Here is a 72089-nt window from a genome sequence, read left to right as displayed (position 1 = left end):
ATAAAATCGTTTAAAGTTACTAAAAATTACGTCTTTGTAAAATAAAATTATAATAATTATGGAATCAAATTCGTAATAAATAAATCTAATATAAATTATACAGAATGGATTAAAATTTCTTTGTGATTGATAAGCAGCGGTGTAATACGTGAATATGTGATGAGTAGCTGTTCTAAACACCCGTAAGAAAAGGACGGCCTATGCTAATCAATAATCTCAGCTAACCATGTCACACAGTATATTATGTGTACGTTCTGCTGGTGGGTAGATGTATGCAGGTGTCTGAATGGATGGCATTGCCATGCGCTTGTGCTCCTTCTACTGACATATACTTGCGATCAAAGACTTGTGCGAAATGAAGAAAAAATTCAGTACCCTTTTAAACTATCGATTTTATTCGTTGCATTCAATTATTGATCATTTAATTTGTGTATATATATTACCCAATTTATTCAATACAATTTTTTTTTTAATTTTTCATTTATTCAGATAAATATGGAGGTTTTCTAATGTCTACATTTAGGAAATTTGATGTAAAGATCTGAAAATGTAAGGTTGTGAATAATTTTCTCTAATTATAAAATTAATTACAAAATTATTCCTTTAATTTGACAAAAACAATGGCATAATGTGGTATCTTAAACTATTTTTGTTGTAAATAGCTGTTAATAGAAAGGGTATATAAAGAATTAACTACTGGTCGAGGAAATTGTTTTTATTGGTTAAATATATGATATTAAAGGGAACTTTTCATGAAAATTTACTCATTTCTTCATAGTGATTTCTTAAAAAGAAGTGATTTAATTAATTATAAATATTTAACACTTATATAAATAAAAATGCAAATGTTCGTTTGTTCAAAATCGTAAATCTCCGAAAGTTCTTCACCGATTGCTTTTAAATTTTGACACAACATTGCATTAGAATACGCACGTGTTTTTATATACCTAATATATCACACCTGTGACAGGTAAAAACATGTTTTTTTTAAAACAGCGCTATCTGTTGGACGTAAAAGCAACACCCGCTATAATAAATATTTTACATTTCCATTTCAGTGTTACCAATATGTGTATCCGCTATAGACTAAAAAACTACTGGACCGATTTACACGCGGGTATAAAAAGAGAAAGGGAAAAATCAAAAAAATTAAAAGTAAATAAGGTAAAAAGGGAAGAAGGAGAAAATGGAAAAAATTATAAAAAATAAAACGAGGAAAAGGAAATGCAAAGGGGAAAGGTAAAAAAGAAAAGGGGGAAGGGGAAGGGGAAAGGGAAATAAGGAAAGATATATGGGACAAGAAAGGGGAAAGGAAACTGGGAAAAATAAAAGTGGGGAATTGAAAGGGGGAAATAGAAAAGGGGGAAAGATAAAAGGGAAATATAAAAGGGGAAAGATAAAAGGGAGAAAGGGTAAAAGGGAAAAAGGGAAAGGCTAGATTGTGAAATTCCATAATGTTCATTTTGTTAATGTTTTATAAACTTTCAATTGTGTTCAGTTAATCTATACATATACTCAAATCTAGCAATAGCGAAGCATTGGCGAGTCTGCTAGTTATAAATATGTAGGAACCCTTTTATAGTGTAAAATTGAAAATATAAATCCTTCATGTACCATTTTATAAGTTTTAAAAATAATAAAAGTCTAAAAATAATAAAAGTCTAAGGAGTAAACCTTTCCCGTATTTTTTCGTACAAATATTCGATAAAAGGTGTTTGATAAACTGTACAAAGCAGTAATATTTTTCTGTAGCATATCTGATATTTGCATAAATTGATAGTATTGAGATAATCTGATTTTCTGAGTTAGTATTTCTAATCTATAGAAATGCCGTAAATCCGTTTTTTTTTTTAATTTTTTTCAGTTTTCCTTGAGGCTACCATGAATTTTTAAATATTAAAAACAAAGTGGATTTCGATTTTATTTGTTATAAAAATAAGCTAAGAAAGATTTTAACGTAGCTGAATAATACGAATTGTTTTTTTTTTTCACGAAGTGTTATAAAAAAAATTCTGTAGGTTTTATTGATGCGGACGATTTGTTTATTTTTACAAGTGCAGAGCATTTTAATTTGAGGGTACTTGTTTTCACTGTATATGAGGCTTCTATCCTCTTCTAAAAATTTTGCCCAACCTGTTCCATTCACGAGACTCTTCTTTTATAAAATATTTTAAATAATCAAAAAGGAAATATTTTATTTGTTTAGATTCTGTGCACATTGAAAACGTTTTTAACTAATTGCTGATTTATAGACGGTATTAAAATGTACCTTTTATCGTAATGTTTATTTTCTTTCAATTCGTAATATCGTTAATTTCCTCGGGTTAAAATAAAATAAACAATTTTAGACTTTTACGTTTTCAATAAATTTTAAAAAATTCTACTGGCTAATCGGTATAAAAAAATAGTTGGAAATGTTTACTTTTCAGAAAAAAAAAGATAAACATTTTTTATCAAATTAATATAAAAACAAAAAGTCTGATGAGGAAACCACATGACTTCCCTTTACGCCTATTAAATTACATACACTAGTACATATTTTTAAAAGTACATAAAATTTTATTTCATTAAATGCTTCTGATTTTTTTCATATATATATTTTTTTTATTGTTACTCTTGAATGATTATTTATTGTTATTTTTTTCTACAATCACAGGTTAATAATTATATATAAAAAAAAAAAATTAAAATTAAATTAAAAAAAAAAATAAGTTAAAAAAAAGAAGAAATGAAATCGAATTCGAACCGATGGTCCTTCCAAACGTAAGATCCAAATATGTCAAAATTTTATTTGCTATAACTCTGAAACCAATGAAAATAAGTATAACTTATTATAATATCGTTGAAAAGCTCTCAATGAGGGCTTATAATTGCAGTTAAGAAAAAGTCCAATTGGGATTTTGGACTTTTTTGAACATTTTTGGTCAAGTCGATAGCAATATAAAGGGAACGTGAACTACTAGATGTTACAACAGTCCTAAATCCAAAATTTTAACATCCTACGGCTAATCGTTTTTGAGTTATGCGAGATGTATGTCTTACGTACATACGTGCATACGTACAAACGTCACGCCTAAACTAGACAAAATGAATTCAGGGATGAATCCTGAATGGATTCAGGTTTCAAAATTCAGGATTTTTTTCTGTTCCAAACAATTACTTCAATACCAATCATTTAACAAGTTAAATATGAAAATTTATTTAAGGATTAAAATGAATTTTTAATCCTCAAAATTGATAGTCCTTTTAAATTTATTTTTTTAATAATTTTATTACTTAAATCTTTAGAGATAAATTCCCTTTATAAACATATCCTCATAAAAAATGAGACCATAACGTAAGAATATATATATATATATATATCGACTGGAAAAATATTAATGAAAGATTTGATACTATAAGCAAATAAATGTATTTATGTTAAGAAAACAATAGTAAGAAAAGAAATAAATAATTATGAAAAAGAAAGAGAAGAGTCTTTCTGTTGTGAAAAGGTTCAAAAAAATAGACTTTTTGATACAACACGCTGCGGTTGAGGTCATAAGGAGTTTTTTCTTTTATTCAGTTTACTTTCCAAATGATATTTTTAATTTTATGGTGAATAAAGGACTTCGAAATAAAAAAAAAGTATTCATGTATTTTTAAATATAAAATTTAGAATTTTTTTTACCCAAGACACATGACTTATATTGTCAAACGTTAAGGGCAGCATAAGAATGAAGCTTAATATTTTACCCATAGATAATTAGAAATAAAACAGCTTACCAAAAAAATGTACACTGTTAACGTAAGATATACTATTTTTCAAAAAAAAATATCATTTTTTAATTGTTAACAAATGTGCCTAAAAAAAATATGACTTTATTCAGGCAAAATCTTGAGATACTGAGGGTGACCTTGCTGTACAGCCTCATATTTTAAGTTGAAAATTATGACAGAAAAATATGCGTTTTCGGACCTTTGTTCACTGGAGATTTTTTCTTCAATATGTTAAGTAGAATCACTTCCTAGAGTTTGGCCTCACCTTTAAAGGACACTCTGTTTAGAGGTAATTGACCACCTCTGGTCAAAGTTATCCAGTAGATTTGGAGATATAAGGTGATTTAAAGACCAACACCGAGCACACGTACATACTAACATTAACATCCGGAAAATTTTCATCTGGTTTTTTGGGTGTCAAAACTTCAAGATCCGGTGAAAGCCGCATATGTTTACAATACTTTCCCTAGAATACAATACAAGCTCTAGAAGGGAAAGTAAAAATACACAGCTCGGTTAAGTAAAAATTAGAAACATAATTGATACAATTAAAAAATGAAGAATTATGTTGTACGAGCATCTAAAGGGAATGAATGAAAAAAGATCGAAAAAAAGATTTTCAATTTCTATGATAATCTTAAAAATAAAAATAATTTACTTCTAGTAATACGAAAGTATCTCCAAGAGATAGGAATAAAAGAAGAAATTTTTGATAGGGAAATTTTCAAGAAAAATGTACACGAGTTTAACAGATTTAAAGTGACAAAGCAAGAGAAAACAACATCAGTAGAATCTCAGGACACAGAGAAAGATTAAGAAAAATGATGACAGAGATGGCAGAAAAGTAAAGCCTCAGAGGAAAAATAAAAGTTTAACTGAATTCTGTTACTAAATTTTATCTGTATACATTGAAAACGGAATTACTTCTTTAATCTGACATAATAAAATTAATTTATGTAATTTGATTTATTGAAACTTAATTATCTTAGTATAAAAGTAAGAACTTTACTTTACTTTTATTTTACATATGAGTCAAAATATTATCAACCTATTTCCAATCATATTTTCTATATTTGCAAGGTTGCTAACAAATCCATTCCTATTAGTTAACCTTGTTTATTAAATTTATAGTACTGTCGTTAGTTAATATAAATAAGTTTATGAACGACATTTTTTATATAAATGTTCTTTGTCCTGTAATTTACATAATGAACGTTACCAAATAATACTTTACTTTCAATAAAGGAAAGGAAATATATTGAGATGGAAAAGGAAATATATATATTCTTCTCATAAGAAAGCAAATATTATAAAATCATTAAGAAAAATCTTTTAATTGTAACGAAATACAATCACACTAAGCATTATTCAACGAGTAAAATTTACTGTGAAATTGCTGTATAAAGAAACCTACTCGTTTCTTAACCTATATTAAACATTATTTTTACACAAAATATATATATTGTTATATATAAAAATCCTTGCTTAAAGCGATACTTTCTTTGTATAACAAAGCCAATAGAAATAAAATATATAAACAAAAAACGTGCAACTGCTTGCCAAACGATGTTGTCTTTTCTGAAAATTTATATAAAAGTGATATTTTCTTTTTTGTAGAAAATCTCTTCCTAATCAGTATTTTTTATTTGCTCTAAAAATGATTATCAAATACAGCTGACGTAATATCATAATGCCGGGAGTAATTTTAATACAATAATTTACTTCCAATACAATTAATAGGATTATATGTCACGGTCAGTTTAAATTAACCCCAAAGTACATATTGCCAATAAACATTTATAGAACGCTCTAAACAATCCAATATATAGTATTCATCGTAGACTGTATTTAATTATAATCTACGATGAATACTATAATCAGTCTACGATGAATACTATATATTGGATTGTTTAGAGCGTTCTATAAATGTTTATTGGCAATATGTACTTTGGGGTTAATTTAAACTGACCGTGACATTCTCCACCTTAAGGATTAGAATTCAGTGTCGATTGAGTTGTAAATCATTAACAGGTATTCTTGTTGGCCTGCTTATAACTAAGTAGCAATCAATATAAGTAAATACAATCTATTACAAGAAGTTTCTGTGTAGTCATAAAAAATATTGCCTCAACAAATATCATCATTATTTTTGAGTTACTACTAGTGAAAGATTTCGTTCAGATTTACACCCTAAAGTTCAACTAATGATGTGCTAAAACAATACGGACACAAATTATCGAGCAAAACATTGGTTTTATTTAAAATGATAAAAATAATAATTTAAGCAAAACACAGTCACCTCGGAGTGTCGTGGCTGCAGTCTCTATCCACTCTAGCTAGCCCCCCTTCTAAGGCTTTCCTACCGGGGTCTCCCCAACTTCACTAGGACACACCGACCTTCCTCTTTTGGATAGCCGCTATGCCCTTCCGCTAAGGAGCTACCCATCCTGTCCCTAATCTAACAGTTCCAGATGTAAGTTTCGTACATCCTTCACTTGGCTATCCACTCATACCTTCAGGGTTATTTAGGCCATCATCGGGGAGTCCCGACCCCCCCACTCTTAAATATGGGCGGAACCCAATACCCTATGCAAAAAGACTACCTCCCTGGCCCTTTACGTCGCCACGTTTTAACCCTTTTATTTTAAATTATAACATTCCGTCACACATACATGAGTGCACTTCACCCTACTTCTCCTGTAAAACAAAATAAAAAAAATAAATAAAAATCCCTTTGAGCGCGGCGTCGTCAAGCACCGCGTGGCCGTTACATCCTTAAAGCAAGCATTCCTCATCAAGTCCTGTTCTTAGCTTCGTAGTGCCGCCTCCCCGAGCCTACTATTCTTTTCCTTCGTACCCAGAATTCTGCCGAAGTTTTCTCTCCACGGCGTTCCATTCGCTCTTGCCTAGGAGCGTATATCCCACGATGTTATCTGGGGTGAGCCACGCCAGCCTCATCTGTACCCTGACGTGATCCCGCCGAGCACAGTTAAAAAACGTGTGCTCGGTGTGTCTACTAGCATACAATATGCACACGCCAGGAAGGCTCTTCTTCCGAAGCGATGTAGGTAAGCAATGAAGTTCTCGTGGCCAGACAGAAACTGGGTGAGATAGTAACTCACCTCTCCATGCCCTCTCCGAATCCACGGCCCAATCCTTGGGATTAATCTCTTCGTCCAGGGGCCCTTAGTGGTGGCATTCCACCTGGTCTGCCACTCCACCAGTATAAATCCGCACGTCTCAGCCTTCGTCATCCCCTCTTACATTCTCGTTAGCTGTGTTGCCCTCAAGACGAATGGGCGGACCCCGCTGATGACCTCTACCGCATCGCCTGAAATAGTACAACACGCAGAGGCCACCTTGATCACAGACCTCTTCTGGAGTGAGGAGAGGAGCCTCTCATTCCTCTACATCTCCAGTACCCCCGCCCACACCGGCACACCGCATATAGCAGAACTGAGGTGGCCACCAAGTGGATGAGCCGTCTCTATCCGGCCCGGAGTCCCTGCTTGTTACTCAGTCTTAAGGACATCAAGGGTCCTTCTAGGGCAGCAAGGGCATCAAGGGCATCAAGGGCATCAAAGCTTTACCAGCCGCCTTCTTAAGAGTAAAGTGGCCTGACTCGTCCAAACACACGCCGAGGTACTCAACATTCCTCGACGTGCGAACTCTTGTAGCCTTTACCGATATTTCCCTTCGGCAGGCCTCAGTCACCTCCATCAACTCATCTGAGCCTCTATCTAGCCTATATCCCAACCCGTCAGCAATGAAATACGTGGCCCTGCGCTGCTGTGTCTCTTTCGGCTACCATCGTTTTTTTGGACGCTGTCTCACCAGTCGATCTTCCAGAACAGTGAAAACCACTGCCGTGTGGTCACTACCCAGCTCATCTTAACAGAGTCCACTGATACACGTGAAACAGCTCATCAGAGATAGCAGTTTTTTTAGGTTTGGCAAACATTGACTTTGTTAACTGACCAACAGCTAAATAAAACTGAACCGCAACATTTTCAGTGAATTTAATTCTAAAAAATTGATGCAATTTAAGTCAATATTAAAGGAATGATTTATTTTTCTTAAATATATTTTTATTGAAAACCATACATAACAAAAAATAATTAAACTTAATTATATTCAAAATAATTTTATTTAAATAATTCAATTAAATATACATTATAAGTGATAATATACATTAGCTGCTTAAAATATCCACCTTAAATGTTGATGCACATTTCAGCCAAGAATTTTTATGGACGTGTGACGCCTTTCTTCAATACATCAAATTTAACACTATTCAAACCTTTATTGTAAAATAGATGTTTTAGATCTTTAGCTAATAATATTTCTTTTTTCCTACATTTTAAATAGTTTTAAAAAATTTGGTTTTCATAGAAATTCGGGTTAGAAAAAAATTCAATCGATTTTGAAATTTTGCACCGATTATATTGTAAATCAGTGATTCCCAACCTTTTTTGACTGACGATACATTTAATGCCCACGATATCCGCTTATTTGTTTTTTATTAACGATACTGTTTATACCAGTATAACAATAATATGTAGTGTCTAAATTAAGTATCAGACATTCAGTGCATAGAGGTCGGTGTTAATTCTAAATACAGGCACTGTTGTTGATGGATTCTATATATCATTCTACATACAACAGTGAACAATAAGTTTTTTACCAAGTAGGAAGAGTAAACTAAGCATTGTTTCAAGTCTTCACCATCACTCAGAATTTTCGGCATGTAGAAAGATAAATTTATAAAAAAAATTTTTCATTGAGTAGGTTTTATGGTAGTAGGTTTCATGTTAAGTATAAATTACATAGTAAAGAAACTTTCTGAAATTTATTTTTAAATTCTAAAATGTTGTGATACTCCCATGAGACTGAGCGACACACTGACTGGAAATCAATGTTGTAAATTAGTCATCAATATCAGTTTTGTTTCTTCTAGGAACATATATTTATTGTATACAGAATTAATTCAACCTTTTTTTTCATTTTTTTAATAATGTTTCATTGAAATACCAATAGATTGATTAATATCAATTTTAAACACTATTGTCTTAATTTTAGTTAATCTGATGCAGGCCAATTTTCATCTTCCAACTTCTTGAACATCAAAGTTTACTCAAGTATTTTTGCCAGCAATTGAACTAAAATTATAAATAAAATAAATTCATAGTCAACCTACAAACAATTTTTAATCAAAACCAGCAATTTAAATTTCATAATTATCATAAATTTTTTTAATGAAAGAGCGGACATCAAAATCTTTGTTCATTAGTCCAATGGAAATTGGTAGTGTATTAAAAGACGCCGTGCTTAACTGGGATTCGAAGCCTGGACCTCCGTACAAAATTATGAGACGCTACCTACTCAGTTACCCCATCAAGTTGGTGGTGGTGGTGGTGGTAAACTCGTCATCGTAAATCAGCTGATTTTGAGAGTTCTCAGATTTAAATCCTAATAAAGATATTTAGTAAGATTTAAATCGGCTGCTTTTATTCGGATTTGAATACTAGATCATCGATACAGGTGTTCTTTGGTGGTCGCAATTAACCACACGTCTCAGTTATAGTCGACCTCTCCTCTTTTTCTGTTCAGCCACTGGAACCACCATAAGATATTACTTCAGAGGTTAAAGAGGATGTATGTATGAATCTAAATTTAGTGTAGTCTTGTACAATCTCTTAACCCACCAGGTTGGTCTAGTGGTGAGCGTCTTCCCAAATCTTTGGTGGTTGGTGTTCTTTGGTGATTGTGTTTCAATTAACCACACATCTCAGGAATGGTCGAACTGAGACTGTACAAGACTACACAGTTCATTTACAATCATACATATCCTCATGTATCATGTAATACCTGAATGGTAATTCCCGGAGGCTAAATAGGATAAACAAAGAAAGAAAATCTCAGGTGGAAATTCTTGAGATATGTGATTAATCGCCAACCCACCCATAAATATGAAATGATGTCCTGGAACCCAACCTCCAAAGAACACCGGTATCCACGTTCTAATATTCACATCCGTATAAAAGTATCTGCCTTTACTAGAATTTGAACCTTAAAACTCTCGACTTTGAATCAGTTGAGTCGGCCTGAGTTATTTTAAATGTAAAAAAAAATTTTTCTTCTGATGTAATGATTTTTTTTATTCTGTAATTTAGAATTATTCAATTATTTCTTTTCTTTTTAAAACGTTCTTTTAATTTGAACAATATTTTTCAGTTTTTTTTGTTTTTTTTTAATTAAAATTAAAAATTATAAGAACTGAAATATTTTGTGAAGATTTACAACAAAAAAAATTTAATTTTATTCATTCACTCTTTCATGCTTGAATGAATAATTCATACAACGATGAATACATTATAAACAATTACTTTTCCCTTTACTTGGTAAATTAATATGAAATTGAATTAAATTATTCGATTATTACTGCTTAAAATCAATCTAATGTTATCTTGACATCAGTAATTATTTTTATATCACTTTTCATGGAATTCTATAATATCACTTTTTATTCAATTACACAGTTTACAAAGAAATTTTTTAAGGGTTTTGTTTTATTCTATATTTTTAGTTAAACCATCCCACACCTTAAATAAATTTTATGTTCTAAGAAATACTGTATTTAAAAATTTTTTTTCAGTTATTTTCTTTTTTTCTAAAGAAATTTATTCATTCTGTTCATTTCCATCACTTTTCACGTGTTTTAAAAATTTATTTTTATTCTGTTATTTTTATCTGGGAAATGTTTAATTTCTGTGTTTTATCCTTCAAACTCAGCCACATGTTTAGATTTTCTGATGTCAGTCATACTTTTCATAGCAGTAATTTGAGAAAATTTTAAGTTTTTAAAAAGGTATAAAATTCCTGTTTTTCATTACATTTTTTATTAAATTATTAGTTTTTACGGATGAGTAGAAAAAATAGGATGTAACCTTTCTGCGATCAAAAAAATTAAAAGAACTAGAATCTAAAAAAATAAAGTAACAAGACAATTAAAATCGTGTACAAATCAGTTTATTTTACATCATGTAGAAGTTGTGTTTAGGTGTAGTGGAGCAAAGCATAGAAGATCTGAAACTCACTAATTTACGTAGAACGTACATACTAATATATGGAGTTTGCACTTGAGCGTATATGTGTATGCACAAGTGAGAGAGTTTAGTGTACAGCGTCTACATTTGTAAACGTTATTATAAATTTTAGTAGTATTATTAATATGCTTATATTAATTTTACGATGAGACCAGTAGGCCTACGTGCATTGTATATGAATAGCAAAGTGGGCTGGCTTTCTATAGTTAAGTACATAACAATATTAGCTAAAAGCGTGCAGTGTAGTAGGTGTTATTACTCCATGTTTTTAGTTAAGTTCTTGTCTGATATTATAAAAAAATCTGATGTGAATACTTCCTTGTACGCCTATTAAATTACTTATATAACTTACGTCATTTGAACGTGAGATACGATCCTCCAATTCTTTAATAAAGTAGAGAGATATAATTTCATTGTTGTGGACATCACACATTGCATCACTTTTTTTGTGGTGTCCGTATCAGCACAATACATTAGCTTATATATTAATTTTGTTTCACGTCGTTGAAGTAGTTACATGGTGTAACTGATAACGTATCGGATGCGAAACCATGCATACATCGGTTCGAATCCGAATTCGAAGTCTATGCATACATCAACTTCGAATTTCCATACATCGGTTCGAAGAAAAGGAGATTAAGTGGAATCTCAATGAGGAATTATTACTGCATTTTTTTGAGATTATGGGCTTTTTGGACACTTTTGGTCCAGTCGATTGCAATCAAAAGGGGTGGTGCACAACTAGATGTTACAACAGTCCTAAATGTAAATTTTAACATCCTATGGCTACTCGTTAGTGAGTCATACGTACGTATGTACGTACAGACGTCACTCCGAAACTGGTCAAAATGGATTCGGTGATGATCACAATACTTTACTTCGTACAAGAAAGTATAAAAGTTTGTATAATTTGTTTTGTATTTCCAAGTTTTCCGTATTAAATAAGTAAAGATAATTTAATTGTTAATTATTTTGAATATTTGTAGTTCGTTATATATGTTTACCAAGTCAAATCATTGTATATAATGTATGGTTACTTGAAAGAAAAGGTACATAATTTGTTGATTATGACTGATGTATTTAAAGCTCCAGAATTACACGAGGCACTAGTCTATGTTGCTTTCATTGAGTTTCTTTCTACAAACCCTGTCCTAGATTTGAACAAAGCAAAGATGGTATAGTAGTAGAGCAATTTTAACTTGTATTTTGATTGACTAGAAATGGTAATATATTACACTTTATTTTGATTACTGAAAAAGCAATAGAAAACCACTTCTCACACCTCATTTTTACAGAGTCTGGTATAAATCCTAGTATTTCTTTACCATGGTCATGTTTTAGGATTTATCTGCCAGGATACTTACAATATTTTTGGTTACGGTACCATATATCTTTCATTAAGTATAGAACAAACTTGAATCCTAAAAGTAAATATATTTTACATAGAGCATGTTCTATAATTTTACAGTTTAACTGCCGATTTTAAAATTAAGTAGGTTTTTAATATAGTTTTAATGTAGAATTGAATATATGAATTTTGTGAAAGAAGATTCATATATATATATATATATATATATATATATATATATATATATATATTATTTATATTATAAAAGAAAAGAGTATATATTGTAGGGAATGAGAATCATAGAAAAAATTACTGAGTAGAGGTGATTAGCATGAGCTAATAGAGTAATATGGAGTTACTCAGAAACTGCATTTTTTAAATAATTATTATTATACTAGCACTGGTGTATATATCAAAGTAATTTTTTAATAGACTAGATTTGGTAAAATTTAATTTATGAAAAAATTTTTTTCTATGATTAATCAGATGTTAAGACTTTTTGTGTGTACTTTTACTTCCTTTACAAAGTAAAGGAAGTATATACTATGATCATGAAAAATTTCGGCTTTCAGGTTTAACGGAAATGATTCTGTACGTATGTATCTCGCATAAAAAACGACGCGTAAAACGACTGCTGTAACATCTAGTTGTGCATTTCCCCTTTTGATTGCAACTGACTGGACCAAAAGTCAGACTTGAATTTTTTTTTGGTCAGATTTTTGTCTGACCAAAAGTCAGACAAAAATCCAAAAATGTGGAGTTTGGACTTTTTTAACTGCAGTAGTACTTATTTTCATTGGTTCTAAAGTTTTGGTCAAATAAAATTTTAATTAATGAAATACGAGTGTTTTTTTTCAAGGTCCGATCGGTTACGAAATTAGTTCTCGGTCATAGTTACGTTATTACTCTGCATAGTCGCCACCCCATTTAGACTTCATCGGTACCAACTTTCCAATACCCTCCTCATTGAACGAAGCCGCTTGTGTTTTCAGCCATGTTTCTACGCTGGTCTGATCGTGATTTGATCGTTTTAGTGAAAAGATGAAATAAACAAATCAGGACTCGCACAGCTATGTGTTTCGCTTGTTACCAGTTCCCCTTACCACTCACCAGTTAACCTCAACACTCCACACCACAGGAACACATTTAGGTTTTACATTTAAGTTAGGTTTAATTTATTAGGTTTAAGTTAAGTTTAGGTTGTTTTAGGTTAGTTAAGGTAAGGTTAAACCCACCGGGTTGGTCTAGTGATGAACGCGTCTTCCCAAATCAGCTAATTGGGAAGTCGAGAGTTCCAAGTCCTAGTAAGATTTTTACAGCGATTTGAATACTAAGTAGTGAATACCGGTGTTCTTTGATTGTTTGATTTCAATTAACCACACATCTCAGGAATGTCGAACTGAGACTGTAAGACTACAGTTCACATTTTTCTCGACTTTACAAGACCACACTTCATTTCAGTTCCACAAACTAACCTAAGTTTGCGTGAGATTGCAAGAAAATTATTCTTATTTGGAGGTCAAGGATTTAAGAAATGTTCCTGTGAACAATCCAAAATACAATGTGAAATAAAAAAGTAAATGCGTAATCTTTTTGCAATTTTTTTGTTACTTTGTAACTCGAGATGCTACAAATCAACGTTTTAATAAAAATGAATGAACATTATTATATATTATATTTATTAATTGTAATTAATACAATTAAAATAAAATAAAAACTAAAAATATCCTTTTTGTTTTTAAAAATATTAGCTTAAGAACCTATTTCTTTTGCTAATTTGTTTGCAAATTTTTGTTTCAATGACTATTGTGTATTACCTATTCTACATTTAATAATGCATGGTTTACTAAATATCTAATATTATTTCATCTTTTCACTGATCAACTCACTTTCTTCACCCCACATCTTTCGTGAATTGATCATCTACCTTAGGGATCTGATAAAATTTCGATTTTCATCATTTCCCTGCAACATATATAACTAGTTATTGACTTTCTTTTACATCTATTTTTTTTAATTTTTGTTAAAAAAGTCAAAATTACATAAATGTTTTTAGTTCTAAAACTAATAACTTAAATGATTTTTGAAAATAAATTTTAACTTACCATTTTTGGTTATGCTATTGTACCCTTTAGTATGATGTGCATTTAAAAATCAATTAGATTGTATAGTTTCGTATGCCTGTGATCTCTTAATTATAGTTGTATGTTACATTTAATAAAATGATTTTATATTATTTTATTTATATTACTTTGGTATATCCTCTATATGCGATATAAACTGAAGGTCTTTTGGTAATTTATTTTATTTTATCAAAAATTATGTATAATGAGGAAAAATTAATTTTCCTTATTTTTGCTTTTTATTTATATTACATTTATTTAATAGTATAAATAATAGAAGTAATATCCTCTCTAAATGTCTTTATCTGATAATTTATGACAAACAATTTAAATGTCTAATTACATTTTATTAATTATTAAATAATTCCAGGTGATAAAATTATTAATCTATTATTAAAGTTTTATGTATAAACACTACAGGAAAATATTTCTTAATTTTATAAGTAATCTTAATCGTATTTTTATCAAATTTCCAATAAAACGAGGAAGATCTCTGGTTCGACCAGTATATTTACAGTCACATTACACATTGTGTATGTTTATGATCTTTATGAATGATTTGATCTTTTTATTTTTACAATCATCTCTTAGTATAATATGTATAATAATGTATATAAAATATGTATCCTAATGCCATTGTGACAAATTATCCATTCCACGCAGTAATTAATGGGAAAATGGTGAGGGATTTGCATTACTGATACTTTACCAGCAGTCTCCTTTTATTGTTTTATTATATTTGCTTATTTTTATAAAAAAATAAATGTAGAAAAACGTTTTAAATTTTGAAATTAATGGTTAATAAGTTATTTTATTAAATAATATTTACTTAAATTGTTCGGTATTCTTTTAATCTAATGCACGGCCATTAAAGAAGTATAAAAATATTATAATACTGATTTTAAAAAATCCATCATTAAAATCTGACTACTTTGTTGTTGTCCGTTATCCCTACGTGAAGGCGAAGTTTGATTTCTATTTTACTGATGCAAATGTCTGCCGAGGCCTTTACATCGGTGGCATCCCGACCGAGTTAGCATACTCTTCCGGTAAAGCCCCTCAGGGCTTTTTGTGGGAGGGGGTGGTGTGGTGACCGGTAACGTCACAAGGTGGATATTTTTCCCCTACGGGTTGGGATGTTAGTATCAATATTTCCAGGTGAAAAACTTTGAAACTTTTGCCGTGGGGGAGGGGGTAATAAACGCAAAAGTACCTAAAAAAATGAACACTTCTTTTACTGGTTTTTCAAACTCTTTTTCTATCTCCGCCTTTGTTATCTTTAAGACTTCTTCACGTTGTTAAAAAGGTAATTACAGCAGTTTTGAGTATGCTGCCAGTAATTCGTAACCACATTTAAAAATCTTTTTTGACTATCATTTTGCTTTTTAGCTGTCTGAATGAGATTTTATCTATAAACTGCTTATCTTTGTACTGTGAATTCTTAAGCCTTCGCCTTTTAATGGGAAGAAGGCTTGAGATAACTTTCTTTTAGAAAAATAAAATGCATCAGTGAAGATCTTGTTCGGAAATTTCACGATACATTTTATTTTCTTCACTAAGTATCGTGCATTGAAAGGCATGTGCTGCGATTGCATGTAGGAAATCGTGGCAGTCTTCTTGCACTTTACAATATTATTCATCACATTAAATATTTCAAGTGTTAACTAAAGTATTTCATTGTAAATTAAAAAATTGGCACTTGCGCACTTTAGATGGTACCGCAGTTTGAAATATAATGGTTATATCGGGTGATAACAAAAGTTTGCCGCTTATAATTATAGATATAAATTAACCAAATTTAACCTCACCAACTACGACTAAATAACCCGAAAGTTTGTTGCTTATAATTAACAGATCTGACAAATTTCTTTCAAACTGCGGTACCACATAATCTTTATACATTAGTAAAATTAGTGTAGTCTTTTCCATTGTAATGGTTGTCTGATTCTTTTTTTTCCTTTACTACTTTTGAAGAAACTTCCATTGTTATTAAAAAAAATAAACTTTGATGTTTTTTAACTAGCAAACGTCTGTGTATCTGTTACGGTAACTGTTTCGTTCAACGCCGATGGTATCACCAGTTTATCTTCTTGGTCTTATAATAATTAAATTGTATACTACAATTTTATAGGTTTAAGATTAACGACTCATTGTCTTTCTTTACTCTTTTGGTTTCATCCTGACCAAAACTGACGTGTTAATCCATTATCTTGCTACATTATAGCTGCAAATTATAGCTACAATTTGACTAATGACAAAAGTCAAAGTATTATACTTTATCGTCAATATGAATATGATAACACTAATAATAATAATATGACATAGTTCATTATGTTGTCTGAAAAATACTACTACAAAATAAAAATTAATTTTATTTTTTAAAAAAAATTTACATTTTTAATTAAAACATTTACTTCAGCTGTCTCGAAAATATTATAGCGTTCAGTCACATAGTACTGATGGAAATGTCAAATGACAGAACCCAAATTGACGACATGTAATATAGACTGCAAAATTTAAGTGCATTAATTATTGTTTTAATACTAATAAGCTGAATTGTAAGTCAAAACATTCAAGGATTGGCTTGTTATATATAATCATTTCTTCAAGGTTGTTGATACGTTTCCACACAACCTTGGAGGTAGCAACCATGGCGCGTTACGATTTTTTTTTTTTACGAGTGAAATCTCTCCCCAATTTCCCTATATAAAAACACTCAATTACGTTTGCTATATTTATTTTTTAATAAACTAATAACATAGAATTACTACTAATAACTAAACTAACAAGTCTATTTTCTACGACGATTTTGTTTATTAGACTAGGTTTTCAACTGGAGACAAATAACTTGTATCAATATATATCAAAAAATAATTTGGTTTCATAATCTTTACACCTATACGATTAAAAGAGTAATAAGCAAAATCGTCGTAGAAAATAGATGTTTTGTAATGAAATTTTTTTTTTTTTTTTTTTTGTTATTTTTGTTATAGATGTGTCTGAGAAATGCCATTTACGCACCCCCCCCCCCCCTCATAAATGGTGGAGTGTCGGACTCGCACGGGTTCGGCTAGATGTTAAGAGCCTATGTATACCCGCACCAGACAGACTAAAACTAGTCTCACCTTTTCTCCTCCGGGGTCGGTCCTCCAGTTTTAAGCATTGCGCAGGCCCAGAAGGAGGTGCGTTTAGGGTCCAGGGGTATAGGGACCCCGTGTTTCATCACCGTCGCTCATCCGCACAAGTGCAGACGCACGATGGCTCCACAGGGGGCTGTCCGTCACCCCTGGAACCTTCAAGTCTTATCTCACTCTCTAGCTTCTCTCGCTTTATATCGATATAGCCTAAATCGTTATACGGCGTATACTCACTACTTTCTTACAAAATCTGATCAATAGTGCAGCATCCTTGACATCGTACAGATGGTCAGAACGAGTCAGAGGTATAAGGAGAGAAAATCATCATTCTTCCCTAAAAGGGAATACACATTCATAAGAAAAAAATTCCACCCCCCACTTTTACAAATATCTAAATTTAAATTTCCTTTATAACTGGCGGGGGTTTCACAAATTCTCCCTTGCTGGTGTATGACTCTATAATCTTTTTAGCATTCCCATCCGTTTTTACCAGCGTTTTCGAACCCATTTTATGGTCAGACAGCGGGAATCTAGGCTTTTGAAACCTGTCCTCCCGACGTGATTCCCCTTCAGACCGTCCACTGAAGTCCTTTCGGTGCTAACGCTTCATAGGCTAGCAGGAATACGCCACAACAGGGTACTAACTGTATGGAGGGAGCAATGCGCCCTCTTCTCCGGAGGGAGTCGCAATTGCTGATTTAATTTAATTGTAAGTGTTTGTTTTTTAATGGATAAGATCATCCACTTCTTTTTAATGGATGCCCTTCACGGTGCATCTCTGCTGGGCTCTTTTCTCGGCTGGGCCCGACCGTCCGTGACGTCGGGTCACGGACCCGACGTCCTTATCTCCTTCCTCTTCTTATACAGATGACCTCTTCGTCATTAACGATTTTGTTAAGTAAAAGGAAAACATTTAGCAGTCAAACCTGAACAACTATTCGGGTATATTTTGTATAGTTTTATGTATTGTAGGCGTACTGTATTTACACATTTAATTTAAATATTATAAATCCAGTTTTACTAGAGCCGTATTAAGATTTGAATAATATTGTGTCATAACTGAATGCTTCTGTAGACTGAACATATTTTGTTCACAGATTGATTCTTCTGTCTATGAACTTCTCTCTGACTATGAACATATTTTGTTCTATCAGACATAAGTTAATATTTGTCTAGGTTTTTGAAAAAAGATGTTGAAAAACCATATTTCCATTAAATTCTTTTTTCAAAAATGTGTATTCTATTTTATCTACAAATTAACGATGAAAAATAAGTTACTTATTTTTCATCGTATTTTTTTAATTTCGCATAAAATGTTTTTGTCACTTTGACCATTCTTTTCATGTGCCTTTTCATATTTAAATGAAGAGGTAGAAGTGGCGTGGCGTGGCGTGGCGTGGCGAAGCGTAGCGGGCCGGCAAAATTGTATAATAAATGTCGTAATCTGAAAATTTGAATAATCTCTTTTCATATTCTTTTCGCACTACAGTTTGGACCGATTAAAATGGAACTTTATATTTTTTAATCTGTGACGGAACTCTGGAATCCCCTTTACTCAAGTGATTGTAGTCATCAAGCTCGCTCTAACGACTGTCAACAACGTCTGTACTAACCTCTTGCTTTGCGGTAATACCCGATGAGTAGTGGTAAAATAGTTCTACTGCCGCACTTATACAAGGAGCACTAGGGTCGCAGCCGCCGTGTTGGAGCAGGAGATTTGAATTCGCACAGGGTTGCCAGCCTAATTATTTTTTTTTTCATTTATTATTTATTTAATATTTCAAAGGTTGGTTGCACTGACGTACAATAACATCCCTACTCACTCAGACAGACGTTGCCTGGATTTTGTTCCTGTTTTGGTCCACCGGGAGTACTTTATTTCTCCCCTACCCGGCATGTTGTGCAAAAAGTTCAACGCGGTCCAAAGAGACCATAACGAAAAAAATAATTATCTGTACAAGGTGCAAATAAAGAAGTTATGAATGTATGGTTTATGATATAAAACATTTGTTACAAAAGTTTTTACACGTATGCCACTTATTTATGATATAACATTTATGATATGCGTTGAAAAGATTATTATGATAATCATGATGATTATTATCATCATTAATAATAATAATCAATCATAATAAAAATAATGAGCTCGTCGGAGGAGAATAGATTGTATTCTCAGAGCAAGAATTTTAAATGTGGCTCTTGCATAAAGAAGCATACCATTATCGATGATAACACTTCTGTTGGACAAAATGTTGAATCTGATAATGGTATTGTTAGTGATTCTATTCGGAGAGATGCTGTCTGTTAAAGGTGTTATGTATTATGAATAAAACGAGTCTTTCAGTTAACCCACCCGACGTGGTTTGTGATAGCTGTTATAAGCAGAGTGGTATCATTGCTAATAATGATTTACTTCAATCTCTGCGGTCTGCTGTTGAAGTTCTAGAAATAATTCGTGCCCTCCAGGCTGAACACTTAATGATTTAAATTCGGAACTTAATTCCGATTTAAAGTCTTCGATTAGCGAAATAAGAAGTGTAGTCATGACTGGCATGGTTGTTCAAGATAGAAATTTACACAAAGATATTCTTTCCTGTGGTTCTTCTCTTTTGCCTGCTAACCTTATTTCTGATCCGGTTAGACCTCGTTGTGGTAACGAATTTTCTACCTCTTCGGATAATATTAACCTCTCCTTGCCATCTCACTGTGCTACTTCTGTAGTTAATGCGGCTAAGAGTAATGGCAACAATACAAGTGCGAAGTTGATACTGGGTATATTCAGGATGCAGTGAGATCCTCCGGAAATACTTCGCATGTTAATTTCGAAAATGCTGAGAGGCTTACTTCTGCTACAGTTGACATTGTACATAAGTCCGCTAACCCTGTAAATGATGTTTTCACTGCAGCCTCCAATGATGTGGCTAAGAAGACGGCTTGGACGGTTTTTGGCAAAGGCCCCAAAGTAAAGTCTGTTCTTGAGGATTCCATTGCTCCGTCTAACCCTAAGAAAAGGGTGAGGTCTCAAAAAGCTGTTTTTGGGAAAGGCGATGTATGCTGCAATTTGGTTAAGCCCAAGACTAAAGCGCTTTTTATTTTGAAATTTAACTTCAACCAGGATTGGTGATATCACCAAGTTGCTTCAGAAACAACTTTCAACATCTTAAATGTATTCGTCTGAAGACTAGGTACGATTCGTATAACTCGTTTCGAATTGAAGTTTGTGCTTCGGAATTTGACAGCTTAGTTCATCCTGAAGTCTGGCCTGTTAGTACGAAGGACCTCTAGACGTTTCCTGAAGCTGTGTGGATTGAGCTAATTCGACCAGGCATTAAGAATTTGTTGGTTTGTATTCTGTATGTTGCTCCGTTTTTAGCTTCAAGTATCTTCAACCAATATTTTGATTTTCTGTATAAGAACGTAGATATTTTATGTTTTGATATTTCTGTACCTGGGAGGCATACAACACCATCTCCAATTTTGTCAAAAATGAGGTTTTAACACCATCTTAACCTATAATGGTTGCTCTATTTAGAGGCATAACACTTCCTTAACACTAAGGAAATAGATAGGTTCAACGTAAGTCCCATTTCCCCTTAGAGGCATATAACCCCATGTGGACTTTACGTTTTATGTCTAGAAAGTTTCTCTACTTATAACACTATCTCCACATGGTGTTTGCCTCAAATTAACTCAACTAACTGGATATTTAGTTCTCTTGCAATCACCATTTTTATTGTGTACTGTGTTGTTTTTTTTGTTTGATATCAGTTTACTGTAGCACCAATTTTAGTGTAAATTATATGAGTTCTATTCAAATTTTTCAAGCTGAGTAAATTATGAGTTCGAGTAAAATTGAAAAAGTTTCACATTCACCAGAGGTTAGTTATAGTTTGATAAGTAACCAGCAATCAACCACATACAAATTTTACAAAATGATTTTTAAGCAGCGATGATTTTAATTCTGATACTGATTCCAATAAGAATTATGTACTTGAAAGTAGCCAAAGTTCCACATCAGATAAAGAAGGTAACGATTGTGATGTTGAAAACAATTGTGCTAAACCTAAGAGGAGTGTTAACAAAAATCTTATTGAAAAGAAAGGCAGAAAAAGATTAAGCATTATGGTTGTATACTAAATGAAAAAATTATGCGTCAGGGAAAGAGTACATCAGTAAAAAGGATAAGCATGTAAAAGCAAGAACTATGAAAGGTGCATGTTCTTGTAGGATGCAATGTAGTTCAAAAATCTCAGAAAATTATTTTTTTAAGACAGTTTGTCTTTTTAAGTTCACAAACTGTCTTTTTAAGTTATTGCTTTTTTCAGCACCCCAGTACAGATTAAAAATCTGTAATTATCATTTTCTGAGATTCTTGCATAGAAAGCATCCCTATTGCTTGTTCTAGGAAAAATGACGGTAGTAGGCTAAAGGAAAATTATTTAATTTACTATTTTAAAATAATGTGAAGATAAGGGTGTGCAAGGTAATGTTCTCGAATACCCTTAATTTCAAACACTGTTGTAAACATTTTGAAAAAAATACAGCAAGGAGGGTTAATCAAACCAGATGTGAGAGGTAATATACCCCAAGTAACAAAACTCCAGAAGAGGTGACTGACATTGTCATCAGTCACATTTCCTCTTTTCTGGCTTATGAGAGCCATTACACCAGAGAGGACTGCAAAACAATATTTAGGATCAGAACTAACAGTTGTGAAAATGTATCAGTTCTTGCTGTACTGTTCTGATTATCAGGTCTGAACATATTGCAACTGAATCCACTTATGCATTTAATACCAAATTTAATCTTTCGTTCAAATCACCTGAGACCCGACACATGTGATACATGTGGTTCATTCATTGCTCAATTGAAGGATAATTTGAATGACGAAGAAAAATATCAAATTAGGAAATCATGATTCACATTTAGAAGAATCTAAAACCAGATATGATTTTGATATGTCGGAGTACTGACAACTGTAAAAGTAAACCAAAATACAAGTAGAACAATTAACTATATGGTCAGATAACTGTTTTGGGCAGAATAAGAATGTACAAATTGTGAAGCGATTTTTATTTTAAGCAAGTATCCAAAAATTAAAACCAACCAAAAATTGTTACTCAAAGACACTCATATGGAGGTGGACACCATTCATGCAGTTATCGAAAGAAGGAAAAAGAGTAAAGCATTGTCTATTGTCACTCCATGGGACTGGCAACAGTTTGACATTCAACTGAAGTTACAGTACACAACATGGAACTTCCAGATTTTCTCTTTGTACAAAAGATGCACCTTCAATACACCAAAAAGTTAAAAGGAACGAGTGTTAGTGTCCCAGAGTGTATCTGAAAGTTCGGCAAGAAGACATTCTAAGACTTAAGACTTCTTTTACTGAAAACAAGTTCACAAAAATAAATTTTAAGAGAAATATTAGAATTAACAATGTTAAATTATCAGTGACCTTAGAAAATTTTTTCTAACATTCAAAAACCAATTTTTACCAATAAATATAATGATATTTGACTACTACCATTTCTACTTAGCATTAATAGCTTATATTAATGAAGTCTCTAATGTTTTTCCTGATGAACAAGTTTTTTAATCATTCTAAATTGACAAAGCACATTTTTATGTAACCATTTAGTTGAAAGAAACCATTAAATTAGAAGAAAGGACTTTATAATCTTAAGATGAAAAAGGTGATAAACTTTTTCTTAAATAATGAAATTTAACGCATATTTCTTTGCTACTTACAACAGTATGTATTCATTTTTTTGTTATACTTAAATACATAATTTTAATTTTCTTAAATAGTTTTTAAACTACTTAATTACATTAAATTGTTAATCTTCATAAGTTTATTCATAAATTTATTCTGTATTGTAACATTTATTATATATTCATGTTTATTATTAAATGAAACTATAATTAAATTTGTCTTGTTAATTTTACAAACAATTTGTTTTTAAAATGTTTAAGGAGATGGTGTTATTTGTGAAAAATAAGAGAATTTAGAGGCATAAAACACAATGTCCACTTTTTTAATATACAATTAAAGTGTATTAAGAGTGTTTAAGGCTGACCATAATAGTGAAACAAATTCCAAAAATCATACAGAAACTAATTCAATTAATAGAGCCAGTAAGGAAGAAATGAGTAAGCAAACTTTGATGAGCTATATCTCAAGATATAATTGTAACATTGTGTTTTATGCATCCCAGGTACAGATTTGTATTGTAGGCGATTTTAATGTATCTGGAGTATGCTGGTCTACTACAAGTAGACATCGGCTGGTAATAATAATAATTGTGATTATTATACGCATAACAAAATATGCGTGGAAATTTTAAGAAAAACTTTCGATCTGAAAAAAACTTTCGATCTGAAAAAAACTTTCGATCTGAAAAAACTTTCGATCTGAAAAAAACTTTCGATCTGAAAAAACTTTCGATCTGAAAAAAACTTTCGATCTGAAAAAAACTTTCGATCTGAAAAAAACTTTCGATCTGAAAAAAACTTTCGATCTGAAAAAAACTTTCGATCTGAAAAAAACTTTCGATCTGAAAAAAACTTTCGATCTGAAAAAAACTTTCGATCTGAAAAAAACTTTCGATCTGAAAAAAACTTTCGATCTGAAAAAACTTTCGATCTGAAAAAACTTTCGATCTGAAAAAAACTTTCGATCTGAAAAAAACTTTCGATCTGAACTTTCGATCTGAAAAAAACTTTCGATCTGAACTTTCGATCTGAAAAAACTTTGAAATCGATCTGAAAAAACTTTGAAATCGATCTGAAAAATTTTTTTGTGTATATATTAAAAAAGTATATTTTTAATTATTTTATAAAATTAAATTTTGAAAATGTTGAAAGTCTAATTTAGATAACAGGGATACGGTAATTTTTTTTTACCTTCTCTATTTTATCAGATGTGCATCATCTGATAAAATCGGAGAAGGTAAAATAGAAGAATCTGTAGTGCATTCTTTATATTCTTCCTGTAACAGGAAGAATAGAAAAGTAGAAATTTGATCTTTTAACAAAGAATGTAAAGAAATGAAAGATCAAATTTCCACTTTTAACATTGAACAAAAACCTGTTACATTGGATATTAGGGTCTCTACAGTTTCATTTAATCTTATTTTTTGTCCTCAGTATAATTATTTCTGTAGCATGTTCAGTTTTTATTTCCTCTATTTGTACTTCGCAAATTAGACTAGGTCTGGATATTCGGTTAGGCACTTCCCGTCGTAGAAAACAAGAAAAGGGGAAACAGTTTCTCCACATTTTCTAATCTAATATAATCTTAATCTATGTATATATATTTAAATATATAAGCTATATGCATCTGTAAGCTGATGGAGTCTTTAGCGATTATTTCAAATGACTAAGGACGTAAGGACGATCGTCCTTAGTCGTTTAAAATAAATCAAATAATGATGAAAATTAGATTTAAACTTTAAATGTTGCATGGCAACATTTTTAATTAATAAAAAAGTAGATAAAAAGAAAAAATGCATACATCATACAGCCCTTTTCTATAAGAAATTCCAACAATTTTATAACAGTTTTGGACCTTTTCCGTGTAAGCGGCAGCATTTAAGTTTTTGTTTGAGAGTAGTATGAACGTGTATCATTGCTGCATATAGCCAGCAACACCACAGTGATTGGTTGTCCGCGATTTGGCGGCGGCAGATATTGGAGCATAAACGTTTTGACTGATTACAATGTTATTGCTTTCTTTAATTTGAAGACGTATTACCTGATGATGATTATGTTAATGAGGTCGGTGCAGGTGATGCATATAGGCCTATTCAAAGACATACAAGAAATATCGAATGGATAAATTACCCATTCTTTTTAATCATAAAATTATTCTTTTTAATTAATTATTATTGTTGGGGAAAGTTAGAAAAATAAAATACACATAGCTTGTTTTTGCCAAAAGAAAATTTGACTTTATTTTTGACAGAATGACATCAGAATTATATCATTCATAAAAACAAAAAATGCATAAATACATTACATATTGTTTTGTTAAGACAAATGCTTTGCACAAAATCTCCTTGTGCGATATTTATATACAACAATCCTTAAGTAAAGTATAGGTAAACTTGTTACCTTTAATATTTCTGTTACATACAAAGTAAATAACAATATACAGACGATTACCTTATTATTTCGCAGACGATTACAGTTCAAGGAAAAACAATATCTTGATACTCACTTGCACAGAATGTAATCTGGACTATCATAACAGAAAGTTTAACAGACGATTACTGTAGAATGAAAAACAATATCTTGATATTCACTTACGCAGGATGTAATCTGGATTATCATAACAGAGTTTAACAGGCGATTATTGTAGAATGAAAAAACATTGATATCTTGATATTCACTTGCACAAATTATAATCTCAAAATCGTGGATTTTATATATGTCTGCATAAATTTCTTTGAGTTTAATATTTTATCATACAATTATAGAGAAGAAAAATCACAAACATAATGTTTGACATACAACAAAGATTCACAAGTATTAAACATAAAGAATGTTCGCCGAGTTCACACAACAAAGATTCATAGGTATTATAACATAACAAAAGATACTTTCAGAGTTAATTGAAACATACACTTTTTAACAAGAAAACTTATAAAACTTTTAATCGTACGAAACAAAAATGAAAAGTACAGCTTTTCATTTTTGAAAAATGAAAAGCTGTACTTTTCATTTTTGTAAAAGTACAAAAATACTTTTACAAAGTAAAAGTATTTTACTTTGTAAAAGTAAAATACTTTTACAAATAAAAGACAGCTTAACAACTTGAAAAAGAATGTATCAAGAGAGTTTTTTTACGTTGTCGTGTCAAAATACATAAAAATTGAATGAATATAAGATGAACATGTGTAATTATAAAAAAAGAAAACAATACAACAATCTCAAAATGTTTTTCTTTTCTTCACAATTAAAAGTTCTTATTATTACTATTCAAGATATAAATACATGAAATAATACAGAGTTAGGTCTTAATTAATAATCAATACTGAAGGCATAAATGAAAAAATCAGCTGAGCATATATAAATATGTATATTGAATGGAATGCATAAATTTTAGATGAAAATAAGTTAAATACCAAGTTGAATTAAAACTGCTTTACGCATTGGCGTAAACAATAATTATCATAATCTTGTCAACGCAGACCACCGGGTTGGTCTAGTGCTGAACGCGTCTTCCCAAATCAGCTGATTTGGAAGTCGAGAGTTCCAGCGTTCAAGTCCTAGTAAAGCCAGTTATTTTTACACGGATTTGAATACTAGATCGTGAATACCGGTGTTCTTTGGTGGTTGGGTTTCAATTAACCACACATCTCAGGAATGGTCGAACTGAGAATGTACAAGTACTTCACTTACACCCGTATATATCATCCTCATTCATCCTTTGTTTTTTGTTTTTTTTTTCCCTCATTCATCCTCTGAAGAATTATCTAAACGGTAGTTACCGGAGGCTAAACAAGAAAAAGAAAAACATTTTAACGCATATCATAAATGTTATCATATCATAAATAAGTGGCATTTATGATATGCGTTTCAATGTTTTATTATATCATAAAACATACATACACAACTTCTTTATTTTGTACCTTGTAAGATACACCGTAACAAAGTTACGGTGTATTGTACATGTGTATTTATGTCTGTCTGATTCCTTTTTTAGGCCCTCCAACTTTATTGGAAATTCAGGTATAAATGTTGTTATTCCTGATCCAAATGATGTATTTAGTATTTCTAAACTTATTATAACTGATAAATCGTTTGATATAATTGCAAACCAAATAAACATACATGCAGATAATTTTCTGTCAAATAATGTTCTGAATCGGTTTTCATCATTTCAAGGGTGGAAACCAGCAGATAGAAATGAAATCTTTTTACTAATTGAAGTCTACATTTTGCACGGAATGATTTGGTAGCCCAAAAATTATAAATATCAAACAAAAAAATTATTATTTGCAACTCCAGGTTTTTCAGCTGTTATGGTACATAAACGTTTGAAACTTTATCTAAATTTTTACATTTTACATATAATGTTCCAACTTAAAAAAAAAAGATTACATAAGTCCTGTCATAAAATATGTAAATGAAAAATTTTCTTCCGTTTACGCACCAGAGAGCAAAGTATCTATCTATGAATGCCTTTGTTGTGAAAAGTTCGGTTGAGTTTCGTCCAGTTATAAGAATCAAACGAGCTGCTAGATTTACAATCAAAACGTATGTTTTGTTTGAATCAAAGAGAGGATTCATTTATAAGCTGGATGTATATACCGGAAGTGAAACAGTACTGATCCATAACGCAAATTATGACATGCAACAAATGTTCTACATGCTGTGATGTGATGCATGACTTGCTTCAAAAGGGATATTGTCTATATTCCGAATATTTATAATGTAGTCCAGAGTCGCTTATTGTGTTGAAAGATAATGCCACTGAACTGATGCTAACGTAAATTGTGATAGAAAAAGTGACCCTAAGGATTTTGTAAAACAGAAATAGAAGAAAAATTAAATGATAGCATCGAATGAAAAGTCCGATCAAATGATGCTATTGAAGTGGTGTAATAAAAGGGATGTGCTGTGCGTGTCTCAGGACGAAGCTCTTCCAGTTGATGTAAGAAGAAAAGAGCAAAATGTCATCATTCCTTCAATTATAAATGATTACAACATTTATATGGGGAGTGTTGATAAAATGAATCAGATGCTTTGGGCATACCCTCTTGTTAACGTTTTGAATGCTAAAATGTAATTTTATAAAATGTAAATAATATAGGTTAATTATTTGTAGTATGTATCAAGTGGTGGGGAGACTCTCCCTCTCTCGACTATCGACAGCGGCTCCGCACAGATGTGTGTAAACGTGTGTTAAACTTTGTTATGTTAAACTGTTAAACTTATACTTCATATTAAACTTATACTGTATTTTAAATATACTTTATATTAAACTTTATACTTTATACTATATCAAGCTCAAATAAACTGTTTGAATTTAAACTGTGGATCTTATTCCATATTTGCCTATTTTTACTAACACCTCTTAAACGAAAAAGACACAAAATTTGGTATTAAGGAATTCAAACAACACCTAAATATGTGCATATTCAGAGCACATTTTGGATCAAAAATGTGGAGGACAGTACACATACACCTGTAATTTAGAGAGGCTTTGGTGGAAGCAATTTTTGAAAAACAATATGTGGCCAAAGCGAAAACAGGAAAACCATCTCTAGAAGATGATCCTCTGAGGTTGAAGGAAAGTCTTTATGTATCTACAAACGGAAGAGAGCAAATGTTACAAGAAGATATGTTGTGTATTTACACGATAAAAATCGTAAAGCATAAATATACCAGTGCACGGAGTGGGATTTTGGGCTACGGGTAGCTGCATGTTTTAAAATATCTTATACACTAAAAAACTACTAACAGTCAAAATTGAATAAAACGTTTAGTAGTAAAGACAATAATTTCAATTACAGTGTAAAATAATTTTAGTGTTATTTACGGGCAATATGAAAACATCATTACATGTTCTTGTTAGGTTAGGTAATAAGGTTTTTGTAAATATAATAAAATATATTTAGCATTAAAAATTACCGTTTATTATATGTATACTAAGCCATCATTAGTTAAACAAATTTTTTTTAAATTTTTTAGTGTATTTTTGTTGGTTTTATTATTTAAAAGAATAACAGTATTTCAGAAACAAATTTTAAAAAAATAGATGTAAGAAGAGGTGTAAATAGACTACAAGTTTCTCTTAATGCAGAAAATATATTTTTTCCTTTTATTAATTTTTTTTACAATTTCTTTTGAAATTTTTGTTACAAAAATATGTAGAATATCAGAATTGTATTATCAGTCTGTACATAGTATATATTTTTAAAACACAAATCCTCCCAAAAAATGTTGAAAACTTGTTTTCAAATATTTATGGAAACAGAAAAACAATGTAAAAAAGGAGATATATTTTTAAATTTTCTTTTTTCTAAATTATTATCCAAATTACTGTTTAACACAATAGCCCAATACTGAAAGGGAAGTTGTTGTTAAGGAAGATTTGCAAACTCATTCCTAGCTTTAAAAAAATGAAATTCTAATGCTCTATTGCTATATTAATGTTACATTACATTTATTTATGTTGTTCTATAAATGATTTTATTTTATATATTATTATCTTTATCTTAAATTGGATCTTTATATTAGTTGGATTATGCGTTTTACAAATTTTCTTATATATTTTTATCTTTATTTATTTTTAACCTATTATTTTTCATGCAAATTTTAATTTTGTTATGTTGATTAACAAACAAAGAAAACGTTTTAACGAGGATTAAACGTTTTACGAGGGTTATTTTTTTTCAAGGTCCGATCGGTTGCGAAATAAAAACCCGCGAAAAAATCGGATGAACCTTTGCGCATATGTGTTGCGCAGCGTCTCTAGTACGGCCTTCAATCACGCAGCGTCACTTCGTTTAGTTCTCAACACGCAGCTAGCACGTAAACATGTCTACAACAATAGCATCTCCCGCCAAGTGCGAAGTGCGTGTGTTAATTTGATTTCTTCAGGCTGAGGGGTATAATGCGGCTGAAATTCATCGACGAATAAGTAGTAATGTGTACGGTGAAACTTCAATGAGTGACAGCAAAGTGCGACAATGGTGCAGGAACTTTAAAGCAGGACGTACAGATGTTCATGATGCAGGCGGTCAGGGAAGGAAGCGAGTGTCAACCGATGATCACGATGAGCGAGTGGATGAGGCAATTTGAGAAAATCGTTGGTTCACAATCTCTGTATTGAGTGATTGGTTTCCTGAAATTTCGAGGTCAGCTCTCTGCACCATTGTGAGTGGGAGACTTCAGTACCGCAAACTGTGTGCGAGATGGGTTACCAAGATGCTGCCCGACCATCACAAAACAATGAGAATGGACGCCTCCCTGACGTTTCTCCAGCGCTATCACAATGAAGGAAAAGATTTTTTGAACAAAATTGCCACATGACGATGACATGGGTCCATTTCGAAACTGAAGAAACAAAAGAACAATCCAAACAATGAATGCATTATCATTCTCCCAGTAAACCAAAGAAGTTCAAGCGAACCTTCTCCAACAGAAAGTGTATGGCTACTGTGTTCTGGGACCGGAATGGAGCTCTCTTGGTGGAATACATGGAACGTGGCACGTTCATCACTGCAGCCTCATACTGCCTGACTCTTCAACGTCTACGAAGGGCAATTCAGAACAAGCGGAGAGGAATGTTGTCATCAGGCATTGTCTTTCTCCATGACAATGCTCGGCCGCACACTGCAGCTGTAACAAAGAAGCTCCTGCAGCGTTTTCGTTGGGAAGTGTTTGATCACCCATCATACAGCCCGGACTTGGCTCCATCCGATTTTCACCTCTTTGCTCACATGAAACGCTGGCTAGGAGGCAACATTTTGGCACAGACATAGAGCTGCAGACCAGCGTAGAAACATGGATGAAAACACAGGCGGCTACGTTCTATGACGAGGGTACTGGAAAGTTGGTACCACGCTACGACAAATGTCTAAATCGGATTGGCGACTATGTAGAGAAATAGCGTAACTATGTAAGTACTTCTTACAAATAAGAGATTTTTTATTTTCACGGTGGTTTTAATTTCGTGATCGATCGGATCTTGAAAAAAATAACCCTCGTATTTTGATCTTGCAAGGGGAAGGCACATCGATTCGAATCCAACTTCATATTCATATATTTTTTTAAACTTTTTTTTAACTTAAATATATTGATCTATTAATAATTATTAACTTACAATAATTATTATTATTGTAATTACAAATTACAATAAATAATAATTCAATAATAATAAAAAAAAAAATTATGAAAGAAAACTAGAAGTTATTAGTGAAATAAAATTTTATGTACTTTTCATTTTAATTCATAACGTTTTACAATCAGAAGTTAATAATTATTAATAAATCAATATATTTAATTTAAAAATAAAAAAATATATATGTATATGAAGTCGGATTCGAACCAATATGTGCATGGTTACGGATCTGACACATTCTCTCTTACACCACATATCTACTTAAGCAACATGTGTACATGTAATTTAATAGGCATACAAGAAATTAATGTGGTGTCCATATCAGATTTCTTAATTAGAGTAATCATACAAAATTTACCTCGCATAATAGACTGGAATTTCAGCCTGCTGACTTTGAAACAACTGGGAAATTATTTTTTTATTTATAGAGAAGATTTCTGAAATTTACAATAGCCTTCCATTTATATCCATGTTACATGATTTCAAGGAAAAGCCACTATTGTAAAATTCTATTTGAAATTAGTGGGCTTAAAAGTCAAGGTTGTATGTTTGTTGTCGGTGTAGGCTATTTCATACAGAATGGAAAATATTACCTAAGGGAATTTTAGTATTAACGTCAGTAGTCGTCTTTCCTCTAAATAATAGAATACTGTAACTTCAGTGTCAACAAGTGAGTAAATTAATTTCTTGTAATGTTTTCTTATTGATAAAACAGTATTATGCACTTAACCGTTACAATTCTACACCAGTAGAAATTATTAATTTGTTTAAAATCAACAAATACCCAATTCTTTTAATGTCCCTTTGGATTTAACATTTGATAGTTACTTTGTACTCTTTTACTGTTAACATTTAGTATGGTGTTTTAGGTGTTGTGGGTGTAGGATCCATCAATTTTTAAGATCCTAAAAAATGTACTTAATATTATAATTATTTTGAGCCAAATAATAATGAGTTAAGGATCTGCATGATATGGAATGGTATAGCACATTACAAAGTAGTGCGATTTAGAGAGATAAAAGTTTCACTTAAAAATAATTTTCCTAATTTGGTTTGCTATTTAATTATCATTAGTATTCAACTCTTAAAATTATAGTGAAATAATAGAATGTAATGAATTTCATGAAGTAGTTTCACTACTGTGCTGTCAGTAAAAACAGAAGTACTTTTAAAATAATGACATCGGGTGACACTGACTGATTACATAGATTCTGTTCTGTTTAACATGGCTGACTGACTGATATATGACCATTTAAAATACACATTGGTTGCTTGCATACTGAATAAGTTTCATGATAGCATTTATATTAGTGCTAGCTTTTAATGAGTGAAGAACATACTATATGTTTATAAACTGAGTTAATGTGTGTATTTCAAGCAGCTTATGTTAGATGGGTGCATACAGACACATATGGAGAAACATTGGTGTTAATAGATATCTGTTTTGTACATTATAGTGTATGGAATTTAGGGCATGTTTTAATAACCGAGACTTAATGTTAGCAGCTAAGTAGCTGGTTATTGTGGGAACATAACCAGCAAATATTGCGCTGGTATTATTGTTGTACTAGTATTCATTTAAAACAATTTGCATTAATCTTACTAGCTAACAAAACACTATACAAGTTTTAGTTACTTAGGTTAAAGGTTACTCATAAAGTTGAAGTACATTTATTTTTTAAATGTTATGAAGTTTGCTGGTTTTATTAATAAGATGTAATCACATACCTCTAAATAAATTAAAATAGTAATCCATAATACACAATAATAAGCAGCATATCACTGTTAAAGGAAATATATATCATGTAATTCAATAGTTCAATTAGATTTTATTAAATAACTTAATGCTTATTTTTTCCTTCTTTTTTGTCTTCATTCTATCAAACTTCTTATTATTTTTTCTTCTTAATTTATCTACTAGTATCATCTTTTTTAACCTTTTCCCATCTAATTCATAATTTTCTTCTATTTTATTCTACTTGTCAAGTTAATTGATCTATATGCATTCCTAAGATTAGAGAATTGAGATTAATAAAAAGGCTAAAGAAAATGGTAACAACTTCTTCATTTTGCTCCAACTTTTACTGTTTCCAGTACTAATAACTTTTTTATTTTATTGTTTGGTATGACTATGGCAATTCTGACCTAACTACAAGCTGGAATTTGTGTATTTTGGCAGATGCTGATTCATGATTGAAAAATTGTTTTACAAATGAATTCAAGTAATTTGTTAGTAGTAGGTATAATTAAGAATTTTGACAATTTTGAAGGTTCTGATTTTCTGATGGTTTGACAAATAAGTACATTTAATTTAATTTTCTAAATTCTACAGAAAAGAAACTGATATTGTTTCATAAAGAAAATTAGCCGAAGTAGATTGAAACACAATAAGTCAAGTCTACTATATATTTGATCATTTTAGTATAAAAATACATGTTTCTCTATTCTTCATTTTTCTACTGACAGAAACCTATGCGACTATTCAAAGAAATGTATAAACACTTTAAAATAGGATAGTTACTATATTACGATGAGTATTACAACACCACTAAGGGAAAAGTTATAACACAGACACACTTTCTTCATGATATTTCAGTAAGTACTCAAATTGCAAACCTCCATTCTACAAACGCTTTTGAGCACTAGTCTGGCCATTAACCATACATTGGAAAAAGAATGGTCCAATTAGTCCTCTTGATGATAGGCCTAACCAGAAATTGAGTTTTGTAGGACTGAATCCCAGTTCATTTCCATATTCCTGCCTCCATTATCACTGGACTTCACAGACATTCTTGAGCTTCTATCACCACTTCAGAATGTTTCTTAGCTTCTTGAATGACAGAAGTGTTTGTGCTGTTCCTGTACTTTCTGAATTGATCACATTGCATTGTGTAACACAGCACATTGATAAATGCCACCTGTTACTGTTGGTGAATGATAATACTATACTTGAACCTGAAGCCAATGCGAATTGAAGCGTACCACATGTATAACATTTTTAGGGCGTGTTTACATTTTTTCTTTGAAGAGGCTAGTGTAAAATATATTCTTATCAACACTGAAAGATATATTAATTTGGTAAGGTGTATTTCTCTATTATTTTCTTACGTGTAAATGTAAATAAATCGTTTGAGGTATGTGTGGAATTAGTAATATTTGCTTTGTTTGAGATAGAGTTATTCAGATGGCACTGGTATCTAGAGTAAAAAGAACAATGTATTACTTAGATTGGATATGGAATTTTTGGAAAGTCTTTTGTCAAATAGCCTACAAAAATTTGAATTCACTGAAATATGCAGTTTCTGCTGTTAACTATACTTCTCATGTAAGTATGCTGATAGACCTAAAATTTGACCAATTCCTGAGTATTCATAGATTGTTATTGAATTAATGAAGTAAATATAAAATAGAAATTCAAGGAAGTTGCCATTAGGTTTTAACTAACGTTTCACAGTAATAAATACCTAACCTACCGGGTTGGTCTAGGGGTGAACGCATCTTCCCAAATCAGCTGATTTGGAAGTCGAGAGTTCCAGCGTTCAAGTCCTAGTAAAGTCAATTATTTTTACACAGATTTTAAAGCTAAATTGTGGATACCGGTGTTCTTTGGTGGTTGGGTTTCAATTAACCACACATCAGGAATGATTGAACTGAAACTGTACAAGACTACACCTCATTTACACTCATACATATCATCCTCATTCATCCTCTGATGTATTATCTGAACTGTAATTACGAGAGGCTAAAGAGGAAAAAGAAAGAAAAAGTAATAAATAGCTATAGGGGATAGTTTTTTAATATTTAAGTAATCGTATAATCTTTGTCATTATGATCACTATTATAAAATAAGTATATATTTCACAATACATAAAATTGAAGTCAAATTCACAAACTGTAGAATTAATTTAATTTATTAATTTATGCATTGGTGAACTACTACCTGCTATGAGTAATTTGGAAAAACAATCAGAATGAAATATTGTGTCAGTGAATGAGGTGTTATATCCATTTGCGAATAGTATTTTATATTAAGTTCTACATAGTCCTTAGGTAAGATAGGTATATAGGGTAATCTGTAATTGTACTAGTAAAAGGAGTCAGTTTATATGAAGTGGGTAGTATAAAGTAAGCTGAATGGAAAATGAACATAGAAAATTTTTGTTTTAATTATAAAATAATCTTCTACTTTCCTCCATTTTTAAAGCAATTGTCTACTTTTAGTAATCACAAATTTTAGGATAATGTAGATAGTAATTTTTTCAATATAAAAAAATCTATTTTAGTTGAATCTTTCTGCCTATTCATAGTTATTTTATATTAACTTTATAATGAGGTTTTACTTACGGATTGTTTATTTCATTATTGATTCTAATTGCATACAATCACACAATTTTTCAAATGATTCACTTTCCTTTCTAAATAATTTGGTAAACTGGATTATTTTCATAGCGTAGAGAAAAATTAATTTTTTATCGATCAGATGAAATTAATAATTTAATCATTTTACTCGAGGTATTAATAATCAGTTAAAAAATTTGTTTGAGTTCCCCTAGATTAGCTTTAAACTTTCTGTTGTAAAAAAAAAATATTTAAATATTTATGTAAAAGTATTCAGAGTAATTTTTCCATTTATAATTTTTTAATAATTTTATGTTGCTTGAAGTGAGTATTTGAGTTACCTATGAATAAGCTTTAACTTGAAAAAGAACTTTCAAGTATTTTTTTGGAGATCTCAATATGCAATACAAACATATATTTTATAATTTTTTTTGTTTGTTCAACAGTATGAAGAAACTTGATAGTACTTAAAAAAACTATTAATTTCAAAACATTCATTTTTAAAGTGCTGGAATTTTTTCTTCCGTTAAACTTTTGCAGAAAATTAGCAGTACTTTTTCTGTTGGTGATACTGGTAGCACTTTTTCTGTAAGTACTGTTGAAGAAGGTGCTGCTGATTAGCTCTGAAGGTTTCTATAAAAGAAAAAAATTTCAGTATTTTGAAAATTTTATTTTTTTATATAAAAAAAATTCAATAATGCTTAGGCATATTGGATATAAATAAGGCCTTATAAAGAAATAATCAAACATACATATTCTCTCTTGGTAGCTCTGTTAAAACTGTGTAATTTGTTTTTGTTACAATATGTCTTAAAATCAATATCTTATTTTTTTATACACAAAAGTCTACACTAAATATATAAAGTTAATATTATAATGAATTTTTATTATTATTAACTTATAATGTGTTTAGGAAAACTATTGTAATTATGAATGTGTACTTCATCCTAAGTATCTTGCTTATCATTGGCTTAGATCCTAATATATATTAAATACTGACTTGAGATACTTCATACATCTTTCTTGATGATTAGTTACTATTTAACTTTTGATATTTTCTATTGTTATACTGAAGTCAACTTTTAAAATATAGTAATAATTGAAGCTGAACAATTTTTTATTCATGATTAAAAAAATATTCATATTTTTCTTAAATGTTTTCATAAATTACTGATCTAAAAATTGTTTTTATTCAATCTGAGATACAGCTTGGGGTAGATTTTACAACAGTTTTTTTGTGTATTTTTCTTGGAACCATTATTTCAGTTGGTTTGTAAGAAAACTCCAATAAAGTTGTTTCATGTTATGAAAACTGTTAATTTCTTTGTACCATACAGCCTTTTCTGAATATTTATTTAATTTTAAATAAAATTTGTTACATCCTTGGTTAGGTTACTTAATCATTGCATCAAACTTTACATGTTTATTTAAATACTTAACATATTTTAATATCATAATATTGTATGATTATACACAAAAATATGATTATTAAAATATTATATTATTTATTAAATATATGATTCAACAGTTATCATAGTCATAAGTAAATTTATTTTATTGGTTATGCAGGTTACATTGTTTAAGTGGGGTATTAATTTTTAATTTTGTGATTTACAATTAAAAGAGATCTTATGAGTAACTTGTGGCCAGTTTTATTTAGGCTAATAAAATTGAACTAATGGTTATTAGATCATTAATTTTTCCAATTTATCATTTCTTTACTTACATTTATATCACTCATCACTCAATTATTGATTATTTTGTAAATAATTGTATTATTGGAAATATTTTACATACATATAACATCCATATTTTCTTTCCCTCATAACTTCCATCATGTTTCTCAAATCCATGTACGTGCTAGTACTCAATAAGGCTTTTCAGATCTCTTGACTGATGGATTCCTTAAACAACTTCTTTTTTATTTTTTACTCCTGCTTAACATATTTATTTTTTGTCTTTTACCCAAGATGAATTGTCTGAATCAAATTTACTTGTAAATCCACATTAATTAATTTCTTTAGGCGTTATAAGGCTATAAATTTCTGAGTTTAGACATGAACAATAATACAAGACTTAAAAATCCATCCCTCTTCGATATTTTTAGCATAGTAGTATGTAGCATGTAGTTTTTTGAAAAGTTTTACTACAAATATAATAAGTATAGCATTAATCATCTTAACCATTTAATAAAATTTGTTTACAAGAACAGTTTGAGAAGTGAACAGGTATCAAAAAAAGCTGGTCACTAGTCCCTTGTGTTTACAGTTTGGTAACAATGTATTATAAAAACAATAAACCCCATGACTGGTGTTTTTAATCCACAATTTTATTCCTCTAAAGCTATTTCAACACAACTACAGAGTAATCATGATGTGAGACTCACTAGAAGCTTAGGGACATTTTTGTATTTTTTAACAAATATTTTTATTAAAATATCAGATTTTTCAACTCCTAGTCTTAATCACTGGTAAACAAAACAGTCTACGGTTACTTATTTATATCAGATTTTAAAGGCTGAATATGAGATTGGCATACCATTTTTAATTTACATCATCACTGCTTTTTTCATATTAAAACATTAATGATGTTGTGCAATTATCAATTTATAAATAATTGATTGATTATCTTGTTCAAGTTCCCACATTTCATTTTTCATTTTAAAAAACACAAAAAAACAATAGATTATTATTTTATTTATTTTTATTAAAGGTATATTAAGAAAAAATATTTAGTTTTATTATTTAAAATTATAGCCACAAAAGAAATTTGTTTTTTTTTTTACTGGTTTAGACTTTTCTTAAATATTTGTTAATACCAACCAACAAAAAAACACTAGAAAATTTAAGTTATTAACTCTGGAACCGCTAACCATCTCGATTAACATTAGTTCGCATCAACTGCTACAGTCGCGACCAAGATGCATTACGTAGAATCTTAAATTATGATATATCGGTGCTTAATAACTAAAAATATTAAAGTGTCATATATACACTTTAGCTTTTAGAAAGCTAAAAGTCCAATTTATAAAAATTATTAATTACAATTTTTTTAAAATAAAATAATGTAAAAGTTAAAGCAAGTGAAATTAAAGGTATCGCGCGAAATCGCAATGGCATTGCATATAACTGATCATATTGGATTGCTTTGGATTGTTTTGTTTACGCTTTATGATAGGCGCGTGTCTGTTTTGCGTTTTGTTTACTGTGAGTTTCAGTTTTTCTATAAAAAGGTGTTGAAAATGAGAGTATTTTCTAATTCCAATGACATCTGCAATTTCAGTGAAATAGATGATATAATGAGTATATTTAGATATAGGTTGCGACTTACTCCGCGATACTGGAGACGTGAATCCTGATAATGACGAACCTTATGAACCAGATTCTGACGAAGGTAATAGTGAAATAGAAGAGGTAAGATATCCCTGCAATTAGGCCTGTAAATAATCCTCTATTGTTAGGGTGTATTCGTCAGAAGCTGATGCTGATATTGAAAGTAGATTTCAGGTTAGGCATTCTCTCATATTTTTCTGTTCAGCTTCCGGAATCACCGTAAGGTACTAATAGAATGATATGTATGTATGTCAATACCTGAATGCTAATTTCCGGAGGCTAAACAGGAAAAAAGAAAAGAAGGATAGTATGAATGTAAGTAAAGTAGTCTTGTACAGGTTAGATATCCTGGGATAAGAAACAGCTACCCTATTACTTATTTTTGTTTATCTTTCACCAGATAAAAATGGAATTTCGTGATTTCAGAAAATAATACTTATGCCAAAAAACATAAGCATGAAAATAGATTCTGGAGAAATGAAACGATTTTTTAGATTACAAAGATGGATTTATCAGTCAAATAAAAAAATATATTTCCTTAGTTTTAAACATGGTATCAGTTAGGAAAAAAATATAGAGCATTACTGTGACACAAACTGATCACAGAGAATGCTTTTCTTTCCTGAGACAATGTCTTTCAACTGATTGCAGCAGTAAGTTTGATGTTGCTTGCACATTAGCTGTCTGCTAAATATTTCAAGTGGACAACCTGGGCCTGACCCTTGCTATAACCTAAGAACTTATATAAATGCTATGAATGATGCTTTCAGAAAATATTTTATACCTAAACAAAATATTTGTATTGATGAATCAATAGTAGGAAAAATTGTGTTTTTAGACAGTATATGTCAAAAAAAGGCATGTTGAATTTAGAATGAAAAACTTTGAACTTTGCAGTAGGTAAACCAGCTATATGTTATTGGAATCTGTATAAAATTTTGGATTTGTTATGTATGATGGAATAAAATGAGTGTAAAATTTGTGCTATTAGTAGAGAAAAAAAGGAAACAAAAAAATTTCAATTTTAGTTTTTTTATTCTTTTTTTCAAGTGATGTCACCTACATAAAAGCTATATCCTAATTTTTATATTAGTATGCTATTCAAAATTTTGTAAATAAAATGGTATTTTATAGTTATAGAACTTTCAATTTTGTGTTATATAAATTTTTTTAATACAGGCCTTATGGCACTTAGTTACTAATAATATATCATACAGTGAAACTGTGTAAATTATATTTAATATTTTAAAATATGGGAAGAAATTTATTAGTGACTTTAGCAGTTAGTATTTTTAAAATTTCTTCATTGTCAAATGATGGTATTAACTGATTCAGGGCCCCTTTGCCCTATAATATTTTAAAATATACATATTACTAAAATATTAGTATACTATTTTATTTCCTAAAATTTAGATGATTTCTATATCTTATAAACTACCGAATTATTTGACTACCTTGAACTGCATTTTTATGATGTTATTAAAAAATGAAGTTTTTGTTAATCATTGATTTAAAAAATTAAATATTTAGAAAATAACATTATTGACTCACAGAATTTCTATTTTAGGGCAAAGTTTTTAATTTTTTTAAATATTTGATTTAACTTTTAAATGTAGGTTTCTAGATTTTTCTGCCATATAATAAATGTTTCATAAATTACACCATTTCATGCACAATTATTAGTTTTTTAACCAAGAGATACTACTTACACCTGTATTGCAATGTAATAATAGAATTTTTTATTTTGTTTTCATAAGGCTAGATGTTAATAACTGAATATTGTTTTGGAGGAATTTCTAATGTTCATCTAATAGGAAAATGTAACACTAACACATATGTTGGTAGCATAATAGAATCATTGGCTGGATATTTCTCATTTTCCTAATGAGTACATTACAATCTGTTGAACTTGTGAACAATAAGCACCCTTCTTCCATGGAATTTAAGTGTGTATGACATGTGAGTGAGACTTGTACAGACTCAGGTCGATCATTTCTTAGACATGTGGTTAATTGAACCACAGGTACTGTTTTGTTTCCCCCCCAAAGGTTTGTAAGTTTTATATCTAGAAATAACTCAAAATTGCAGGAAATTTTGATATTAACAGTAACCTGGTTGCAGAAATAACCTGATATAACCATTTATATTACAATTTTTACAATCATTTATATTTATTTATTTTACAAATATAAGCTAACCAAACCTATGCTCGCTTTGTTTGATAACCTTGACTAATTAACAGTAATTTGGAGTATTTAAATAGTAAATTCAGTAATTATAACAATTATTTATTATTTAAATTATCAAAACATTACTGTTAATTAGTCGAGGTTAGCAAGCATAGACTATCGCATGAAAATAAACAAGAACAAAACAAAAGTAATGAAATGTAGTAGAAATAACAAAGATGGACCGCTGAATGTGAAAATAGGAGGAGAAAAGATTATGGAGGTAGAAGAATTTTGTTATTTGGGAAGTAAAATTACTAAAGATGGACGAAGCAGGAGCAATATAAAATGCCAAATAGCACAAGCTAAACGAGCCTTCAGTAAGAAATATAATTTGTTTACATCAAAAATTAATTTAAATCTCAGGAAAAGATTTTTGAAAGTGTATATTTGGAGTGTCGCTTTATATGGAAGTGAAACTTGGACAATCGGAGTATCTGAGAAGAAAAGATTAGAAGCTTTTGAAATGTGGTGCTATAGGAGAATGTTAAAAATCAGATGGGTGGATAAAGTGACAAATGAAGAGGTATTGCGGCAAATAGATGAAGAAAGAAGCATTTGGAAAAATATAGTTAAAAGAAGAGACAGACTTATAGGCCACATACTAAGGCATCCTGGAATAGTCGCTTTAATATTGGAAGGACAGGTAGAAGGGAAAAATTGTGTAGGCAGGCCACGTTTGGAGTATGTAAAACAAATTGTTGGGGATGTAGGATGTAGAGGGTATACTGAAATGAAACGACTAGCACTAGATAGGGAATCTTGGAGAGCTGCATCAAACCAGTCAAATGACTGAAGACAAAAAAAAAAAAAAGCAAGCATAGGTTAAGTTTGATTAGTTTATATTTATAATTTATATTTTAATTTCAAGCAAGAATGCTTATATTATTCATACGTAAAATATGTTAACATGGAATATCTATAAAATTACTGGTATTAAACAGAATGTTAGTGTGTTATCAGGTTATTGGGTTATTTCTTCAACCTGGTTATTGTTAATATTAATATTTCCTGCTGTTTTGAGTTGTTTCCAGGTAAAAAACTTCTAAACTTTTGGGAGGGGGGAGAAATGAAAAATTACCGAACCCTAATCCACAGCAGTATCTACTGTCTATTATTCAGATCCGTATAAAAGCAACTAACCTTTACTAGGATTTTAAGCTGTGAACTTTTGACTTTGAAAATCAGCTATTAAACAAAAACAACTGATTTTCAATGATGAGTTGACCACTAGATGATCCAGGTGTGTTATATTGGCCAGATATGATACCTGATTTCTTACGAAGATTCATAGGTAATGAATGTAATTCACTTAAGTATAATAGAAGACTTTTAAGATTATATAATATAAGGAGGATTTTTTAAAATCTAATATTTTTTTAAAAATTATTGTTTATTTAGTGGATAATAATTTTAATTAATTATAATTTCACAAAAGTAAATTGCCAAGAACTATAATAATTTTTTTATTTTTTATTTGTTGCTTTCTACTTTTTGAATTCTATTATTCAGTTAAACAATTTTAGTGTAATGCATTTTTAAATATAACCTAAGGTGTTCAGAATTAAAATATAATTTTGATGATTATGTAAATTATTACATAAATATATAGGAATTCTCCAGAGAACCTTATAATTCTTAAATGAAGTACGCAGAATATATCTCATTTTTATTAATTAAATAATAAATTCATAACATCATGTTAAATGAAGTATATATATCTCATGAAAATCTTTTCTGTGTATTTTATTTATATAATAACCTTTAGAGAAGGTATAAAAGATAATCATATAAAAGCATGTTATTTAAATCTTTTTATAAAGAAATGCTGTTTTCATTCTATAATTTAGAATACTCCTTGATATAAATATATAATCACTTGGAGTACTACTATAGAAGTTTTAGAATGCATCATTCTTAATAAAATACATGTTATTAATTATACGTTAATATCGTAAGCCTTATTAACTTTGTAAATGTTCATTAATTAAGCATTCAATTACGCTATTAATCAACACATATATCTCAGTTCTTCCCTTCATCTCCTTTCTTGCCTTTTTCATCTTATATATTGTATTATTTTGTTACATATGTAGAATAATATACTGTGTTTAATTCTGTATAGGTCTGTATAGATAACAATAATTGGACTATGTTATTTGTAGTTGTAACTATCCCTCCATATGTTTGGTATGATAAACCTAACATCGCTGCTAGCATAAATTTTATTATTTTTTTTAAATCGTGAACAAAAGCATATTGTTTGTGGTAAGAACATAAATTGAAAAAACATTTCATAACTATTGATAATAAAAAGAAATAATAGACAAAGTTATATTTAAAAAAATGCTAAACATTTATTTTTTGTATTTGAAATTTTGTTAATGGCTTAAGAATTACAATTTTCCTAAGTAAAATTTTAGACTGTGTTTCCTTAACAATTCTATTTTGATACTATCGAATTATATTTCCATGTCTCATGTTTTTCTTATGTCTGTATGTACATATGTGTACTCAAAAATGACTAGCCGTAGGATGTTGAAATTTTGGATTTAGGACTGTTATAACATCTAGTTGTGCACCTCCCATTTTGATGACAATCGAGTGGATAAAAGTGGCCAAAAAAGCTCAAAATCAAAAAAAAAAATTGGTATTGTGGACGTTTTCTTAACTGCAGTAATAAATTCTCATTGAGAGCTTTCAATGATATATTACTTCATATTTTTGTTGGTTCCAAAGTTATAGCCAAATGAAATTTTAATCATAAAATATTTGGAACATATAACGGGAAGGTACATTGGTTCAAATCAGATTTCATCTCTCCTTTTGTTAACTTTATTTTTAATTTAAATATATTGATTTATTATTAATTATTAACCTCTCATTGTATAAAAAAATTACGATATATAATAATTCTATATTAACAATAAAAACAAAATATCAGAAGTTTATTAATGAAATAAAGTTTTATGTACTATTCATTTACAAATAGTGGTGTGTATATGTAATTTAATAGGTGTACAAGGAAGTCATGTGATGTCCACATCAGATTTATTTTGTGGCGGGGGGATACATATAAGCATGTGGTCCCATATCCCATAGTAAAGTGGGACTCTCTCTCGTGGGCCTACTCACTAAAGCCCCTCCCCCTCTACAATATGGGATGCCGGGACCGACTTACAGTATTATCTCAGCACCCCATGTGTCTTGTCTCCATCCGCGCCTCCAGTGCTGGCTCCACGTCTAGAACGTTTCGAGATCCTGCGCTTTTTTTTTCATTTTTTTTAACTTCGACTTCTTGGCGTCGAGAACCTGTCCCAAGGGAGACTATGTCCCAATGAAGTTCTCTGGGGTAAGCACGCCGAATTTTCTCTTGCATGCTTCCCTATGCTGCAGGAACCGATTGCACACGAACACCGTTTGTTCCGCGGTGTCCTCCTCACCACAGTAATCGCAATCCGCGGAGGGTTTCAGCGTTCGCGCGCATAAATGTGCCTTGAAAGATCTGTGACCGGTAAGGAACTTGGTCAACACGTACCCTAATTCCCAGGGTTTTCGCCACAGCCTGATCTCTGGAGATCAATCTTTTTTTTTCTATCCCCCCAGGACGGTTCAGCACTCAAGCGATACTCTTTCCGAGGGGGTGTCCTTTTGATTTAATGGGCCTCCCCACCTACCAGCAGTACGTCCGGCATGGTAGTTTGGCCCACTGGTTCTGGATTTTTTTTCCTCACATCTTGCCTGCCTCTAAGCAATGAGGAAGGGATGGTCCGACCCAGCTATGCTGTTCTGGGGCCCCACCCCACGGCTGGGGCCCCAGAGTCTTTTTTTTAATCCAGGGAATTGGGCTGGGGGTCCATCTGCATTTCGTCGACTGATCACATCTCTCCTGCCACATGCTGACAAGCGATGCTTCCGCATCCGCCTTATCCACTCTCATGTACATCTCCTTCCTCTTGTGAACGAGGAGATCCAGGAGCACAAGTCCGGCCACTACACCGGGAGTTTCGCCTGAGATGATATCCGAAGGGAGACAGCCCTGTGCATCCTGTTAAGAATTGTACGGGCTCTTCCCGCTTTGCAGCGCGATGGTCCAGATTGGTGCTTCATACAGTACTTTCGACTACACCACCTGAGACAAGACCTTCCGCTTCGATGTGCGAGGAACCTCGATGTTGGCCATTATCCGACCGGCGACCTTGCGTCGTAAATTTAAATTTCTCAGAAATATCCGTCAAATCTTGGGCAATGATAATGAACCGGATTTTAATGATTCAGACTGGATGTTTCCTATTTTGCGTCGTGTTGGTCTTTAACATAATATTTGATCTTGTTGCGTATAGTTTTTGTATTGGATAGGTTTTTAATGTTTTGTTTTTTTGTTAGTATTTTACTCTGTTATCCGAATAGGGGCCTTTACACCCCTCTCGGATTTTGTTAAATTCTATGTTTATGTCATTTTTTTTTCGTTTATATTTTTATGTTTCTTTTTAATAATTTTATCTTATTGTTAAGATTCCGATTGTGATACTAGTTGTAGGTTTTTTTTTGATAGTGATTTTCTCGGTTTTTGTAGAATTCTGTTTATTTTTAGTTAAATTATATATACAGTTTTTTATTTTTTATTTTATTTATGTTTATTTTAATTATATGTTTACTTTAAATGTATTTTAAGAAACGTTTTAGCTGTGATATTAGTTGTAAGTTTTTTGTTTAATTTTTTAAACAATTTCTAGTTAGTTTTTATTTTTTATATAAAACTTCTTTATTGCGGGCGATGATCACGTGAAAGCATTTATCGTCCTCCATAAAAAAAAAACAATCCCGAATGCCGTTTTTTTGACTTTGACCGACACTCCTTCTACATGCCTTTGGATGGCGTTCTTGGCTATCCACACGTTGAGGTATTTCACTGCAGGGGTAGATTGGACTATCGAGTTACCGACTCTAAATGAAATTGGGGTCAGCTTACGTCTATCCGAGACTACGATCACTTGGATCTTCTCCGGCGAAAGCTGAGCCCGATCTTCTCGAGCTTTAGCTTTCAATAACGTTTAAACGCCACGACTCTTTAGTGCCCGGAATATTGTGTCCCACGTCACACTATTTAACGTCTATCCGAGACTACGATCGCTTGGATCTTCTCCGGCGAAAGCTGAAGCCCGATCTCCTCGAGCTTTAGCTTTCAATAACGTTTAAACGCCACGACTCTTTAGTGCCCGGAATATTGTGTCCCACGTCACACTATTTAACGCTTTTTTACCTCAAATCGAATAACCGCCGAAATCAATCGTTGGGTCTGGAGCGCAATCTGGCTTCCGGGACGTTGATGATGACTCTAGAAGTGGCATCTACAGTTGACCTGCGCTTATGGAAGCCAAATTGGAGGTCGCTAAGATCGCCAGATACCTCCAGGTCTTGGTTGCCTGTTAACCAGTCCTCTTCCAAAAAAGCTTATTCGGGTAAATGAGCAAGCTGATCGGTCTAAATGATGCTGGTTCGCTACCTTGACTTCCCTCCTTCTTACAAGAGGTGCGTACTTTCAGGGGTCTGGGAACCATTCCCGGGTGATGGTATAGTAGAAGTCATCAATCATGGAGCGAGTTTTACAACAAGCTCGACCGTCTCCCGGGCACGCCGTCCAAGTCAGGGCTCTTACCGCGCTTGATACTACAGCTGGCCACCACGAGCTCTTGTGTGGAGACGAGTGGGATGTCAACGGCAGCTATTTTCTCACGGTTCGTCTCACCGCATTTAGGAAAAGAGCTTCTGTGCAACTCATTAGAATAGTCGTACCGGGTATGGGAAGACGCTTATCAAATATTTTGGTAACAATTTTGTAACCGTCATTACAGATATCCTCGTTGAGAGCATCGCAGAATATCCACTTCTACCGTTTGGTCCTGGAGATCTCGTACTTCAGATCCTGCATAGTCCTTTTGAGCTCACCCCGCCAATAAATACGGAGTTTGATATCATTCCTCCTATTAATCTTCTGTAGTTTTCGCCTGGCGTTCATGGAAGATCGCCTTAGACTATCGACCTCGACAGTCCACCAATAGGCCCATTTCCTGTGGTAGCCTGCTTGACCGCTCGATTGCGTTTTCTTAAAACTGTCAGTTACGATGCCCGAGAGACTCTGATGTCGATATATAGTTGAAACGCGCCAGGAATTTGGCCTAGAAGAAACCAAAACAGAGGACAAGAGGCCTTGTTGCCCCCCTCTCGAAAGGACTGACGGCATACAGAATCACCTTATGTTGTGACAACGTCTCGTCCTCCAGGAGTTCCCACTCGTGGTTAACACTTGATCCCTTGGATCTCAAGATTGTTACTTCAATGTAGGAGGCGGACTCATCTCTGTTGAAAATAGATGCGTCACCTTGATTAAGACGGGTGAATCCTGCTCCGGCCATTATCTCATAGAGAACGACGGCGGCAGTCGCTCACCATTTTGCCCCACAGGATTTTTTACATTGAAATCGCCTCTTACCACGACAATTTTTGCCAACTGTCTACCTACCTCCACCATTAAACCGTCACCATTGAACATAGAAGATACATTGAATTATTACTATCAAAAGTATCTTTTATGTTCTTTAAATGTTAACACTATCTTTGTTGGAATAGAAAATATTTTTTATTAGAAAGTAAAATAGATTTTTGATTGTTGTAGATGGAAAATAATTTTATATGTTAATATTTAAATTAAAAAATGTATTGTAGTTTGCTTAATGCAGTTCAATTGTAATTAATCTTTTACAGAATCAATTAATGTTTACTGATAAAAGGCATAAAAAATGTTTCAAACCGCCAAAAAATGATGTTACATACCTAGAACTAAAACCAGTTCACCATTTAATTTTTAACGTAGTGAATCACAAATGAAAAACAAAGTATTACTTGTTCAAACACGATCAGAATTCTCTACAATGCTTACTTTCGTTTAATATAAATAATTTCTTGCTTGTAGTAGTAGTAGTACGTACAAACTTCAAATAAATACGATAAATTCGTAACTAATTCTTTTTTTCGTAATTTTTAGGTTAATAGTATCAAATGTTCTTGATTTTGTATGTAAATTCAAATAGTATAAGATGGAAATTAATTTATATTTATTCTGAAAAAGAGTTACTTAATTTCAAATGAAATCTTTTCCTTTTAAAGCTTGTACAATATTTAAAATTACAATTTGAGTTACATATATTTTTTTAACAGCAGAAAATCTTTATTAACATACGGGTTAATGTTAAAAATTGTAGCTCTTGTAATTTTTATGAATACAAAATAAGCCTTAAACATCTCCACAATCCGTTTACTGATTTAGCTTATAATTAAAAACATAAAACAACATTTTTTTTTAAATAATTGAAATGAAAGTAGTATAGTTTCGGCTGAAGAAAAGTGAATCCAGAAATATGAGGGGAATAAAGAGAACTATTATTGTTAAAAATTAATTAATTTAAGTACATAATTGTAGTTTTTATTTCCAGTGTTTTATTATTAGGTCAATGCAATCGTCCTTGTAAGAGTTATAAAAAGAAAAACTTGGTATCGCATAGTCTGCCCCGTAATATTATTATCTACATAGTCTCAAAACTTAAAGTTATAAACTTTCTTCTCAGGAACTTTTTCTGTTTAACTTTGTTAAACCTTCATGATTTGATCACAAGACTCTCGTATGAAAAAAATAACCGGGTTGTGGAGACACAACATTTGTTAACTTTATACATTTATAGCTCTTTTATTGAGTTAGACATAGATATGATTTTATCATTAAAACTAATATGTATTTGTATCTGTAACACGTAACTAATTAGTATTAAACTTAGTATAATACTATTACTTCGTGTAATACTATAGGTATATGTGTCCTATCATTGATTTACGTATCCCAGCCGATAGAATATAATGCAAGTATGAACTTGTTGAACCTTTTTTTCCGACTTCCATAATTTTTTAGGTTGCTATATAGCTTAGTAGATTTGTATTCTTTTTTTCCTTTTTATTAACCTAGTAAATTACACCATTAGCCATCTGTACGTTTCGTGAACTTCTATCTAACGATTAAATTAGTTAATAATATTACTATTGAAACACTAAAATTTTGTCTAATATAATTGGTCTAAACGTGGATTTCTTATCGACCAACAAAAGAGATTGAATTTGTTACAATATCCTTCACACACGGTTGCCCTTTATTCTCTTAATGTTTACTTTGCAACGTTAATGTTCACCCGTTGTTTCAATTTACAGAAAAACTTTTAAAAATTTGATAAAAATCCTCTTTACGTACAGATCTCTTCTTGTTACTTCACAGATAGATCTCGTCATTTCTGCAGTTCGAAGTTTGCGTCTATTACTGCAAGCAAGCGTTTGCTTGCAAACGTAATTTTTTTTTGCTTTCATAAATATATTTAAAATTATGTACGGGCGATTCCAAAAGGACTTTACAGTTTTAAAAGCGTATAAAAATTTGTTGAGATAACTTACAGATTCGGTTGAGGTTTTACATTCCATAGAAAAACACATCAAGTTGTCACACAACATTCACTTTGGTTCGATGTGGCTTCCATTTGTAATCCGGCATACATCTCACTGAAGTCGATTTCATTCCAGACTGTAGCCAGCAAGTCAGGCGTTATCTCTGCAGCTACGGTTTAATGCGAAATATTAGCTTAACAAAATCAGCAGGCATGGGTGATATATAAACCTGTTCGTTTTCTTTAATGTTTAAATACTCTTTACATATTTATATTTGTTATTATCGTTTAAATGTTGGAGCTTTAATGTATTTAATACGATTATTAAATTTAAATATCTTCGGGTCGGTCGGATTAATTCGGATATTTGCAGTACACTCGGCTTCTTTCGAATGCACTCGGCTCCTGAGAAGCAGCGACTCCAGCAATATTATTTAAGCAATTCCATAGTCATTCTTGTCGTCATTCACTATTCATTCTTCAGTCGTCACTCTTGTTCAGTTACAGCCACTCGAATTATTCTTGTACAATCACATTCAGTAACTTTTCCAGTTCGTAATTCAATTATAATAAACATCTAATAATATATAAACAATTCATTTAATATTTAAAGTATATTAAACATTCAATTTACGCATAAAAAAGTGTATTCAAATATAATAAAGAATGGATAATAACATCAACTTATGACTAATAATTTAAGAATCAGCGCCGAAATTCATCTGTTTGTACAAACCCAATATTTAATGAAACCCCGCAAGAAAAATATAACGGGGTCAAAGCTGCGGAACAAGGTGGCCGTGCAATTGGACTTTCACGACAAATCAACTGACCTGGGAGTCCGAGTATCAAGAAATTCACGGACTTCTAGGCGTTAGTGAGGTGATACCTCGTCTTGCTGACGGTAATGGCGTCTATCTTAGTCATCATCGTCTAGTTGAGGAATTAGAAAATGTTGAAGCATTTCCAGATTAAACGAAATTATTTACGGTTGCCTTCTGGAAGAACAACGGGCCGTATAGGCTTTGTTTGCTTAGGGCACAAAATCATTGACTTAAGGGCTATCACGAATGTGCTTCAACATTTTTATGAGGATTTTCGCTATATCATTATTTGGCAGTTATCACTATGCCACTGATGTGGAACATTGATTCATCCCTAAAAATGACAGTATATAGAAATCTATCATCGTCTGTAATTTTATCCAGCATTTCCACACAATACTGCAGCCGAGCAACTTTTTCTTCATCTGTAATGTGTTGAACTACGGTTAGTTTGTATGATTTTTAACTGTAATCGTTTACGTAATACGCTCCAAACAGTCGTTTGTGGATAGCCGGTCTTTCATGTGACGCACGACGAGTTGATTTCTTCGGACTACGTGCAAAACTTTCTCTGAGTTGTTCTACTGCTTCAGGGACGCGTGGGCGTCCTGGTGATTTTGTATGTTTAACAGAACAATCTTTCTCAACGAAGGTTTGGTGCCAAGAGTAAGTTGTATGCCCACTAGGAGACTCCCTAGAGTACTCTGTATGAAAATTACATTGAACTGCCCTTGCCGACTGCAAATCGTGAAACCAAAACACACAGCGAGCACATTTCGCACCAGTAAATGTATCCATTTTTAACAACATTGTTGACAGCGCTGTGGCCGAATTTGGTGTTAATGAACTATGTGTGTCAAAACTTGGGTTTTGCTAAAAAGTGTGACCTCAACCCTATCTGTAAATATTCTAAATAAATTTTTATTAACTTTTAAATTGGTGGAGTCCTTTCAACAACATTTATTAAACAATGAATAATCAAAATAATTATATTATTTCTGTAAATGTGATATGTATTACATGTATAAATGTAAATCTGCAAGATTTACCGTACGGTTTACAATTTCATTGTAATTTTTTTGGATACTGCGTTTTGTTACATTATTCTTTTTATGAATTACTGATTGTCATCTTATGGATTTATTAATAAAATTTGTTACTTTTCTAGAAGAAACAAATATACATTTTTTGAATTTCTCGGCAAATTTTTTTTGGTGATAGTGATATCATTCAATTCATACCATATTTTTCCTTTTTTATTAAAACCTTTATGAATCGAAGATCCGTGATATAATATTGCACTTATTATTTTGTAAGTGAAACCCTTTATTTTTATCGTATCCGTGGGCACACTGTATATTATCATTAAATTAACATTTTTTTATTTCTCCATCAATTACTTAAAATAGTTGAAATTTTTTAATAACAATTTTACCAACCGAATTTATTTCTGTTTATGCAACAAATCTTTGTTAATAAATTTGCAACCCTTTCCTTCTGTTCGTGTTTTTTTTTTTTGTGTTTATTAGCAGGTATAATCTCTTGTAAACTAATACTCTAAGTGTTAGAAATTAAAACAATTTTCATCTTCAGTTTTTTCATTTAAATAACAAGCTGTAGTATATTTTCTTTTAAATTTTATTATTTCAAGTTTTTGTACGCTACCTAGCGGCGCGATTCGTAAACCCACCTTTTTGAGGAAAAGTGAGATAAACAAGTCCCGCGGTTCATCAAATGGAAGAAAAACGTTTTTTAACAAAATTCGAGGTATTTTTTTGAAAGTATTCTTTATTATACATTTAATTAACCTGAAATATAATGTTTTAATGCTTATTTTTTAATCTTTTTTTTTTCATTTTCATGTAACTTTTGGGTTAGGTCATGTTAGAACTGTAAACATATTTCGTTGACTTCGCTGTGCCATCTAGTTCTGCGGACTCTTACTGAGGAAATTAAAACGAACTTCGTGATTCAACGCAAAAATATTATTAGTGAACGATCTAACCTACCGGATTCTGTTTGATCTTTAAATATAATTCTGTTTGATGGTGGAACGTAATTGCAATTTATAATAATTTCTTGTAGATCTTTTGCTGACTTTAAGAAGGATCCACTACAATTGTTAAAATTATATAATTCCATTATTCCTTAAGTATAGAAACTGTCAGTAGTCATCCTACTCGAAAACTGCTTTTATACTGAAAAAAAAATCACATACCCTCCGTTGAGTCTTCAAAGCGCATAGAAACGTATTTGTAATAATTCTTATTCTTTACTTCTACTGAAGCTTATTATTTTTTTTTCTTAATTTAAATTAATTGTAAACGTGATATAATGATAAATGTTATCCATTTTCAAATGAAATAAATTTAATTCAAAAGAATTTTATTGTTTTAAATCCAAACTATAATTTTAAGTTCCCGTAATTTTTTATATTTTCATTTACGGAATACTAAAATTGTTTCATTGTAAATAATGCAGCTATCAGAATTAAATTTTTCATCACTTGGAACTGAAAAAAAAAGATTTAAAATAATTTTAATGTTATTATTTCTTATATAACCAGAAAGTGTTGTTTTTCACCCTTTTTCATCATGAAAGATATTTTTTTAACCCTTTGCAAAATGTCAGTTTCCGAACATAGCGTTTCTTCTGATACTGAAAAGAGAATAGCATCATGTAAAGTTTTTACCGATTAAAGTTAATCGCAAAAAAAAGAAAAAACTAGTACTTCCTGATTTTGTCTAAAAAAAAAAATGAAAATAAAAAAGGAAAGGAAATTTAAATTTAAGACTAGTTAATATGGGAATTGATTCTTTTAAACTTTTTGGCACTTAGAATCACATTCTTAAACTGCTCTAGAAATAAATTGTATACAAAATTTATACTGTTATAAAAATGACAACATTATAAATATCTTAGTTTCTGATTTTACTACAGAAATATACACCAAATAATTAATTACTAAAAGGAAACGAAAGAAAATTTTCCGCTGTACGAGATAATCAGACTTTTCTTTCGTACAAAGGAAAAAATAAACTCGTTTGTCTATAATTTTTTTTTTTTAATTTAATTAATTGTTTTACTGTCGACTAATACATAAATAAGTTATTATTTACATGTATGTAGTGTGTCCCATGAAGAAGTTAACGTCTTTTTTTTTTCATTAGTTTCCAAAAAGAGAACAATTGATTTCACTGTAATTTCATATGGTCAACACGACAAAAAATAATAATACCATGATACATTACATTTTTAATGTTCAAAATAAAAATAAATAATCTATCTAAAAATACAAAAAAAAATTCAAGTGGTTTAATTATCTAAATTAATCTGTTTAATTGTGAAATCACCTGTGGTCACCCACGAAACGATGACGGCTTACTCTTCGAAATACGAAGAGTTAAATCATCTTTAGATTTATTGTTATGGAGAATACGCAGACAATTTAATTGTAATATTAACGTATAATGTCTTTTTTTACTTTTTATATCGGAATCGGTCTCGTGATCATTAGGTTTTGTTGATCTGTAGCTAAATATTACACATTACTCTAAAATTTCTTCAACTAACATTAAAACAGAATGTTAAACGTACTTTTCAATTAAAATTGAGTTTTTTAGTGTATTTTCAAAACAAAAATAATTAGAAATAAATTTTACCTTATTTTGTGATACATTTAGTCAAGACCGGTAAAGGTCATACAGTTTTAATATTATGTAAGACGAAAATAATTATTTTTACACTAATTAAATATGTTTACAACGTAATCTTTAAATAGTATTCTACAGTATAATGAATGATATTATAATTTTAAGAATTAAACTGAAATAGAAAGTGTTTTATATAAGTCAAGCCATCGAGTGTAAAATATTCAGGAAAAAAATATTCCCTGGACATGAATTAAATGGATTTACGAGCGGAAAATTCAATCTACACGAAGGATGAATTCCCCAACCCATGTAAATTTCGAAGTTACACGTAAATTTTGTAGATGTTAAATTTTCGTCTTTCATTATCAATTTTGTAATTATATAAGCTAATATTGTTATATTCTTTGGTATTTTTTCATTTTAATCAAATTATTCATTTTTTCTTTGCTCATCCGCTCGTTAAGGAAAAAAGACAATGATAAAATAAAACAATAAGTTTAATCTTTTATCAGGAATTGTTCATTAATTTATGCGGAACAGAATAATATTAGGTAATAAGTGTAAGAATTTTATTAATTTAAAAATTATTAGAATTATCTCCAAACATCTATCCCGGAGTGAATTATGAATGTAATTTGTTGTATAAATCCGTTTTTTGTCTAAAGCTTGCTCTGAAAATTTTTAAAATATTGTAATATTTTATGTTAAAAATTTAATTTTTATTGAACTTATTATAGGGTATTTTTTTTAATCACTTTCAAAAAAAAGATTTTTTGCTTAGTTTGTTGATCCATAAATAACTCTCAACAATTTTTATTTTTCTGGGAAGGAATAAATAATGACCTGCTTCCTTATTTTCTTGTGAGATATACTATTAAAAGGAACAGTTTTTTTTCATTCATTTATTTTTTATTTATTGCATACTTTTAAAAGGTTTAAATAGATAAATATTTTTTGTTTTCATATCTGTTGTTTTCTGTTTTATATATATGTATATATTTCTTTTTTTTGTTATAATAAATAATGACCTACTCTTTTCGTTTATCAAATTAATAGATTACAACATCTGGTTGAAAAGTTCTCATAAAACGTATTTAATTTTTATTTGAGCTAGGAGTTTGGTAACATCCAAGCTGACTGTCAGCGTTAAGAATACATGACTTCCTTTAGGCTACAGATTTAAAATAAGTTAATAAAAATCTGGTACCTTTTTATCAACAATTTTTCATACATATATAAATGTGTTCTTACATAAGTGTACATTCTTTGCTAATTATCAAGCTTAGACCGCAAAAAAATCATATAAACTGTACAACTTGCAGATTGAAATTTGTGTAATAGGTAAATTATTTACTACATTTCAATAATAAAAATCCCGTAAATCTTCATATAAAAATTGATGGTTGCTGCAACAATTCAAAATTCACGTATAAATTTTTCTACTGAATACATCGTAAATATATTCAGCGATAGAAAAGGTAAATAAAAATGTAATTGAATATAAGTGTAGTAAGTTATTTTACTTTCTATACCTAATGAAAAATATCGTTCAATTCCAAGAAAGAAATATGAAAGCAGCTTCCATGTAGTATGTATACTTATGTCAGACGAGAGTTAAGAAATATATGTATTGTATAGGAATGTGACAAGGCAAGAGGAATACAAAGTACCATAAATGGTTTCATTCTTTTTTGAATGTAATAATAATATTTCTGTTTACGAATGGTGTTCGTATATTCTACAAATATATAGTACAGAATATATGGATGCATATTGGAAATGTGAAAGTCTTTTACCGTTTCATAAAATTATTGTATTCAAGTTACAAGCACATAATTTTCTGAACTGAACTTTTTCTTTAAGTCTTATTTTACGTTACTATTATCCCATTTATACAGTTAAATAATTTTCAGACCGATTTTTAAAATAATTTTATTGAACTAACGAACAATTTTGTTAAAATCGTGTAGAGAATTACCTAGGTTTAATGCCCCACACGGTAAGACTTAAAATTAAAGTATAGTTATCCGGTAAATTAAACTTGAAAGTTTAATTAAAAGCGTTATATTTTAAGAATTACGTGTTGTATAACGTCCATCATAAATCACTATTCACTTTTATATTGACATTTTTTCCTGGGTTAGTGATCAATTCTCCAAACAATCTCGATGTTTATGCGTGGGAATATGGAACTGAATTTTGTACTGACGAAATTAGAATGTAATAACGGGATTTGAACTCCTGACCTCCTAAGAAGAAGACACCCACCTGGTGACGGTTCCGGTCGCCACTCCATCCCCTAATTTTCAAGTTTTGAGGTGGACTTTCGAAGGTCGTCTTATTGACTCGAAACTGATTACATATATCACAGTCATCAGCTAGGCCTCTTCAGGATGCAACCGATGTAAATGCCTCGGTAGACGTTTCCAATTAATGTGTTTTAACTCGGCTTTTCCCTTCGCTGTGGGCTTCTTTAGACAGCTTAGCTTTTCTACTCTACTTCGTAGCGCTCACAAGTATGTAAACGAGTAGTCCGCGGGAGCGCTATCTCCGTGCTTCTTTCCAACACCAAAGAATACTAATTAATTATTCATTAAACAAATTTTAAAGAAAGACAGACTGCAGGGAAAAAAACTTTAAATTAATTCAAGTCTGATAATATCAAATTTCTTATTTTCATACCTCATTAAAGGTTTCATCTCTACAGTGGCAATTTTAACCTACAAATACTCCAGTTGCATCACTTAATTAAATTATTAATGTAACAATTACATAAAGAAACGAACGCGGATAAACTCTGGAACCTTTAGAATAAGGGCTGACGCTATTAATTAAATTTATTTAGGTTAGATATACAAAATTATGAAAGCTTAAATAAAATAAAATCTACGTATCTATTAATTTTATTCTTTGATGGCCTTTGATAAATAACTTTAATGGGTTTTATGATATTAAATTTTCAGCTATTCCTTCATAAGTAATATATAAGTAGATATATCCACAGCAGTTCACTTTCAGAAACTTGAGATTAATCAGAATGTATTTTTTTTTAATTTAGTTGATATATTCATATAGTAACCGCATGAATATATTATTCACGTGCTCAAATGTTTTGTTTTTGATTTAAAATTTCCTGCCTAGATTGTATTCAAATCATTCTAATTTTACAAATTTATTCTGAAGCCAACATTGAAATAGCCGGTGAAAAGAGTACAACTACCAAATCTTGTAATTTTCTTGAATAAACGCCCTAAAATCTATGAATTTTACATTTTTACTAATATAAATATATTTTTTTTTTGTAAAATGTTTTTAACTGCTTTAAAGTTTAATATTCAATGAAAACTTTTGACATGATATTTGTTTCCTACAAAGAATTAGTAGGGAACAATATCCCTACCTATCGGTTGTTTACTTGCATATTCCTATATCTTATTTTTATAATATAAAAATAATAATAAATAAAATAATTATTATAGACTCGAAATATTTTATTCACATGTTTAAATCGACTAAATGTTGGACTGATATATTTATGTTAGACTAAATATTTTTTTATGTTTAGGCTAAGTAAGACTAATTACTGGAAAAAAATATTAACGTAATCAGCAAAGTACCCATGAATACTAAACTACAGGATGTCCAAAAAATCTTTCCATGATTACAAAACTTCATTACAAAAAAAAATCTGTTACAATTACAACTACATTATGGCAAAAGAAAGAAAAAATTATCAAGTTTGATTTTACCATGTCAATAAACTTCAACATGTGCGCTTTTTGTCCCTCGTAGAATCTCCAACCGATAATAAATTTCACGCTACGGGTTGGTCAACATTTCTTCGGTAACATTAGTAACAGCTTCAGTTATTCTCCGTCTCAATGTGTCCAGATCAGGTACGAGTGTTGCACAGACTCTGTCCGTAAAATAACTCCCCCCATCGGAAAAAGTCTAAAGGAGTAATGTCTGGTGATCGTGATGGCCAGAGAGTGAGATCATCGCGCCCAATTCATCTGCCATGAAATGATTCATTCAGAAAATCTCGGAACTAGTAATCCTCAATGTGCTGGTGCGCCATCCTGCTGGAAAACCACCCTAGGTTGCAAGTCATTTAGTTAAGGTAGAGTAAGTGTTGCAGCATATCCAGGTAAACGTTAGCTGTTTGTTATTGTTTGCTCAGTGGAAAAGAAGGGACCAATGATTCTGCTGTGCATAAAATCGCACCACACATTATCTTTGGGGGAAATCTCTGATTTTTTCCTTGGTAAAATACGGATTTTCTCACATTATGCCTCTACTTTCCCTTAGGTGGGGAAAGAAGCCTTGTCTGAAAAACACACACATTTTAGGTACTCTTTGACGTTGTCAATCCGTTGCAAAGGCTGCATCCGAGTCTGACTGTAGATGTTGCAATATCTGAACTTTATACGCGTGCAACCTTAGTCTCTTGTGTAAAATTTTGTGCCCTGTTCGCGGAAGGTTGACTACATTTCCACTCTCTTTATATTATTATCCACTCTCCTTATTTTGTTCTTAAGCTCAATATTTTTAGTTGTTTAATATGTCACTCAAAATGGAGCACTTATCCTAAGTTCCTGAAAACGGGGCCAAGTCGATATTTCTCTTTCTTCGCCAGGTACGAATTCTTCTAATTCGTGGTAGTTCCTTGACGATTTTGACCTAGAAGGAAAAATTCTTTGATGAAGTTAACGCGTATTTGCACTTGGCCTGAGAATTACATGCTTTTTAATAGTACAGTTCGATCATTTTTACAAGTTGTTCGGTTGTGAATATCTGCAATAAATATTTCCCATGACATTTTTTTTAGAATATGCAAAGAAAATATAATAATAATTAGTTTAAAAAATCATTCAATTTTAAACTTGTAAAGTGACTTTTGATCCACTCGGTGGGTTTTAAAAGAGCATAAGTTTCTCTTCTTTTATTTAAAAAAAAAAATGCCGATATTTTTATTGGTAATTATAGTGACTATATTAAAAATGGCCTTTACTCTTAGTAATTATTGTTATTTGTTTTAATAAGAAGAACCTTGAGTAAAAATAACAATTAAAATCTATAAACAATGATATGGACCAGATGATAATTACCTAAGGTGAAGTCCTAGGGTATCAGTCCCTATCTCCGAACCATATAAACCAACCTTTACGATAGATGGGCCATTTAGGGTCACAGCTGACTGTGATGTCAGATCCCCATGAGCTGCGAAGTGCCACAATTCTCCGTCATAGGGCCTAACCTATGGAATTATGGAATTTGACCCTTTGACGGCTTACTAAGATCTGACTTTTCCGGGGAGGGTACGGCCAGTTGCTTACGCGGACAACCTGGCCTTGATCGTAGCCGTGAATGTGAAGAGGAGGTTATGATTAAGGCCAATGCCCCGGTAGAACTGGTGACAACATGGTTTATGAGAAAGGGGCTTCAACTAGCGGCCGAAAAGACGTAGACAATTTTCCTCTTCGGGAGAAGGCAACTGTCGCAAATCTAAGTTCGTGTGGTAAACTACATGTCTACGTCTCAGGTGATCAAATAAAATATCTGGGTATTTGGCTGGACTATCGCCGTAGTTTCCAGTACCAAGGTCTCAGGCTTTGCGACCACCCACAGTCTGTGTGGATGTTCACTCAGGCCTTGCCCTCAATTCCCCCACTCTCTAATAGAGGTCAGGGAGTTGAATTTTGGAATAGCCCAGTTTTTGAGGGGTCACGGTGAACTCCTACCTATACGTCCGAGGAAGGCACACGTTCTTCGCAGGCAGTGTGATTCACCGGAACACACAATTTTCAGCTCCACCGATGGGCCTCGCAAAGAGAGAGATGTACAGAAGCATTGGTAGAGATAACCGCCGATATCTTTGTCACCAAGATGCTCGATAGTCCGGAGAATTGGTCGTCCGTAACGAAAATGGTAACCTCGATTGTGAAGATGAAGTAAGAAGAGGAGGTACCGACGTAGGTCAGCCTGCGGTGCTAGTAGGTACGGGCCTGTGATGATGGCCTCAGAACTCCTGCGGCAGGTGCCTCGACGTCACACCGCAACAGGGTTCCGTTATACACTAACGATGCTGTGTAATACCAGATATTATTGTGGGTCCGGCATACTGAAAGTAGGGAGGGAGGTTTTAGTGGTCGAGAGCCCGGCACTACCGTATGTACGGGCATGTAGTAGCTAGTAGAGTTTTCCCTCCGACGCAGCGAAAGGTAATAATTACATATGTAATAAAAACTTTATTTTAAAACAACTTAAACTAGTTAGGATTTGGGATTTAGCGTTATCATTCTGAAACTTTGATTTAATTTTAGTTTCAAATTATTTTGTACTTAGCGTTTCGTTAAATGAAATGTGGATTCGTTAAAACAGGAGTATCAAAAACATACTCCTCACAAAGAAACCCAAAAGTGAGTTTTCCTAGCTTTGTGGTTTAATTTCTAACCCGTATTTTTCCCAGAATAAATTCCATTGTGTCGTCACTTATATCCAATTGATGTTTATTACAAATATTTAACATTGATAATAGTCATGCAGTAATATAGCAGTTACGTGTAGGCTTACGTTTGTTACGTATAATGGCGTTTTCTTATCGACTTGTGGGGAAAGATAATAGCTTAATACTCGATTTGGATAAAAAAAGAAAACTTAAAATAATATGAAAATCAAGTTTATACTATTTATTTTGAACTTATTTATTATCAAACGAGTTATGAAATATTATAGATAATCAACTATCCTCTTTTTAGTATTTAAAATAATGATAAAATAATAATATTTTCTTATTGTGTTTTATATTCTATTTTAGTGTTATAAATTTCTAATAAGATTAATTTCAGAAGCACGTAAATGCAACTTTCTGTTCTCTTATTTAGTTTTCACTAAAGTTAGAACCTCCGTTACTTTATATAATAAGTAATTTTAGTTGCACATATTTCCAAGTCTTCAAATGCAATTTCCTCTTTATTGTCCTACAGACAGAGATTTTGGAGGAGTTTAACTAACTTATTGTTTAAATTCTCTTTATGAAGCTTACTTACTATACGTCCAACTCCATCAACTTCCATGCTTGTATCAAAATCAATTAGCAACACTTTAAGACGGATAACAATTAGTTTTCTACTGAAAGTAAATACATTTGCTTTTTACTACGGAGAGTAATAACACGTGGCTTACAGAAGTGTGTATAAAAAAGAATTTTAGTTTATTCCTTAATTTTTAACTTTTTTTTTTTAAGTTATAGTTTAGAATTTATTTATTAATTATTCTATTGCTTTTACTATAACAATCAGCTTATACAAACTACACTCAGCCGTTACACACGGTTTTATATATATTATTAATCTTTTGATACTCTTTCCCGTAAAATAATATAATACTCTTTTCTTTATATTAAGAATTTATTTTTTATTTTTTGTTAGAAAATAAAATATAACGTAGACGTGGTAAATAAATTTTTTAAATAAAACATATTTACATTCTTTTTCTAACAACTTTTCCAGTACGTATTAAATAAAAATTTGCTTGAAACTACTTTTCACAAACAGAAAGATAAATCCTTGCGCGAGATTTCAAAAAACTTACATAAATTTCAAATTAATTGAAAAAGAGGAAGGAAAATAAACTTCGAAATCGTTTATTAATTGTTAATGTCAGTATCCAAAAAAATGCTTTTTCAATTTTCCAAATAAATATTGAAAAATATAATTTGAACACGTTTAAATTTTTTTAGAGATAACCTTTTCATTATTTTAAACTTGTTAAACCGTTAAATTTTATATATTTTAATATTTAATTACTGTCCGAAAGAAAAAAATAATATTGTGATTTCTTTGAACAATATGGTTACTTCACTTACGTTTTAAAAATTTAGACGTTTTATGTCATATTTTTATTTTATCTATTGTTATAAATTTTATAACAGAAGTAATGTTTTATAAGGAAACTTATTTTAAAGGATGTCCTCAACTTTTTATTGAGGAAATCATTACAGAAAAATTAGCTTAGAAAGTATTCTGTCTTCCGAAGTTTACAATGAGTATGAATATATTATTAAAATCTATTTTGTAACGAATGAATAATAGCTAAGTATAAAATTACTGATACTACCATATCCGTTGTGGAATTAGCTTTATAATAAATAACAGAGTTCAATTTAACAATCACTTTTTCATTATTTTAATGGAAGTAGAAATTCGAGAAATATATTTTACAATTTATGAGACACTATTACTTGCATTTGTGCATCTTAATGAAGTTTCATTTTGTACCCCATTAATTATTTTTAACAAGAGTATCTTTACTTCGCAGAAAATAAATTATATCCTACTTATTCCTTATTATAAAAAATGAAGATAAAAAAGATTTTTCTTGAATTTAACAAAAAAAGTTACTAATTTACTTTTTCTCTTTTCTTTATTAGACGAGATTAATTTTCGAATATCTTATAACTTAATAAGATATATTTCTTAGATGATGAGTTTTACTCATTTAGAATTTATATAAGAACACCTTTTCTTAATTTATTATCTTTGCTTGAATAATTCAAAATGACAAAAAAGTTTTTGATTTATTTTTTTTCTTTATTATTTATATAGAAATAGATAAAAATATTTTACGTCTAAATAACAGCACCAAGCATTTTATCCCGGCTTTTTACATTAAACTTTTTAGGAAATATTGAACTATTCTATTAACAAAAATATATCAGTAGAATTTTGTTTATTTTGACATTTTTTACTTCTTTATTGATAGATAAATTATTAATCGATTTAAGAAAAAATATAAAACGGTAACCATGTATTAAATTACAGCGGTTATAATATATAATGGAGCTGTTGTCTTAAAAAAAGTTACTTCTTTGAAATGAACTAGATTCAAATTAAAAACATGTCTTTTTATGTACTTTGTTTCTAAAATTGTGGGCTGGCTACACTTTCTCGGATTCTACTTGTAAAACTAAACAAAAAATATCCTTAGGAAAAATGGCAATTTCTCCTTCGTTCTCCCCCTGTCCGCCATTTTGATATTTATACATAAGAATTTATATCTCAAGTTCGGATAGACGAATCACATTAATATTTGGTAAGTGTCTTGGTAATAAAGTTTTAAAATTAGCAAAAATCAGGACTTAAAATACCTTCAAATTACAAATGGCGACCATGGTTATTTCTCGATCCGTTATTGCTCCATAAATGTTAGTTTTATTAAGATCTATGTTATTTGCTAAAATATTAAGCATTCTATATTGAACAAAATGACATTTTATTTTTGAAAATCGGTGAAAAAATAGCCGAGTTATGGCAGAAATTTGATGTTGTAATTATGTGTCTGTTTTCGAGTCCTCCACTTTACGTTCAACTCGATGAAATATTAATTGTTTTTATTTATTGCTAATTTTAGTATTGTAAATTAATATCAAATTAAGTAATAATTTTCTCACAATAATAAACCTAACAAAATTACAACATCAATTTTCCCCGTAACTCGACCCTTTGTTAACCAATTAAAAAAAAAATAAAAGGCTTAATATTTTAGCAAATAACATACATTTTTTTAAAACTAATATTTATAAAGATTAACGGATTGAAAAATAAACATGGCTGCCATTTTTCAATTTGCAAATGTTTTTAAGTATTGACTTTTAGGTAATTTTAAAACTTTATTACCAAGACGCTTACCAAATATTAATGTAATTCGTCTATCCGAACTTGAGATGTAAATTATTATATAAGAATAACAAAATGGCGGACAGTGGGAGAACGAAGGAGAAATTGACATTTATCCTAACGAAATTTTCTGTTTTAATTTTACATGTATAATCCGTAAAAGTATAGCAACCCAACATTTTAGAAATACACGTGTGTATACATACACACGCGCGCGCGCACACACGCACACACACACACATACATATATATATATATATATATATATATATATATATAACATTTCCGTCGAGGTTAATTTTTTTTTATCGTTCGTTTATAATCAAGTAATCGGAGGCAGGTGCAGCCAGTCGCGCCTCACATACAGTAACAGTGGCAGTTGACTGTGTCGGTTGAGCCGCCGCGCCGTACATCGTCGCATCCGTTAAAAAATAGAAATTAAAATAATCCCGAAAACAGTTTTTAGATAAGTATCTGAAAACTATTTGCAAGCCAAATCTAGTGAATATCTCGTTTAGTATGGTAAGAAATTGGGAAAATTTGCAATCAATGTTCAAATTTTTTTCCTTTCTCAACGTCAAATTTCGAAAAATCTAGAAATATGGTTTTTCAGATATTAGATGAAAATTTCACACACCAAAAATCATGTTGATATCTTCATTTTTTATGTGATATCTTCATTTGTTAGCAAAAAATTAAACAAAATAGTCTAGTTTAAAAAAAAATTGAAAATTTATTTTAAGCCTGTAAACTCGGAATTTAAAAAAAAAATTAGAAATTAGTATTTAGATATTCACATGTTATACTCATCAAAACCCAAGCTGATATTTTCATTTATTATCGAGAAAATACAAATTTTGTAAATTTTATTGTTACTCCATTTAAACTCTTTCAACTTAGAATTTAAAAACATCCTTTCTTAGTGTGTACTTACATCGTAAGTAGAACGCATATTCAAATTTTCATCGGTTTATCTTCTGTAGTGTTTGCTGGCTGTTGATGAATCAGCCTGTCAGTCAGGGCAAGTTGCTTTATAGGTATATATATATACCTGTAGTTACATACACATACGTATATATATATATATATATATATATATATTGCTTTATTTTAATTATTATTATTGAAACGGGATAATTCAGATTAATTTTAATGTGCTTTATTTCTGTGATTAATCATTTTTAAAGGATAAATTTATTTTTTAGCAATAAATTTGCTAAAAAAAAGGTATTCTTTCTTCATCATTTTTTAAACTATATTATTTTCATATTTTTTAACATTTATTCAAGCCTTATCAAAAATATAATTTTGTGTTTTGGTTTATCAGTGGAACTTTTACATTCCTGAAAAAGTTCGTTTCGTAGACCCCATCATGGCCGATTTTCTTCCTCCTTTACATATTGTTCCTTCCTATTTCTGCTGTTTTCAGTTTTTTTTTTGTTTTTTTTTTATTGTTCTATTACATCAAGTAACTTTATACAAGTTTGGTAAATTTAAGATTATTATGCTGTTTTGCAGTTTCATTTTTTATTTATTTCTTATATTTCATATATCTGAAGCTTTGGATACAAATCTAAGTTTTGTATTACTAATTATTGATTGTTTAATTTATGTTTTATCGATTTGGTTCTGTAAGGAAACATCCTTATTTTCCAGTTTCACCGTCTCAAAGGTTTACTTATGAAATTATATTTTACAGAAATATTTAGGTTTATAACTTTAAAAGTCAAAATATATTAGTTTAAACTATAGCTATATAAAATATAGGGATTAAAACATTTTTACCTGATTAAAATACCATATAAAAACTAATTTTCATATGTATAAATGCGGTTTGCGGTATTTTAGACTTAAACGCAACTTTTCTTATGTGACAATGAAAAATATTCCACGTCATGAGTAAAAAAAGGCAGTGCTCCCTTTTTACTCAAAGCACATAGAGAGTATATTTATTTTCTGACCGTGTGGCGACCAACAATTCCGAAGAGATAGTTCCTATAACAACAGCACTCCTGACTTTCAATTATTCGACATTTTCCAATTGAAATTCGTGCACCATGTCCTTGACATCTGACATAGAATAAAAAATCCAACGGCATTAAGTTAAGGGAACGTGAGGGCTGGACTGTATTGGCTGAAAAACCCCGTCCTTATTCTTTATCATCATTGTAGGCTGGGACATCCAATCTTCAGTTCGTTGAAGCTCCATCTTATTGAACAGTCACTCCCACTTGGTAACCTTCTGAGACAGAGCCAACATTTGCAGCATAGCCTGGTATACCGTTCAGTGAGTATGAATGAATTGAACTTGTGCCAAGTAGGGTAGAGGTGCACAGTAGCTAAAAAATGTCGTAGTTATATATTTCTCTGAATCTTATTAACTGTTTTGGTTGTGTACTTTGATTTTTATTTGATTTCTGTAGCTTAATTGTTTTAGGAATTATTATTTTCATTTAAAAATTTCTCTATATTTAAAATAAAGAAGTGTTACAAGTTAAATAATTTTTTTAATATTATTAAACATAAAACTTAAAGAACAAACACAGTATTTCTCCTGTCTTGTGCTTTTAGACTAATAGATTTTATACATAATTTTAAGAACAACTTACCAAAATTCCATTTGACTTCCTCAAGCGCTTTCGGATATTCTGCCATCTTCAGGAGGAATTTATAATTAAAATATATAAAAATGTAAATTCACATAACAATTGATCGTCATTTTGTAACGTTAAAGTCAAAGTTAAAGTAACTACATCCATTTTATAAGAGTATCACAATTGTTATCTAATACAAATTGCGAATTGAATTTACTGAATAAGAGTTGTGATACTCATAAAACGGACGTACTTACTTTAACATATGACTTTAACATTACAAAATTACGATCAATTGTTATGTATTTAATTTTATTATGTGCATTTTACATTTTTATATATTTTAATTATAAATTCTTCCTGAAGATGACAGAATAGCGGAAAGCACTTTAGGAAGTCAAATGGAATTTTGCTAAGCGGTTCTTAAAATTATATATAATAGTTATTTTACCAACGGTGCCATGTTCGAAAAACTTAAAAAATTAATTAGAATCAGGTAGAAATAAACCAGTAATAGTAGCGAATAAGAATAAAAAAAAAAAGTTTGAAAAAAAATGTGTTATTTACTATGAAGTAAAGTGGACCAGAATTTTATTCAGTTAATCACTTTGTAAATTTACGTTATAAAATCTATTGGATGAATAATTTAACTAACTCGCTTCTATTTATACTTAAACCATTGGTACGGTTTGTCGCACAGTTATTATACTTTACTATTTCTTCCTCAGCTGTTTCCTTGTAGCAAAATTGTACCTCGTCTGACTAAATAAAGATATTACGTTTGTATTTTCAGAAAAAAATAGGCTTCTTTAAGGACGACTACAGATGCTTACTCTCTCGTCGTTTTTTTATGTTCCTTTGCATATCCGGCAGAATCCTTCTGAATTCGTTTACAGTTTCATTGATAATTCATCGATTCAATATTTTTTGGGCATCTTATGATATGTTACCACAAAACACAATAAACTTTTTCTCGATTCTTTAACCTTATATGTAGCATATCTCTTTCACTTAAATCATGTCAATACTAAATTATGTTGTAAAATAATGAAATTTATCAGTTTAACTGTAAAGTATCATTTCCTTTACTTACATTATACGTTATACCGTTTTGTAATCAGTAAAAGTATCTGGACATTCATCCGGACATTCATTCAGTAAAAGTATCTGGTATTCATGCCATTTATTTCATAATTTGGGAACAGGAAAAAATAATAAAACAAGATTTATGTAAACCAATATATATATATATATATATATATATATATATATATATATATATATTTTAAAAATACACACACATGAATATACGCCAGATGTCCTCATTAGAGTGTTGCGCATATCTGTGTACACTAGTTCATGCTTTATCAGTGTGCATGATCAAAAACTTGTATACTTATGTTAATTTAATGACTGTTATTTGTATGTAGCACTTATTGCCAATGGAAATTGATTGATCTGTTATAAATTTTACACATGTTTTCTTGACAGTTATCCGTACAAGTATCAACTCCAAATCGTATAACCGATTCATAATTTTTTTTCTACATAATAAAGCTTTTTTATTGTTTTAAAATATTTTCAAATATATCAGTTTTATTTAAAGTGAAATATTCCTTTTCAGTTTATACTCAGAAAAATTTATGTACGCACTTTATTTAATGCAGCAGAGAAAAATGAATGATAAGCAAAAACAATGCCAAATCCGTGCCAGAAATATTGATTTGTTTGTTTATGTATCATTATTTATAGCAATGATCATCATCATAAATTAATAATTAATTTTAGAGTAGGGTTAATATATCTGTGTGCTGCAAAAAAGAGAATTATAAAAAATTAAAATTTTACTTTTAATCTAAAGAAAACAAATATCATAGAATTATTATTATAATAACAAATAAAATAAATTTAAAAAAACGTAGACTTCCTAAATGAAACTACGTTTCAAGATCTTTTAGAAGGAATTATGTAGCTCGTTCATAAATATTATTGTATATATTCACGGTCTCTATGCGGTTAAGAAACCTCGGAAGTGTACTGTCTAATAGAATGTCGGTTTTTCAAGGCTTCTGCAACACTTGGAAATATATGCTGAAGATAATTAATTTTAAATCTAATTTATAAATGCAAACATAATAACTGTGTTAAAAGAGTTTTATGTGTAATAGTAACCAAAATTGTGTAAAATCACTTATTAAATTTATTTGGTAAAATTCTAGTTAATTATTTTAGTTAATTATTAAGCAATATAAAACTTTTATTTCTTTGCGTAATTTATGAGTATATTTTTTTTGGTAAGTTACATTTCTATATTTTTTCATAAGATTTTAACTTATTAAAAAACAATTAGAGTTTTAAATATTTTTAAAAAATTCTAAAAATATAAAACAAAGTGATATATTTTTTTTTACTGTCGATAAATATATATATATATATTAAAACGTATTAAGCTATAAGAATTAATCAATTTATTTCCATTAGAATGGTAACTTTGTGATTTCTTACGGAATCTTTTATAAATATTTATACGTCGCAGATGAAAGATGGATTTTTTGTAACTTTTTTTAAAGAAAACAGTTTGGTTTGGAGGAGCAATAAAACCATTTCATGTTTTAAGTAAAAACTTTGGAGTGATGGTTTTTGTTTTCTAACGGTGGTCCCGGAGGTTAAATAAAAAAAAAACAACCTGTAGTTAACTTCACACGTTACATTCACTAGCATTGAACATTACGTTGATCCATAATTAAATTGACCCTTTTAACAAACGTAAAACATTATTGAGAAACGTTATTCTTTCAAATCTTCATAGGTATTCACATTGTACATTTTTTAATTAGTTTATATTTTGAATGTTTTTCATAATGTTATACTTTTATTCCTATTAATTTCATTACCGACTGTTAAAGAAGAAAACGTTTATTGAATTACAATTTTTAAAACATATGCAGCTATATCTGAATCAAAGTGTATTAATGCAGTAGGCGTACTTCTGTGCAGTAGTACTACTAATGCAGTAGTACTTCTGTAGTTAGTTACATTTTAGGTATCACCAATGAAACGCCAATAAGAAAACCAAAAAAAAAAGAATGTATAAATGGAATTATTTTTATTTAATTTATAGTGAAATTATTCATATAATATAACCAAACTTAACCTACGCAAGCTAGTCAAGGTTACTAATCATAGGTTAAGTTCGGTTAGATTATATTTATAATTTATAATTATAAGCATCCAATTGCAATATGATTAAGGTTAATTTATTTGTAAATTAATCCATGTATTCATTCTGTTTTGTATTTAATTTTATATTTCATTTTAGCGTTTCAGTGGGGATATCTAAAAACTAACTATAGAGGTAGATCGCTTACTACATTAATAACAATGGTAGTTTTAAAAAAGTTTTAATTTCAGAAATTTTCACAAAATGTTAAAAATTGTAGAAATAATGAAGAATTTTCCCTTTTATTATTGTATACACAAATAAATTGTTTAGAAATAAAAAATTTCTTCATTTGTGTACTGCAGTTTCCCTAGTAATTTTGCTACAGCAATACTTCATTTTGATAAAAATAAATATTAATTAAAATCGCTCGTACAAGTCGACAAAGGTCATAATCGTGTAGGACCCCGCAGCACTGTTTTGTTTGATTATTGATAGAAATAGAGTTATAACACAACAGTACAGTCCGGGAATAATCCTTGTCAAAGGGAGAATTGTAAATCAGTTCTAAAAAAGAAATGTCGTCTGTTAGGTTACTGTATTTTGTCGAACCTCTAATTATTTTCTGATTAAGGAAATGACACAATGGAAAATATTAATTTACATTACTGTATTCATAAATGAAACAAATTTAAATTTAATTAAAGTAGCGTTAGATTTACGTTTATAATTCGAAATATTTAAGAAATTTTCTTCTGATAACACACCTGTCAAAAACATTTATTTCGTATTTATTATTAGAAGTATATTTCCTTTTTTGTATGGAATTTTAATTAGAGAACCACTAGCCTCTACTTTGTATTCGATTTTCCTGATGTCAGTTAATGAAGACCAGCGTAAGTTTAGTATTCTACAAGCAAGTTCGGTCGCTTCACAAGAGGTATCAGTAATCATTTTTTTTTTGTCTATGAACTTAATAATTGCGTTAAACGCAAGACGTTGCGCTTGACTACAAATAGGTTTTCCGCGTTCACTGGACATCTTCATACGACTACTTTTAAGTAACAACTGTTGAAATTTCCAATTCAGATAACGAAGAATATTTGTTTTTATTAGAAATAACGCGTTTACAAATTACGTAATGCTTACATATAACACTACACGCCTATGTTAAACTTTTAGCCCATAATTTTATGATTCGCGCATCTATGTTCGTTAAAATATCATTACTAAATCAAAAAAATTGATGTAAGAAATTTGTACTTTTATACTGGTATATTTTTTCTTTAATATGATATATTTTCATCATGCATATGTCTTGAAGTACATTGACTAAGAAAACTGTTGCTCTTATTACACAATAACAGGAAAACATATAAAATTCATTATTTATACCAAAATAACCTTAATTAAGCAGAAGAAAAATTGATGTTTTTTATTATTAAACATGAAATTAACGTTACATCAATTAATTCATTAATATTTTTTTTTTGTTGTCGTTAGTCATTAGACTGGTTGAATGCAGCTTTCCAAGATTCCCCATCTAGTGCCAGTCGTTTCATTTCGATACACCCCCTACATCCTACAATTCTAACAATTTGTTTCACATATTCAAAACGTTGCCTGTCTGCACAACTTTTCCCATCTACCTGTCCTTCAATATCAAATCGACTATTTCAGGATCCCTTAATATGTGGCTCATAAGTACGTCTTCTTTTATTTTTCCAAATGCTTCTTTCTTCATCAATTTACCGTAACGCCTCTTCATTTTTCACTTTATTCACATATCTGATTTTTTAACATTCTCCTACAGCACCACATTTCAAAAACTTATAATCTTTTCTTCTCAGGTACTCCGATCTATCATATTTAAGAAATATGATAGTAAAAAAGTAGCAGCTTTTTTTAGATTTTGTGGGAAGGGACAATTTTGGGTCAGATTTTTAAAAAATGGTAAAACAAGCATGCACGGTTGTACTGAGCTTAATATAAAGTGAGATTTTGCAGAATTTTGAGAAAATTGATCCACAAAACCACCCCAGCTCCCTGAAGATATTGACCCAAAACGTTTAGTAACAAATTTTCCCCATATACAAAACCTCATCAAAATTTATTTATCCTATGATAAGTTGTTAAAGACGTTAACACATATACATAGGAACGTACTTACGAACATTACTCCTCATTTTTGTTTTTTGGGGTCCCTGGATCATAAAACGTCAAGGAATGCAAAAACTCCATACTCCAGTTTTTTGACTAATTACCATACTTGTTTTGCAGCATAGCTGTAGAACTGTGATGTCAGGAAAATAAAAATTTAGTAGGTTAAAAAGTGGAAAATGTTAATCTTTTTTAGAATCTTCTTTTTTTAGTTTTTTCTTTCTTTTTTTAGTTAATCTTTTTTAGTATCTTTATAATTTATCTTCTTTAATAATTTGTTTTTATTATTCTCTGAAAAAATAATTTTTT

Source organism: Lycorma delicatula, chromosome 2, assembly GCF_047948215.1.
Source record: "Lycorma delicatula isolate Av1 chromosome 2, ASM4794821v1, whole genome shotgun sequence".
In the NCBI taxonomy this organism is placed as follows: domain Eukaryota; kingdom Metazoa; phylum Arthropoda; class Insecta; order Hemiptera; family Fulgoridae; genus Lycorma; species Lycorma delicatula.
This window is presented reverse-complemented; position numbering follows the sequence as displayed.